Genomic DNA, 53064 nt, shown 5'->3' with positions numbered 1-53064 from the left:
TTAATTCTTCAACTTCTCTTATTAGCTAGAGGTGCTAGCAAGTCAGTTAGGGCCAGCAGGTGATCATTGCTTCTAAAGCTTTTACTGGGGCATCAAAAACTTCTAAGTTCTTGCTTTGAAGATTTTTCTTACATTGAAGTATGCATTTCATTTCAGTGAAAGTCTGTGTTAATCTGCAAGTCTCAACCAAGTACAAAGCTTCTCATACAGATTCCCCATTTCCATCAAATATAGTTTGTGTGATGGTGAGGTGTGTGTATTGTAACTTCATGTTTTTCAGAGTTCTGTTATCCCAACAGTCTTGCAGTGTTGTGCAGCATCATCTGGTGTAGAGATCAAAGTTTATCTGCTAAGGCAGGTGATTTTTCCAAGAGCTAAATATGTTAAGTACATGCAAGGCACAGAAAAGTTCTTTGTGGATTCCATACTCTAAACCACACATAGAATAACTTCTGGGTTTTTGTTGTTTTTTTTTTAAGGAATGTCTCCTTTTGTGCTGTGTGTTAAAGCATTATGTTCTTCATGTGCAGTGTACTTCATTCCCTTTGCCATAGCATGGATTCTAGCATGATACAGATACTATCTATGGGAAGATGTTGCTTCTCATTGGCAGTACTTGCTAATGAATTTGATGTCTGTTCAAAATGGTGTGATAATTTTTAGGTATTTCCAGACTTGCAATACTATAGAATTCCTCAATACAGATGGCAAGGATTGTAAAGTGTTTTCCTTGAGCTTTCTTGAGATCCCTGCTTCTCATGTCAGCCTAGCCTATATCCCAGCTTGACAAGATACTTTCTTTTAATTTCTCAGAATTTTGGGATGGAGACTTTTTTTGGTGATGCCATAAAGATTTAAAGTAAAATCATGCAACTTGGTATTCTATAAATATAGTAGTAGTATCTGCTTTCTCAGAAAGACTTGTTGGAGGCTGTGCTCTGCAGCCTGGTCATTACAGCAGCTTTTGGGAAAGGTATTTCCAAAAACTTCAAGTAGTTACTGCAAGGGATTACTCCAACCAGTAGATGACTTTGACAGGATAAACTTTTGCCTCAGGAAAATGCATGTAAAAATCCTTAGGCTAGAGATTATGCTTGTGAGGTCGGTGATTAGGAATAAAGAAAATGCTGGATTCTGATTCCTGCTCTCATTTTTGCAACACAGGCTGTTGGGTAAAATAAAAGGCCACAGTTCGTGAAGAAATGAAATTTCTGATTTCTGGGGACAGGTTTATGTGTTTCCAGTAGATTCTGTGCCTTCAGAGTGGCCTATTGGTTTGTACCTAAAATACCTATAAATAAAAGCTAACAAAACCTAAATTTTATCTAGAGATAATTGATTTCCTAGGTGTGAGTCTACTGCTGCTTTTCAAGAACTTCTCATCTTGAACCGTATGGCAAGGCAGTGGGGGAGTGCTAGTGTGACCTGAATAGGAATGAAGGGATGATGGCTTTGCTAAGGTGACACAGCTCAATTTCCCTCAAGAGGGAAGTGCCATTCAAAATCTTGTTTGGGTTTTTTGGTAGTACTTCTGTACCAGAGCCCTCTGCAAAGGCCCAGATCAAACAAAACTGCAGAAATCAAATCAACCCCTTTGAGACAGTTGTGAAATAACTGCATTACAGGTGGACATTTATCATGAAGCTGATAGAGGAGAATAGCCAGGCTAGACTTTGAATGAGGAATGAGGCCATCACACCCTTCCCTGTAGTCTACCTGTGAGAATGATTGAATGGCAGTACCTGCTATACAGCTTGGTATAAAACTGTTTAAATATGTGGTTTGATTTTCTTGTTTGGTTGGTTTTGTTTTCATTTTTGCATGTACTTCAGTGTATTTAATATACTACATAAAGTTTGTAGCAAATCTGCATTGTATTGCTTGGGCTGGTTTCATCTGTTTAGTTACTAACAATAGCCTGTCAACAATGACGAATCTGGGTCAAATGATACTTTTGAGGAGTTTCAAACAAACCCAAAACTTGAAGCCTACAGCTGCCAACCAACTCCTGCACAGCTGCTCCCTCATCTGTCTGGTGGAATGGGGAGGAGAATTGGAAAAAGGTAAAACCCCATGGGCTGAGATGAGAGCAGTCTTCACTGGCAGAGCAGAAGAAACTGAGAAGTCCTTGATGAGGGTACACACTACTTAGCGACAACTAAAACATCACAGTATCACAGTATGCTAGAGATTGGAAGGGACCTCAAAAGATCATCTAGTCCTATCCCCCTGCCGGAGACAGGAACACCTAGATAATGTTACACAGGAATGTGTCCAGGCGGGTTTTGAATGTCTCCAGGGAGGGAAGGAGACTCACACACATCAGTGTGCTATCAACATTGTTCTCCGACTAAATCCAAAACTCAGCATTGTGCCAACTACTAGGAAGAAAATTAACTCTATTCCAGCTGAAACCAGGATAACAGTGGTGTTCACGACTAAATCTTGCAGCCAGCACATGGATTAATTCAAGGTGAAATCTTTAGCAGTACAAAATACAGACTGTATTTGCAGCTAGATATGTCTAAAGAGTAATATGAAAAATATTTTTAGCTCCCACTCATGTAAGCAAACTTCTACTGAGGTGAGAGTGCTTAATATAAATGTATTGGTCTAGTTACATATGTAAAGTATCTCCCCTTTTCTGAGTGCATATGGCATCAAGTTAATTTTGGTTGGCCACCAGGGCAAGAATAATTTGTTGTAGCAGCTTCAGTGAAGTTCTTAACTCTCTTACTGTATTGATGCTGCTTATTTGATTTTAATCTTGCTACTCTCCCTGCTTTTTCTCGCAGAACTCAGATGAGGAAAAGGTACCTTGTTCTCTTTTGGCCATAAAAGCCTGTTGCTCCCTACAAACTTCTTGGGGTGAGGAACAATAACATCATGCCCCCTCCCCCCCCCCCCCCCCCCCCAGTATTGAAAGCAATGTATGTGTTAGGGAATGTGCTATTTTTGCATATTGCTGAATTGAAAAATGTTTAATTATTCTAATAGTTGTCTGCTAGGTTTTGGGGTTATGTTGTTTTTGTTTGTTCTTTGTGGTTCTTTGGGGGTTTGGTGGTTTTTGTTTATTTTTTTTTTTTCCCCTAGCTAAAAGCTCTGAGGGAAGCGGGAATCTTTGCAGTGGTTTCATGAGTTGATCTTGGTTATTCACTCAGTCTGGCAAACCTCTGTATCAGCCTTCACTCTTACCACTGGCTGTACTTCCACTTTTGACCTTTCATCTTGCTGTAGTGCTAGTGTCTGTTCTTGGGTAGATTAACAATCAGAGTATTTGGATGATGTGATACAGCATCAGTAACACACCACATTCAGTGATTCATGTGTAATCATGTGGCTTTCTACTGTATCTGTATTCTAAACATCTAGTGCATACAGGAAAAGTCCTGGTTCTGAATTTCTGTAGCTAGTATCAGCAAGATCTTTTCTTTGTTTAGTTGTCATGTAGATCCAGTTACAAATGCTTGTCTTAGGGTCAGCCTGAAGATGCCAGGCCTTTTCTCTTCAGAAGAAACTTAGCTCCATTATAGTCATATGTAGATGATATGCTGCCTATTTCTTCTGTATAGCAAAAAAATTATTGTAGCTATATAATGATCCAGAATGTCTTTTTAAGCAGTACCACTTTCCCTCTGATGTTGATAATTGTCAGATATTTTACTCTAAGACGAGGTTGTTTGGTTTATGTCTTGTTTATAACCCTTTTGTTGGGCTGTATGTGTGTCTTCCATGGGTAGAAGGCCATATCTGATGATCTTTGGGAAACCAGGGCAGGATGTAGCTGTGATAGCAGCATGCTAGCCTGTGTGAGAGATTTAATACCTACGCCATCTTTGTATAAATACCCTGTAAACTTGGCTCTACACCTCTGCTTCTATGCTAGAGTAACCCAGTAACTCTGATGCCAATTCAGGTTAATTTACAGCAGAGCCCAGGCACTTTCTTTGTACTCTGATTTATCAAGGTCTGGGTCTTACTAGAGCTTTTCTTTAAGGAACCTGCATAGATCAGGCAGTAGCTTAGATCACCCAAAAGTTCAGTATGAATATAGGGTATCACTCAGAAGGTCACTTTCCAGGAGTAGGAAGTAGAAGATGGGGTTTGTCCATCAGGTTGTCCATAGCCTATCCCCAAAACTCCATTTTTTAGGATAAACAGTTTTAGCTTAGAATTGTAGAAAATATGAATGCTGGGGAAGTGGGTGGAGTAGAGGAGGGGCATGGAGTTTATCAGAAGGGTTGTGCAGCTGCTGTACTGCTGAGAGAATGTACATTGACACTGAGATTAAAGTACCTCCACTTACAAGCTAAGACATACGAACGTCCAGAATATATGCATGGACAGCACATCTTGAACTTCCAATTGTTTGTGAGTATCCTTTCTTTACACAGACTCTATGGCAAAAACTATTGAAAGGAAGGGTAGGTGTCACCTGCCCACGGGAATAAGTTGTCCCAAGAGGGAGACCAGGGCTTTGTTCCAATATTTTTAAGAATTTAAACCAACTTTGTTATTTTTGCAAGTAGAAAAGGTAGTAATAAGATGAGAAATGGGTGGGCAGCTTAGATTATGGCTTAGCACAGTATGTGAACATGAGCAAAACTTTAAGAGGTTTTGTGACACATCTTTCCCTGCTTGTACACCTTGCTGCTGCTTTCCTTGTGAAGGAAAGAAGCCTCTCTTTCACTTCCTTGTTTTGCCTTTAGTCCACAGTCTTGCTGGAAAGAAGATCTTAAAAACTCTGTCTCAGAAGCCCTCTTTCTTTTAGGCTTTGGACATAATGAGTAGGGCTAGGTTAGATGAGTAAATTTGTATTTTTTAACAAGCTTCGTGAGACGTTTCTGCTTTGGTTGCAAGATGTGGAAGAGAAGATCGAGTTGTGTTTGGCCACTTGGTGGGGCTGTTTGCACAGATAGTGATGGTGAGGGTCCGTTTTCTTTCCGCCGTAGCTTTGCTGAGGAAGCCGCAGGAAACTTGCTGAATCTGCAGCTCCAGGATAACAGCTTTGCAGCTTGGCATTCATATATTCTAGGACTAGCCAGGACCAGGTAAACGAAAAGGTGGTGGTTTTTTTTTTTGTAAAGTTTTTGGGCAACTGCTGATCAGTTTTGAGGGAAGACCATCCAAACAACTGCAAAAACCTCTGTGTCCTTCTTGGTGTCATCTTCCAACTGAAGGATATGAAGAGTGTTTTGGGGTTGCTAGTACCCATGAAATCATGTTACATTATACAGAGTGGGACTCAGTTTTGAAGTGCCCTTTTTTACCTTTAAAAAAGCTTGCTTAGGCACTGAAACCACCTTAACTGGTGGTGTGTCTCCGGAGCTTACTGAGAAGATGTTCCCATCTAAGGATACAACCATTTATGCTACTGAAGTAAGAACTAGTCCAGAGAAAGGAGATGATAAAGCCTGCACTTGGTAGTCACTTTCGTGTGGTTTGTGTAGGTGATTAGGTAAGGGAAAGTATGAGTGTGAAAGGCTTGTACACATGGAGCTGTGTTTTGATGTCAAGGTGATGTGTGTGTGTGTGTAAATTATGAGGTCATGAGGTGCAGAACAGAAGGAATCTGGCAGGTAAATGCTTCTGTGCATCAAAGTCTTCTATCCAGAGGGACATTTTCCTTTTGGAAAGATTCTCTTGATGTGTCCATGAAACTCATTAAGGCTAATCCTTCTTATTGTTATAAGAGTAAAATGAATGGCCAGAGATGCCCGGAAATAAAAGCAAGGAAAACTTGAGCAGAATATCCACATTCTTTTTGCCTGAAAAATGCTTCCTTTTCCCAGTGCCAAAAAGGGAACACTGTTTCTTGAGACATCCTAAAATGGAGATAACTGCAAATGACAGGGTGAAACTATAGTATTTCACGCTTAGCTGATCTCTTTTCTGTGGCATTCGGTGGACCCTCTTAATTTGTGGTACTTATAGTGCTAATGTTTCCATGAAAATGCTTGCAGAATATTGTTAATGGTGGACTTTCTTGTTACCAGTGGATACAAGAAAACAAATAGTAGGTATGTATCGGCACTACTGCAACACACTTCTATTTCTTCAACCCAAAAATTTGGGTGCTGTCTTGCTGTTCTACAGCCCATTGCTCAATAACAGTAGGGTCACTCCAGAGTGACAAACCTAGTAGCAGCTCTGAAAAACTGCACTGATGTCTTGCAAGGTAGAGACCAGGTTTTTATTTTGTGTGCATGACTTGCTGGGAATTGTGTCAGGTTTGTTCCTCTTGTTTTTTATCACCTTGTGTCACTTTCATTTCTGTAATGGGCCAGAATCAGGTTTGACTCTTGCAGTCCTATGCATTGTGTAACAGCCCTGGTAGTCTTTGCCTCTATAGTGCTGACAATCTAAAAGAGACAATGTGACAGGTAAGCTGAAATGACCTTTCCAAGGTGTCACCAGTACCCCTTCCTGTACACAATTCTTTGCCAGTTTGTAGTAGTACTGTTTGTTTCTCATCTGGCATTCTCAAGTTGTACATGTGTAGTCACTGATGAGGCCTGGGCTACCTAACACAGAAGAATCTACAGGATTCTTGCTTTGTTTCTTGCTATGCTCTTTGCTTTGATGTGGCTGGGTGACTACTGCAAATATAAAGTCAATTTCTAGGGGTTTTGGGTTGCTTCTTGGGTTTGGTCTCATTTGCTACATGGAAAACTTGTGGGCAGAGCTGTTGCTCTTTGGGAGTAAACACCTGCAATGCCTAGAGTGAGACAGGTCCTTACACTGTACTAAACTACAATCACTAGAGGTGCATGTTGCTGACTCTGTGAGAAGGGAGGTTGTAGATATGTTTGTTTTTTCCACCGAATGAAGTCCAAAAAAGCTCTGTTTATTACTATGAGGCTTTTCTCTCTTTTCCCCAAGCAGAAAGAGAGCCAAGTGCTTAGGAGCTTCCTAATCTGTGGCAAATTATACAGTACTTATTGCAAAAGAAGAGTTGAGAGTGGTCAAGAGGTTGTGACAGTGATATTGTGAAAGGCGATGTACAGAAAAACATGCTTGCCAAGAGAAGTGGACATCACGTAAAAAATCGTTTTCCAAGCCCAGCTATATAGGAGTGGGAGAGGCCAGTGCTTGTAGAAAATGAACAAACAAAAGGAGGGAAAACACAGGTTATGTTGAGGTTTCCATAGCAACATAATACTTTTCCTGGAAATCTCAAATGATAAGATCTAATCTATCTGCTATTTAACTCCTGCATGCAAAGCCCTCTCCTTTCTCAGCTTACCTTCATCCTTTCTAGTGATGGGTGTACTGTCAATATGCAATGGTGGTCTGCATGGGGAATGGAATTCCTGGGACAAGCCTATACCTGTTCTGTTCTCCCTTTTCTAAAGCACATAGAAAAGGCAAAGCTTATGAGGCAGAGGCAGTGTGTTTATGATGGGCTATGTGTAGGAATGACTTCCCATCTGTGCTGATCTTCTGTTTCCCACAGATCCCAGAGAGGAAGTGTTATGCTGAGACTGAGGGCAGAGTTGCCAGACAGGTACATTGTCGAGGTGTTCCATGGCTTTCAGTGTTTATTCTGTAAGGATGTGTCCTCCTTACTGGAAATGATACAGCTAAGTACCTGTTTGAAATATACAGACTGTGGAGAGTTCATCGAAGTAGCCTGACTTAAATGTGTACTCAACAGTCTGTCCAGCCTCCGATCTGGGGAGCAGAAATCCTTGATGGCATGAGAGAGTTCTTGTGGAGGAAGGTGGAAGGCTGGCAGTTTTTACCTGATAAAAAGGACAACTGAGAGAGTGGGCAGCATGACAAAAGTCCATGAAGTTACTAATGGTCTCAAACATGTAGAAAAGAAAAAGGGACGTATGACTGGAAAAAGGGAAATATAACCCCCATTTTCAAGAAGGGGAAAATGGATGACCTGAGGAATTATAGACCAGTCAGTCTCACCTCTGTGCCTGGCAAAACCTTGGAGCATATTCTCCTGGAAGGCATGCTAAGGCACATGAAAAACAACAAGGTGCTTGGTGACAGCCAGCATGGCTTCACTAAGGGGAAATCCTGCCTGACCAATTTGGTGGCCTTCTATGATGGGGCTACAGAACTGATGGACAGGGGTAGAGCAGTTGATGTCGTCTACCTGGACTTGTGCAAAGAGTTCGACACTGTCCCACACAACATCCTTGTCTCTAAATTGGAGAGACATCAATTTGATGGATGGACCACTCGGTGGATAAAGAACTGGCTGGATGGCCTCATGAAAAGGGTTGTGGTCAGTGGTTCAGTGTCCGGCTGGAGACCAGTAACGAGTGGTGTCTCTCAGGGATCGGTGTTGGGACCGGTCTTGTTCAACATCTTCGTCACTGACATGGACAGTGGGATTGAGTGCGCCCTCAGCAAGTTTGATGATGACACCAAGCTGTGTGGTTCGGTTGATACGCTGCAGGGAAGGAATGCCATCCAGAGGGACCTTGACATGCTTGTGAGGTGGGCTGATGCCAACCTCATGAAGTTTAACCATGACAAGTGCAAGGTCCTGCACCTGGGTCGGAGCAATCCCAGGCACAGCTACAGCTTGGGCAGAGAAGAGATTCAGAGCAGCCCTGCACAGAAGGACTTGGGGGTGTTGGTTGATGAGAAAATGAACATGAGGTGGCTGCAGTGTGTGCTCGCAGCCCAGAAAGCCAACCGTATCCTGGGCTGCGTTAAAAGGAGCCTGACCAGCAGGTTGAAGGAGGTGATCCTGCCCCTCTACTCTGCTCTCATGAGACCTCAACTGGAGTATTGTGTGCAGTTCTGGTGTCCTCAACATGAAAAGGACATGGAACTGTTGGAACAAGTCCAGAGGAGGGCCACGAGGATGATCAGGGGACTGGAGCACCTCTCATATGAAGATAGGCTGAGAAAGTTGGGGCTGTTCAGCCTGGAGAAGAGAAGGCTGCGTGGAGACCTCATAGCAGCCTTCCAGTATCTGAAGGGGGCCTATAGCGATACTGGGGAGGGACTCTTCATTAGGGACTGTAGTGACAGGACAAGGGGTAACGGGTTAAAACTTAAACAGGGGAAGTTTAGGTTGGATCTAAGGAGGAAATTCTTTCCTGTTAGGGTGGTGAAGCACTGGAATGGGTTGCCCAGGGAGGTTGTGAATGCTCCATCCCTGGTGGTGTTCAAGACCAGGTTGGATGAGGCCTTGGATGACATGGTTTAGTGTGAGGTGTCCCTGCCCATGGCAGGGGGGTTGGAACTTGAGGATCTTAAGGTTCTTTCCAGCCCTAACTATTCTATGATTCTATGAAGTGTCTGCTCTTCCTCAGTTGTAGAGAGAAGCCCTGAGTGGATGTGAAGTTCTCCATCCCTGTACAACAGAGGAAACAGATTCTGTTCTCTGCCTAATGCTCACAGTAGCAACACCCTTTGCTCCAACCCCCTTCTTACTTCTGACATAGCCAATGGCGGGCATGACAGAACAAGCTTTCCAACAGGGGCTGTTGGAGGGGAGAGATATCTGCAGTGGGAGGTGGGATGGTGGTGCTAGTGGAAGGTAAAGAATTCTCCCCTCACTGTATCTGAGGTCTTTTGCACAGTAAGTAGTTGCAAGGAGAGGGTGGCAAGAGAAGGCCCAAATGATGCCATATATATTAAGTACATACCTTTATAACTGCATTTAGGGTAGAAAAGTTCTTAACCTTCAGAGTAACGAAACTTGAAAACTACCCTGCAAGTGGCTGTTGTTTTAACCCTTTCTGGCATGGTACACGAGCTGAGGGCATATGATGATTTGGAGAGACTTTTATCTGTTTACAGGAATGCTGTTCTGCATTTCTGTTTGTGAAAGCTGGTTTGTTGGTGGTGTTTTGTCACGTGTTGTGGGTTTTTTGTTTTTGTTTTTTTTCCCCTGCAGGTCTTAGGACTCTGGGTGAAGTTCTGTGGTCTATAGTGTGTGCTATGCAGGTAACGTAGGCTATTTTCAGTCTCTTCTGTTAGAGACCTGTTGCCTCTCTGGCTGTCAGCACAGCATAGGAGGTTCAATAGCCTGGTGTGATCTTCCTGGTTCTGTGAGTCTTTGTGACTTTGAGGGAAGAGCAATGCCTATAGAGTATGATGTGCAGTATGACATAGGGCTTCTGTGTTTAGATGCATTATGTTACAGCCTTGTTAAGGGCCTGACTATGGCCAACTTCTGCAATATTCAGCAAAAGCAATATTCTGTTTTAATAGGTGGGCTTCACTGTTTTTGGTTTGGGTTTGGTTGGTTTTGGGTGTTGTTTATTTTTTGTAGTTTGTTTGTTTTGTTTTTTGTTTTGTTTTTTTTTGGCTCTGACTGTTGTTTGTTATTAACCTGTTAATGGTATTGAGCCCTGAAGATTTGTGGATAGAAAACAACCATCACTACAATATTTAGAAGAAAACCAGCTTGAAGGGGTTCAAAGAGCAGTAATCCAGGTATGTGCCAATAAATAGGAAGCAGTACTTTAATATCCCTTAGCAAACCATCCCCCATCTTTACGCATTTATTATATTTTCTCATATTTCTCCTGACAGCCACCTGTTCAACTTCGGACCTGTTTGTAAAAATCTGCACACCATCTATCAGAGGGATACACACACTTACAAACTTCTGTTCTGTGGGCATGAAGTAAATTATTTCTTTAAGATCATATGGCAGATCTATAATTAATTAAACCCTCCATGATATTAGCGCAAAATAATTTAGCCTTTCTAAAAAGGTAAATGTAATTTGCCGATCTGGTATTTGGAAGAATGCTTTCCCCAAAATCAATTCCTTTAGTTTCCAGAGAATAGAAATGAGAAGCAATCTCATTTTAATTATATCTCTTTATTGCTAACAAAGGAATGATTTATGCAATTAAATTAACTGGCTAGAAAATTATTCTCAGCTGGGCTGTCCTAATTCTTTGCTTTCTGAATTGCAGGCTCTTACAGTTCTCTATGTAGATTAATTTTTCTGATATGCAAACAATGCTCCTTGTGTTAATTTTTAACATTTTTTATTCACAGCTCCCCTTTTCTTAGTGTCATTGACATGAGTAATATTTGTGCACTGCTGGGTTCTGATTCAGGCCTTTTTATGTAGAAAGATTGGGAAAAAATCTTTTCTTTTGAATCTCATTATTACCAGTGCAGAGCAAGGTTTTGAAGTTTTCTTATCTATTACTGAGAAACAGCAGCAGGAACATGGAAGGACTGCAAAGATGTCAAAGGATGCAAACTTCTGAAGGAGAACTTATCAATATTGAGGAGAGAGGTGAATTTACAGTTAATGTATTCTTAAACCCTTGGCTTTTTGCAGCCAGGCAAAAAGCTGAAATGCAAAGGGAAAAACATATAAAAATCTTTTATGTTGTACACAGACTTAATAGGGAAAGAATTTGGGATTTTCTTTCTGCCTGGGATTACCTTGCAGTGGCTGGCCAGAACGTTAGCTAGTGATATTTGGGCTGAGGGAAAAATTACCATGTAACAACACATTGTGACCATGTGCCAGCGCAGTCTGACATCTTCTGAATGGGGCACTGGTGTAATCTCCTGTTTTAAAACAGCAGCGAACATATTGCGGAGCACGTGTTCACTCTGTCTGAGCTGTCCTGCCCTGTATCAGTAGAGATGTGTCAGCTGGTCAGTGTTTGCTGTGTTGGCACTCTTGCGCTGCTATCAGATGGTTTTGGAATTAAAAAAGAAAAAGCAGTGTTTTATCCTGGTTGTTGTACAGTGCTTTGTGTGTGGAAAGGTTTATACCTTTGGTATTCCTAAGGCTTTTGAACTACCAGATAGGAAGGGTCAGGCTATGATGATTTTGATGGGACAAAAAAGCTACTCTGAGCCTGTTTCCTTTGTGTGTGGATCATCCAAGGGGAACCTTCCTCCTGGACTGGGTAGCTGTCGGGTGGGGAGTGGTGGGGTAGCTAGTGCAAGGCCTCTTGACTGCAGTTTGTGTTGTTTTTGAGGATACTCCTATAGAAACAGCACAAATGGAATTTGCTTAGAAAGTGGGATCACACTTATTGGAAGAACCTTTCTCAAAGAACAGTTGCCCTTGGCTTATGTCAAAGAGTGATTTTATTTTTTTTCCTCTTTCCTAGTCCTGCAAACTCTGCACTGGGTGGTACAGTTCTGCCCCATGAATACCTTGGCTCATACAGGAAAGGATATATTTGTACAGTGCCTGAGAAGGATGCTGTGATTTGGGGCAAGTTTACAAGCAGTCTGTAGAGCAGGCTTTGAGTTTAAAATGATCTAGGTTGAAGGAATGGTTAGAAATCAAAATCAAATTAATGACAAACATTACCTTTAGGGAGGATACATCTGATTAAGGAAAAAAGAGAGAGAAACAACTGCTTAGGTAAGCAGTACTACGGGATTTGGGCTCATAGTGACACATAGGTAAATGAGTTAGTGATGGTCCTTTAAAAGGAAATCTCGTTCTTGGAAGTATTAATAGGAGTGATGTGTACGGTGTGGGCTTGGAGGAGAGAGACAACTCTGTGTTATTGGGTGAAGTCTAGTAAGCTGGATGCGTGCTGGCTTTTTTTCAAAAGCTCAAAATGGAAAAGAACTGGGAAATCATGGCCTGTGGGGTTAGTAATGACAAGTCTTACAGAGGGAGAAAAACAAACTTCACTTATAGCAAGGGGGATTTAAGCTAATACCAGGAAAACCGTAACCATAAACTTCAACGCCTACATATCAGCCTGCCAGAAAAAACCCTTGAGCCCACTGGATGTGTCCTTTGGTACCCCACCGTCACCTGCTTCTGTACTTAACAGCTTTCTCCTACTCTGTGCTTGCCCTGTGTTCCTACAGCCTATGTGGGTAGATGGTTTCATTCTTCTTCCTTATCTTCACTTAACTCCTGTTCCCTGCTAAGTATTTCATTCTACTTTGCCAGAGAATTCTGGGGGTGCTGGTGCTGTAAGCTGCTTCTAGTGATGACTAAGGGAAAGGTTTCAGTTCTCAGTGCCAGAAATCTTCCATTCTTTTTGGAATAAGCAGTGCAAGTAAACATACAAAGAACAGAGTAACCAAAAAGATATGCTCATAGTTGAAGGGAATGAAAGATGAAGAAGGGAAATTAAAAACAAAACCAACACAAATAAAACAGCCCCAAACACGAAAACCCAACCAAACCAGAAAACAGTTCCTTTCCTACATCTGATAACAAGATGATGCTTCAATGGCATCTCTGATTCCCTTACAAAGGGCATACTTTGGACCACCAGAAAGCTTTTAATGAGGGCCAGTGTAAGTTGCAAAACCAGAACAGTCCTTTGTTTCATTGTATAGAAAGAAAGGAGGCGAATGCTGTGGTATCAGGAAACATCCAGTCCCAGGTATGAGATCTCCATGAAGCCACTATGGGAGGAGAGCCAAAGAAAAGCCTTCAATGTTGGGAAATGCAGAATTTAAAGTGCACTTCTTACAAGTGCAGCCACATGGTGGTAACTAAGTCAATGAAAGTGATAGTTTCAAGGAAAGCTCCAAAATAAACCGTTGCAATCTGAATTTTTGACTCCTTTTCTGTTCCTCAACAAAGAAAATAACACTGAGTTCCCTCCAGATCCTCTAATAGAATTAACCACCTCTCCATGGACCATTTCCCAAATGTGCCAGGATTTAATTTTGTAGTGAGTGGTATCCAGAAAAAAACCTGCCTTTGTTAATACAGAGAATTTCTCCTTCTGTAAAGCAGATCTCTATTACAGGTGGCTGTTCTTGCCGTGAGATCCCTACCCCTGTGCCTGGCTGACAGGAGAATGCTTTTTCTCTCGGATAACGTTTAGTGCTTTGTGAAACTACTGTCTGCATGCACTGCTCTTCCAGATGAGATACTGCTGAGATATTAGTAAAATAAACAGGGGGTTAACCTGGTATAAGAAATGTGTGTGGATCAGTGAGAGGTGTGTGGTTGGGATGATGTGCTCTCTGGAAAACTGGGTGGAATTTGAAGACCTTGTCCGTTTGTTCACATTCTCTTTAAAATAAGAGAAAAATCACTAGAAGGCCCAATTTTGCTCTTGCTTCATTCTTTGCTGTTATGTTTGTCCAGATTTTTCTTAAGTCTAATATCTTCTAATTTTATTTCTACCCAGCTTCTTGTGAAGCAGGTCCCAGATAGACAGACTTTGGACTTGCTAGCATCAGAGTAGTTGAGTGGTATGTGAATAAAGGTAATTTTCTCCCTTTTTTTTTTTTGTTGTATAACATTAAAAATTCATGACTATTTTAATAAATATTTTAATAAATATTAAATGAATATTTAATATTTCATTTTAAATAACATTTGTTTATGTTGGATTCTAGGTATCTGAGTGCTAAAATTGAAGTTAAAATAATTTGGCTTGCTATGCTGAAAGAGACAAGTACAGCAAAGCTTTATGTTGGCCTTGCATCCTCATTTTTTCTGACTTTTCATTATTAGTCCTTCACATCTCACAGTAAATTACTGAGAGATAGTTCCTAGCTATATCTTGTGAGCAGCAGAAGAGATGAAGCAACGTAAAATATAGGTAATATATACTGAACAGTACTGTATGTAATTAGACTATATAGCTGTGTATGTATGTGATCTGTCTCATTGCATTTCAGAGAGAAACAGTGTAACAGTAAGATCAAGGGGTTTATCCTGTGGCCTGTTCTGTTCTTCTTGTCATCTTAAAGATTTAGTTTGGAGCTGGGTGATCATCTTAAGGTCTCTATGAAGATCTGTATGGCTACTGTGTCCAAATTGGCAATAGCTTCATTGCTTGTGTGAAGCTTTGTACTGAAAGACAAAAACCGAAACGGCTTAGTAAAGGTATTTGCCTCCAAATGTCAGCCTCACTGGACTCTCTCTGAAAAGCAGTCTCATCCTCCAGCATATGGACTTGCCCTCACCGTTCTGGTGTTGTCCACTCCCTGCTGAGACAGCTTTGTCCCATCATATAGGTTGCTAATAACACCATTAAACAGCATTGATCCCAGCATCCATCCCTTAGGGATGCTACTGGTAATGGACCATGAGTTGGAATTTGTTCTACTGATCAGTCCCAGCCAGTTTTCTGCCCACTTTATTTCTTAGTTCTGCCCATTCTGAATTTTCTTCTTGATTTTTTTCCCCCCTCCTTTGATCCAAATGAACTCTTTCTACAGGAATCTCAGTGTTTAGAGCTGGATCAGCAAAGAATTGGTCACTCCATTGATTTTAAAGGGGTTTTGCAAAATTTTATATATGCAAATAATAATAACAATTATTGCCCCTAACAATGTGACCAGCAAGGGAATTCTCTATTATTATTTTTAGGTTTCTCTGTCCTCTGCAGATGCTACTTTAATGCAAATCAAACTTTGTGGATTGTGTTACCTATTGAAAAATAGTTTCAATTAGAAATTCAATTACACTGTCTTGGGGGGATGGAACTGACAGTTTCTTTGAATTTTGCATGTTATAGAGGGCTCCAAAGTGCCATAAATCTGCTAATTGATTTCTGTACCTGTAATGTTTGATTAGGTGTATTTTATTGTCTTCTTGGTTTTAATTAACCCCAGGCTTGTCAAAATGCTTCCACTGACAAAGGATATATGATGAACTGAGATAAACTCTATTAACAGAGGCTGACTTTTGTCAGTAATTGCTATAATGCATAAGAGTTATTAGAAATTATCACACACAAAAAGAAACTATACTTTTGGTAACAACTTTTATGGGCTGCTATAAATCTGTTGACTGCCCCCTACATGCAAGAGATAAGCAACTGTGAATGACAAGGGGTCTGAAGGAAAATCAATCATTTGCTAGATGTCTTATAAATATTAAGAGTGACAAAATGAGGAGAGTTATGAAGTCTAAGTGCTGAAAATTGAATGGATGCTAATGTGCCTAAACTTGTACCCATTACAGATTGGGAAGGCTGTTGAGACAAGGATATGACTACCTCAGGAAGGTCTTGGTTTTACTGAAGCAGAACATGTTACCTTGGCTGTGGATCTCTGAAAGACTAAAGTGATACTGAGTCTTTGGCTTCTAGGTCCTTGGTTGGAGTCCAGGTCTGGGCTCTTACCACTTGGCTGTCCATGGCTTCAGAGGTCAGGCCCAACAGGGTCACATCACTAGCGTTTGAGGACAGAGGCAATCAGAAGTAATGGCTTGATGGGCTGATGATAGTTGAGACATTTTTGCTGAGAACAGAGGTACTTGGTGATGCTGTTTATATGGTCTGGTGTTAGAAATGTTCTATCTAGTAGTAACAGACAAACCATCTCTTAAAACAGGAAAGAAGAGTTAATATCTTCATTTTTACTGGTGTCTCCACCTTTAAGGACTTGGCTTATGTAAGATCTTTAGATAGCAACGTATGCACAGACTTCTGCATATGTTTCTATAAGTAAATTTCACTGAACTGCAACTTCATAGTTTGCAGATCTGTCCTTGTTTGCTCTCTGGGCCCTATGTTTGTCTGCAGCTCTGTATGTGTTGATGCAGGTATAGTCCTGTGAACAAAACTGATATAATATTGTGTGTATTAGCAGAGCAGTAATTAAGCCATACAAAGTTGTAAAAGTATAAGACAAGCTTTCTGCAACACAGTTGTTAAATTTGATATGACTATTTCCTAGAAACTCCACACAACCTTATGTTTTATATTGGTAAGGCAAAGTTTGTAAATGCCTTTTTTTAATTCTTGGTTTTGGTTGTTTTGTTTTTTTTTATTTTTAAATTATGTGTGGGGAGTACATATGAACCTCAGGAGCTGCAGAGACCTGTTCTCTTATTTTCTGACAATTTCTGTCCAAGCTTTGGACACTCTTGGCTGCTGCAATTTTAAAGTTGCCTATCAAATCTTCTGTCTTACTCAAAAATAGTTAATTTCAGTTAGACATTATTTTTTAATCCACAGCTGAAATAATATTTTATACTGACCTTCATTTCCTTTGCTGCTTTTTGTAAGAATTGTCATAATGGCTCAACGGTACAGCTCCATGAGTGTGCATGGAGAATGAGTGGAGCCTTCGCATGTAGAGGTTACATGCAGTCCTAGAAACTGATTGATCTAGTTATTAGGATATTTAGCTTATTATTAACATTTTTTTTGAGCTCTAAGACATCTCTGGAGCTTGGAGGTGTGAAATTCGCAATTTGTTTTAGTTTAGCCCAAAACAGATCTTCAAATGCTTGGGGCTTTCTGGAGCAGGGCACTGGGCACCATAGTGTTTGAAGTGGCTCTACTGCTGTGTGTGGGTATGCTGGGGTGGAGCGGCACAGCTGGTACCAGGGAAGCACTATCATGGGCACATGCATCTTTCAGTTGCCAGCAAGAGAAAAACATTTGGCCTGTTGATCCTCACTTATGAGCCATTGTTCTTGAATCCCAGTTCTTGTGGAACATTCCCATACAGGACATAGAGGGAAGGTATTCTGTAGCATGCTAGGTTCCTAAGGACCATGTGTCTTTCAGCAAGTTGCTAGGGTGAGAACTGTCACTAGTTTCTACAGCCCAGCAGAGGACCTTGGTGCTAAACCCCTGGTGATGGTATAGGTGGGATTGCCTGTGGGATTCTTCTCTCTCAGCTGCTGTGAGAGTAAGGAATTCTAGTAGCTGAGTTGTGACCTGGCTTGATGTTTTGTGGACTATCAGAAAAGTCTAGACATCCCATAACTTCTGCTGGGGCAATGTGAATTGAGACCAGCACTGGAGAGGGGTGCAGAGTGTTAAAGATGCCCTATATTAAAGAGCTGAGACAAACCTTTTAGGCTTGATATATTGCAAATGATTCTGTTGGCTGGACAGTTCAAGCTGGCTTGGTGTATGTGGTATCAGAGTGTTGCATCATGGTATTGCAATTATCCTACCACACTTGTACTTCTACCAGATTTTAAGGAGCAGTTGCTATGTTTAGTAGCTGAGCCTTTCTTTTTGTTTGTCTTGGTTACATAGCTCTGTTTAAGAGTTTCCATGCAAGTCTCGTGTGTGAGAATGCACATATATCTATATTCCCTCTTGGGTGTGCTGAAAACAATCCATTTAGAAACCAGGTGTCCTTGTCTTTCTTGGCATCTGGTTAAATATCAGCCAAGCAGGAGAAGGTAAATCCTAGGATGCCTTAACAACTGCTGGGTCTGTGAAGCCGTCGGCTTCATCTGATGGGATTTGAAGGTCATGGTGGTTGCCCACATGTGAAAGATGTGTCCTTATTCCCCTCAGATAAAACAGCCCAAAATGATCAATCTTAAGGTCTCTAAACTAAGCTAGGAAGAGACTTGTGCATTTCAGTCTGCTGAGACCAGAGGTCGCTGTTGAACTGGAAATGGAGACACCCTTGCTTTTCCCCAGCCACCTTCTCTTTATTTTGTCCAGTGCTTAACCTGCTCTGTAACAGCTTAGGCTTCTTTTTCCTTACGAAAAGACTGTGCTCTCAAAAGCAAAGCACAGCACTAGACTTCTGAGTATAAGGGACTGAATAGATACATCTAGAGGAGAAAGTAGGATAGTGAGGCTGAGCTCTGTTTCTCTGCAGTTCACTCTTGCCTCACACACCTACCAGTATGTCCTGCAGATACCTCTCTTAATCTGCAGCTCTTCCATTCATTCCTGATCCCTGGTGTAGTCTTGTTGTTTATAGCAGACATTTCTTCTTTTAGCCATGGTGGCTGTCTGTAAAAAGAGAAACGTATACAGTGATGAGCAGCAGAGTAGCAGCCAAGGCAGTGTGACCGTGATGGTGTAAGGATGAGAGGAGCACGAATTTGTAGGAAGTATGATTTCTCTTCTGTCTGCAGGTCTGGAGGAATGAAACTGGTCAGAACTAGACACACCTTTGGGTAATATGGCTATCCTGAAAATGAGCAGCTGTTGGAGGGGAGCACATACAGGCACAGTGGTCCGTGTTTGTGTTCACGTGGCCATACAGTATTTTCTAACTCTGGGGTATGGGCTGCCTCCTTCACACAATTGAACTGAACTGACTGTGTGTGAGGAAGAGATTTAGCGAGGCTCAGAAACCTTGCATATGGACTCTGAAAGTGAGTCTATCTCAGTCATACTCTGCTGGAACAGCAGCATGTCAGGCATGCCTTGTCACATGGACAAGCGGTGGTTGTGTAGGTCCTGGTTAAAACTTGGACTGAGTAGTAGCACTGCAGGGAAAGATATTTTGAAGCTCATTGAGCCCCTTTTGGCTGTACTGGAGGTTAAACTACTGCTGCACTCTTTCAGATGGGTATCATCCACTTCTGGGTAGGCCTTGGGCAGGAGACATATTGCTGCCTCTTTGTACCCCAAGGCTGAACCACTGAGCGCAGCTGATCCTGAGCTGGCTGTGAGCCTGTCTGCACCAAGTCAATTCCCAGACAAGGAGAGCTGGCTGAAAATGCTCAGTTCCTTGTATGAATCTCTGTAAAATCCCATAGGTCATAATATCGTGCAAGCTGCACAGGTGAGTTAGCATCTTATGTTAGCATTCCTTACTGCTTGAAAACACCTTGGCTTTTAACTTCATTACTTTTCTCTAGAGAAAAAGCAAATGAGAGCTTCCTTCAGAGATGATGAACACTTGTGCCTTTCTGCAGGAGAATGGTCAGGAATGCCCGGAATTCAAAAGATGAGACATCTATGGCAGCAAGAGCCTGGGAAGCAAACAAACTGTGCTTCACATCACTCCAGTAATTCAGTATTCACAGCAGACTGAGATCCAGCAGTATGTTCTCAATTGGTTTATTACAGTCAATACTTATTATTAATAGATATGAAACAGACAAGATCTGGGCCTTTTGATGTTGTGAATCGATATAGATCTGTTCACTCCCTGAAACTCCAGGCTATTCTTAGCAGAGCCACAAATCCTTAATTAAAACTTGAGTCTTTTGCCCAGACCTGTAAACTTTATGGATACCTTTGTCTTGGCAGAAACAGGTCTTTCATTAGTCCTGCTACTCCAGTATGCATAGGCAATAAGCCATCCAGCAGAAGGCACTATTTGGCTAGAAAGATTAGTGTGGTGTGGTTATTTTGGCAAATGCTGTGCAGGTAGCCAGTACAGTCACAGCAGCATAGCTGTCACATTGAGCATTGCCTGGTTATGTTTGGACTTGAACTGTGCTGCTCTTCCCTTGGGAGCAGAACTCTGCATTCGAAGCTGTGGGAGTGTATGAAACACTATAGTGTCTAAGTAACTTGCAACATCCTGTAATGTTACTACACAAAAGGTCTGAGTTAATGATCCAGTCGATTTACAAGTCAACTGTGTGACAATAGAAATTAATATTCATTGATGAGCCAATCTGAAAAGCCTTGATTTTTATTATTTTTTTTTACCTCTCTAATAGTTTTGTGTCAAATCTTAGGTGAGTTTATATACTGGTGTATGGATCAGAGGGTACCTGGGGATAAGAAGCATTTAATTAACTTTTTTTCTACCCTGGAAAATACAGTTCAAGATATGTTGTCTGAAACTGCTCAGGTAGAGTGCCATTCTAAAATATCCTTCTAGTACCAGAATGAGTAGATGGAAAAGGAGATTCCTGATCAAATGTGGCTTCATTTAGGGGGCAAAATGTAAGTAGCTGAGGCCAGATTCTGCTCTCTTTTTCTTCTGATTTATACGCAGTTAAGCTTGCACCATTGTAAAATCACAGTGAGAAAAAACCCTGTGGTATAGGGGCAGAAGGTTGAACTTTAACTGACGTGTAGTTAAAAACAGGCTTGCTGAGTGAAAGATGCTGGCTGTAGCAAGTTTCCTCCCTGCAGCAGAAGGCTACATGGATGGGACTTCTGTCTAGCATGTTGGTAGTCAGAAGTGGCTACTTAAACTCTGTTTATCCCAAAGAGCCATAGTGTCAGTCACCTGCCCAATACAGAGGTGGGTGTTGGTTGGCTGAGAGCAGTTCCTTGACACCTTTGGACAACTCTGCTTTTGTTTCGGGCTTCTTCCTTTTTTTCTTTTTCTTTCCAACCCCCCCCCCCTTCCTCAGATTGAGCTGAGCTGAACTGACTGATGTCCTATGCTGTGCCTGAAGCAAGAGGTTGCATGAACAGTTCCTCATCAACCCTGGGACCAACCCATGTGTGAGATAAGGACCTCCAGGGATGCACGATCTTTCCTCCCTCCCTGCTGAACATATCTTTTTCTCAGAGAAAACAAGCAGATGAACTTGTCTGATCTTTGTTCTGTTGTTCAACATTAGCAGGGACTGGGTGAAGATAACTTCTCAAAGGGGCATATGATATAGAGCTCCTGGACCTGCTTTTTGCTCTCCAAGACCCAGTAAGTTCTGTAGCATCGTCAGACTGTCCCTGTCTTGTAGCTTCTCTCTTGCAGAGCCAGTACGTAACAAAACTCCTCTAATAGCCTTTACGGTCTTAACCCAATTTCCTTTAAAACTGCTGTATGTTGTGAGCTTTGAGAGGGATTAAGAACTTCAGAAGGCTGCTCATTAATATACCACAGAAAGGAGGGATTGTGGCATTCGGAGTGCCTGCAGGCAAGCAATAGAAAATCCTATCACTTGTTTTGGGGCAGAAAAAATTCATGCCTTTATCAAACTTAAGACTGCCTCCTTCAGCAAGAATTTTTTTAATTGGAGAAAATGCGAGGGAAGCCTAACTTGCTGTTTTGTTGTCGTATTGGCGGGTGCTCTGAGAAGTTTGTAAAACTTGTGAAGAAATGATATTGTGCAGAGAAGAACTAGATGCTGCAGAGATGAGGCTGAGTATCCTTCTGAGTAACTGCTTCCCTCCATATCAGCATGAGATCTATCCTGGCTGTTAGGGAGACTTTTGCAGGGTGCTAAACCAGCCAGGTGCTGTCTTCTGGACTGCTAGGTCACAGGCATCCTCCCATCAGCCACACTAGGAAGTTGGTGATCTCGGATTTAGTCTTGGAGGACCTAAATATAATAGGCTCAACTTTTTCAGGATTTGGAAAGTAGTGATGCAATCCATTGGCTGTCATGGAGTGGGACACCCTTCTTTCTGGATGGCTCAGTGCTAATGTGTGCTAGTCCTCAGTACTGATCAGCTTGTTGAGGCTCTGGTGACTGCCATCTGGAGCTAAGTCCTGCCTGGATCAGGACAAGGAGCAGTTCCCTATGGCCAGAATGCCTCCATATGGGTGAGAAAGAAGAGTCTGTCTGTAGCTATGGTAGATTTTGTGCAATAAAGCTGAGTACCAGAAGGTGGCCATTTCTTATGCATGTGTGGATCATCTGTCCACAGTGCACAAACAGATTAAAACTGGAAGTATTTTTCACCTAGAACACCTAATCTTTGATTCCGTGGGTTTTGTAGCCCTGTGCAAGGAGTGTTATATCACAGCACTAATGAGTGTGATAGACACTGTCTCCTGATTTGGAGGTCTACAATTGAGTTTATTCTGCATTTGGAGAGTTCCTGAGATCCTTTGTTGCGAGCTGTGTTTGAAGGACCAAGTGCAGTGATAGAAACAGCTCTAAGAAGCAGGATCCAGAGGTCAGTTAGTGAATGAGCAGGGATAAGAAAATGAAGGTTGAAAACCAGTCAAAGATATTTACAGCCTGCATGGCCTTCCCTCTCCTGATGCTTTATTTTTAATGGCTTGTTGCTTTTACCTCTCTTTGTTTAATGAATATATTGCTGAGTTATTGGAAGTGCAAACTGCATCCAGAAGCAGGACGCTCAGGGTTTATTATATTCATACAACTCAAAAACAGCCAAATTGATTCCCCCCCCTTCATCTTTAAATTTTGCAGTGTGTTTACAGGTAGTGACAGATGTGAGACTGACAGCACTGGAGACACAGAAGCTGTGTTTAGGTAATGACCCCAGCAGTGAGTGGGGAGAGCACCTCTCTTTGCCTGATGCTTACTCCTTCTCCAGACACCTCTCCTTGTGGCTTGGGGCAGATACAGTCCTTGGCTGCTTGGTTGATATGCTGGTCTCCACTGCTGCTGGAATGGCTTTGAGAAGCTGGGCCTATCTTTTTCATCCAGTTACCAGCCACTTTCATGCCAGTGTGATCATCTGCTCTCATATAACCAGACAGCTGAGGTAGTAGGCATTCTCAGCACAGAGTATGAACTTGCAGTTCTGCAAAGGCAGCTGGACTTGAACCACTGAGGGTGACTTCAGCTTCCCTTGCTGCGGGAGATGAGTGGCTTGTGGGAAGAAACATAAGCAATGGTTGCTTGGGGTGGTCTTCTTATTTAAGCATCTCTGGGAGTTTCCACTGATTGTCAGGCTCACTACACATAATCCTTTCTGTAAGTGGCAGAGAAAATACGTGGTGGTTTCTACCTTCTTTAGGGCAGCCTGCATAGACCTGTAGTCTGCCTGCCCCCTCCTTGGGGTGTTCTCCTCTTACTAGTGCAGAGGTGGACATGGCAGCAAAGCGTAGGGCGGTTCTTGGAGCCATGCTAGCTACTGGGCCCTGGGACTTTGTCCTGCAACTACCTCACCTGTCTGACAGGAGTGTAGTACCAGTGGGCTTCAAAGGCACCCCTGTCTTCACAGGATGGCAAAGGGGCAGATGAGAAAACCAGGAGGTAGGGAGATCTCTGCTCCTGAACAAAAAATAAAGGACTCAGTATGAAACAGCAATCGGTTTTCATCTCAGCCCTGGTTAATGAGGGCATTTTGATCTACAATTGTTGACTGCAGAAAGAGCCTCCCTGATAAAGAGGGAAGGGATGTCCTAGGGGAGAGGGTCGCTGAATATGCATGGCCCTGAGTCTCTTTGTTTAGCTGATATCTGACTATATTTATTCTTCTAGATTACACATTCTGACTGCGGAACAAAGGGCTGGCAGGAGCTGCTCTCTTGTGCTTAATAATTTGAGTAAATTTACATTTCAATGCAGCCCTCTGCAACTTCCCACCCCCCATGGAAAGAGCAGAATTTCTCTGTTGTGGGGAGGGGGAAAAGAAACTACTACCCCAGCGGCCAGGCTGGGAGATTTATGGCTATTCCTCTCCGAATTTATTCGTCATGAACCCTGCATGTGTGCCCACCTGCCTGATGCAGAGGTGTTTTCTTCCCTGATCCCTTTCTACATGACTTGCTCAGATAACACAGTTTGCCCCACCTCCCTGCTGAGCAGTGTGAATCATTGTCAAGTAATTAACCATCAGCAGTACAGAAAGTACCTGGCTAGGCAGAAGTGTGAAAACACATCTACACCTAATGGGAACTGGACTAGAAGATTTCCAGTTTGAGTGACACCCAGAGAGCTGCAAAGTGACAAAACCACAGAGTTAGCTATTGCCAAAACTCCCCAGAGGTGGTCTGGTTTCTATGTAACATTCTTTTCACTCTACTTTGAGGCCTGAGAGTGCAAGAAGTCTTTTGCTGAGTCAGTCATGGGGGATTTAGAGGTGGCACTTTCTTACTTGTCTGTCTGCCCAGGCTTGGATCCCTGCGCATAGCAAATCATTTGACTAGTTTCATCTCTTGCTTCTGAAATGAATGTTTCTAGTTTGCATCCTGAAATCTATCTGTGAGTATTATTTTGTGTCCCTGAATAGGTTCCTGGGCCTTGTGTGCACGAGTGTCCTGTGTTGGCTGCCACTGGTGTTCACCAAGCCACAGTCCTGCAGTTTAACGTTAGGACAGCTGCATACTTTGTCTCTCACCTGCCTGATGGTAACCTTGCAGGTTCAGGTACACCGATGACCTCAGCATGCTACACTGCATTTGGGTCTCTTACCACTACTGCTCTGCATTAGCCTATTATAAAAAACATGTAATTATAGGAACAGATCCTCAATGCTATTTCTTCACTTATCTCAAGCCCCTTAAGAGATGATTGTGAGTCCCACGAGCACAGGAGTTTCCTGGGTGGGATCTGTGTATTGAGGTGTAGATCAACTAATACCTTTCCCATTAGCTATCCTGCCTAGTTCCATGTTGTCTCACATGATGCAAAATGAGATGAGCCCTCGCTGCTCTTGAGACTGAAGAAGCAGGGCATGATGGAAGGAGTAGCCTCAGACATATGTGAGTTCAGCAGCAGCCACTTTTAGAAGCTCATGATATCTGCACTAGCTCCTTTGGGCAGCTAGAGAACATGTAGTCTTGTCTTTAATACTTTCCTTGCCAACCTTTTCCTTCTTTTCTAATCTGTATGAAGACCTGTGTGTGGGAGATGCGAGTTCTTGAGCTGAGCTGCAGAGTGCTTCCATACGCAAGGAAAACCTGTTTCTAGCCAGCTCTAGATATGTCATCAGTGGCCTTTAATACATTCAGTTCAAGCCTTCGTCCCAACCTAAACTGCAGAAGAACTTAGAAATGGGTTTTATAGCACTTCTATATACATTGAAATGTATCAGTCTTTCTGTGCCTGTGCTTCCCTATGCTGCTTAGAGTAACAGGGCTGAATCCTTGGCTCTGCAGAAAGCAGTGCAATGATCCTAACCTAACCAGTGCTTATAAAGTAAGAGCTTGTACATGTGTGATGCTGCTCTTCTTACTACTATCATTTCTAGATGTAGTTTCTAAGTATTACAGAATGCATATATAATGTCCAAGGAATGTGGGCAGAACCAGGACCTTGCACTGTGTCATACTTGAGCACAAAGGAGAGAATTTCCTGTCCTGTGGAGCTTTGGTCTAATGGGTGAAACAGTGATTTTCAGAAATCCTGCCTGAAATGCCTGCTGGAACAGGTACCTGGGTTTATTTTAGTGGATAAACAGATACATTCATGATTTGTCATTCATTTTGCATTGTATACATGCATAAATGTGGAAATGTACATATGTGTGTTCCATACCACATATATACACAATCTATAATATACATGAACACAATGCAGCATTAAATCAGGGGTTTGCACTTCTCTTAATTACCTAATTATATTGACTTTTTTTTTTACATTCTGTACAGTTTGGTTTTATCTGAACTTTACAGAAGGTGTAAGCAATACACATCTTGTCACATCCCATTTTCACACTAGCGCTGTTGCTGTATGAACCATTGCTAGAAATAAAACATGACTAGAATAGTCAGCCATCTGTCTGGAAAGCACATGCAGTCCCAGATGGCAGTTTCTCTCCCGCTCACTGGTAGCAAAGTCCTCTGTCTGAAGAACACAGCAAAAATGTGTAACAGTTCAGCAGGGAGATGTATAATGAGCAGCCCTCCCCCAGGCTGGGGCTGGGGGCCCTCCAGCGACAGAAGAGGAGGGAAACTTTGAGCACAGAGTCCATCCCTAAGGGGGGCATGTGTTCATCTCCTGTTCATCTCAGCATCCCAAGTTAGTTAACTCCACAGCAACCCCCTCTGCCACTCAGGTCTCTCTGAGTGAGGTTCTTCATCCCATCTATCTCTGTGCATGAGTATTCTTTTACAGGGGTACAGTGGTGAGCAGACAGAAGAGAGTCAGTGGGACCTTGGCAGGTGAAACTGGAGGGAGATGAAAGCCCACGAACTGTTCTCTCTGGCATTGCAGTATTGTTCATAGGAGAAATGAGTCTGTCTCTGCTGGAGAGCTAGGTGCTTGGTTTTCAGACAGCTTGGCCACCTAGAACTGCCACTTGCCAACCTCAAACCTGCTTAGACTACCTTCACAACCGATTTCCGAGCTCCTCCATAATGTTCAGAACAATTGCAGTGTGGCTTTGCTGCCTGCCCTTCATTGGTGCCACCTGTGAAGAACAGCATAGGAATGTCTTTCCTACCAGAAGAGGTGAATGGGTGATAAGGCACTTATAGTTAGCAAAGCATGGTCGTTTATACTGGACTGAGCCTTTAAGGGTTGCTTTCACTGGTCAAACTAAGCAGAAAGAGCCAAAGAATGTGAAAATCACCAAAGTCTGTGAGTGACTCTGTGAGAAAACATATTTGATATACTTTGAACTCTTCAATCCTTTGTGCAGTTTTAAATCTGACCTATGGGTAACAGAACAGGTTTCTATGGAACTCAGAAATACAGAAGAAATCATTACAAAAAGAATTACAGCACTCCATCCTTTTGGGAGAGGCATCCAAAGCCACCAACATCTTGGCTGTGGCTTTCACTCCTGCCTTCAGAGAGCTTAACCGTGGTCCTGTGAAACAATGCTGAATTTGAATGTTTTTCAAGCCTGTCTCCGTTCCCAGAAAAGTCTTTGTACCATCTATGGACTTTTTAACTTAATGATACATGTCCCCACCCCATGTTTTCCTCATGGGTGTGCTGGTGTACTGCAGAGGTTGGCACAAGTCCTTTTTGAGGGGAGAAGCTGCATTTTGGGCTTTCTGAAGCCTTCAGGAGACAGCAGAATTTTGCTTCAATCCCTGTCCTGTGCTGGGTGCTCTCTGTCTGGAGATCAGCTAGCTGTTTGCTCTCAGTGCTGAGCAAGGGCTGGCAAGGTGCCCTGTCACTTCAGTGGTATGGTGATGATGGTGTGTGCAGGAGGCGTCATGAGTTGTGTGGTCCTCTAATGCAATGTTTCCCACCTCCCTTCTCAGGGCCTTTGCAGGAGCACCAGAGATGCCCAACCTGCTGCAGCTACAGAAGACAGCAGCCACTGGAGCTGCAGGTTCCTGGCCATCCCCTTTACACTCACATGGTCAGGAGGAAAGACAGCATATCAAGAAAAGGTCCTGCTGAGACTGTGCGAAGGGTCACGCTGTTCTGGAGGCAGGAGAAAAACAACTGCTTTTTTTGCTTCCTCTCAGAAACAATTTTGCTTTGGCCCAATTTTTGCAAAATGAAATCAGAAAGCCGTGTGAGATTTGGGAGCTGGCGGGAGCTATCATTCAGCCAATTCATCATAATGGGAGCCTGGTATCTAATAAATGCACTAAGTGTCCACCTTTAACTTGCTTCTGTGCCTCCCTACAGAGGTAGACCCTGGGCTGCAGCTGCTGCTGCTGCGAAGTCACCCTGCCTGATAACAGGTGATGTCAGGCCTGCTGGAGTGATAGCTGTCTGGCTTTCCTCTCCCGGTCAATGGCATGCCAGGGGAGAGCACAAGCTCTGCAGGGCAAGGCTGGGGGAAGCAGGTTAAGGCATGAAAGCCTCATGCTATGTGAGTTAGCCCTCAAGGCAGTGTGGCCTGACTGATTTCTGCAAGTCACACAGCAGGTTTTGGTAGGGAACGTCTAGGGTTTCACTTTGTCGTGAAAAGCTTCACATCTTTGCTTGACATGCTTAAAGTGTGATCTTTCCAGTTTCATTTTAAGTGCATGAGGTGATGGACAAAGCACAGCTAGAGGGAGATGCTTAGGAAGTACAAGAGGATGTTGAGTAGCGGAGCATAGGGTGATGCTCTCCTGCACTGAGAAAACAGATGTGATACCAAGAGGACTTGGGGCTACGCATGGGGTCAGAAACTCAAGGGAAGTGTGTGTCCCAGGGAAGTGCCCATCCCACCTCCCCTGCTGTACTGCAGTGGGTGGCTTTTCTTACTTAGGCATATGTGTGGAGAGGTGATCCTGGAGGTGACAAGTCCAGAGGAACGGATCCTTCTGTGACCTCGGGGAAATGTAGATCCCAGGTGGCAATCAATGGGAAAGCATGGACTTAGAAGGGCCTTTGATGGCATCAGGTAGCAGGGACTGAGCTAGAAGCTCAGTTTCTCTGGTGGGACTGGGAACAGTCCCAGTTGGAGGAGAATGCAGAAGGGCAGGAAACAGGGATTCCTGTATACCCTCAAAGCAGTAAGGACCTGCCAGGACATAAGCTCTGGGACCACCATCTGGGACAGATAGCTCCCTGCGCTAACAATCTTCTGTCCTTTTGGGGATCTTTCCAGGGCACCCACCAGAACATGGGGATGCTGCTTTCCCTTGTCTCTGCTGGTCCTGCTCATCCAGGCTCTGAGCACCCACTGGCAAGGAGGTCATTATCACAGGGCCTTGCTCAGCAAAGCAGGGAAGCCTGTCCCTATTTGTCACTGAGCGTCAGGGCCTTGGAGGTGAATCAGATGCACTGTATTAATAGATCTAATCATCTCAAGCCTTGGTCGTGCTGTATGTAGCAATCTGTTTCCTGGCTGACAGCAAGTTTGCTGCTAGCAGGAGGGAGCGGACGGAGGAAGAAGCATTGCCCGTCTGCAGCTCTGTGGGGCAGGACCTTGAAGGTGGCTGAACAGAGTTTCTTTTCACATGTTGGGTGGGTGAAATCCTGGTCTTGTGTTTGTTGATGGCAAATCTGCTGAAGAGGGCAGATCACAGCGGGGCAGACTTAGTTTTTTGGAGAATTTCCTGTGCTTTCTACACATGGTCTTCTCTTTTTCTTGGGTATCCTTGGACAAAGAGGTCTGCTTCTCCTTTTAGCTTATTGGCAGCCTCTTATTTTTTATTCATCTTCCTTGCTATTGCTACTATTTGCTGCCACTGCTGGCTGCTGTTTCAGACTAGCCTGAGATCAATAGGGGAGCATTTGCTAGCATCATATTAATTGAGTCTTATGCTGAGAGCCCTTGTGCTATTGATTGTAACAGTAACTTCAGCTGGAATTTGGGAAGCACTTACTTGAAGTCTAAAAAATGAGAAGAAAGCAGAATTCTGGGTGATTGGATTGACTTCATTTCCAGTGGATTACACTGTAATAATTGAGTATGTCCAGTCTCCTTTCATTACTTGTTCCTCTAATAAAAGTACCAGGAATGCGTTCAAATTTCAATATGCAGGATTACAGGGCTTGCTTGGGGCAAGCACCAGAATATAGTGGACGGGAGCAATATGAGAGACTTTTATCTTGATAACTGGTAGAAGATACCCACTCACCCTGCTGTCTGCCCCTTTCACATCCTTTTTGCTTTCCTTCCTCTAAAAAAAGGAAACAAAAATGCCAATTACTGACTGAGAACATGAATTTTTCATTGGCCTCCTGTAATTCCCCACAAAGCTGAGGAGCCTGGAAGGTAATGAAATGAGATTTCTTTGAAGAACAAATAAACAAGAGAAGATGCCTGAACCAAAAGCTTGGTGAGATGAGAGCATCACAAGGGCCTGTCTGTGGTGTGGGGCAAGGACAGAGATACTCTGAGGTCAGAAGAGATGAGAAAGAGGTGGCTGGAGGTACGTCACACATCTTTGTTTTTTTCCTCCCAGCCCAGGGGTAGCCCTCTCTAAGCAACTGCTGAGACTGTAGGATGATGTGGGATGCCCTGAGAGGTCCGGGTAGCCTTAGCATGAACATGAAGGGCTGTTATATTGGGTTTATCTTTTTTTTTTTTTTTTTTTTTCCTCCAACATGCAGCTTCCTACTATTGATCTTGGTGTGGGGCAAAGTATTCCAAATGAACCCAGGCTGAGTGAGCCTTGGGTGTCAACCGGCTTGTTTTGCAGAGCTTTTTCCAAACGGGGCCTGCTTGGTCAGGGCCCCAAGCTTGCTGGGGTGTTGCCACCATGCTGGGATTTTCTAGGACTTTTGTTGTCTTTAATATGCTGCTTTGAAATAACACAGCAGAACCTGCTCTCAATCTCATTTATTATTTTATTTTAGTTTTAATAAAGCTCCCTCCCCCCACCTTTTTTTAAAAGATGCTATCAAATTGCACTTCTTAAGATTCATGGTGGATCTCCTCTGCCTGACTCTATTACCCAATTTAAATACACAACAGCAAGAGGGGTTGAATGCCACTATGTTAACATGGTGCCAGAGACCTCTGTGAGGTTGTTTGTTAAAAGCAAATTGTACCTGTTACGGGGCCTGGGAAGGGGAGCACAGCTGCTGTTAACTGCTTTACCAAATTGACTCTGACTCATTCGTTTCAAATGAAAATTGAAATGCTTTTGACTTCTTCCTTTTTCTTCTTTTTTTTTCATCCTTCCAGTGGCAAATTTGCTTTACTTAACGCTAAGTGGGGATCATTTCTTGTGATTACTGAAAAATGCATCATAACTTTTGATTACGCTGCTATTAAGGATGCAGAATGGCAATTGCTGCTGCTTGCAGAGATGGGGAGAGAGGGAATGCTGCTGGAAGAGCTGGTGTAACCCTTTGCTATGCTGAGTGCTGTGGACAAGGTGTAACTGTTGTTGGTCTGGGGCTGTAGGATGGTGGGGCAGGATCTAGGGACTGAATTCGTGCTGGGTGCAAGTGAGCATGAATGTAGATGATCTCAGAGGGACGAAGTGGGGGCTGCAGCATCACTAAACTGCTGTGGCTTCCCAGAATTTTGCCTTTTGCAGTGGCTAATGATCACCTCTTTAAATGGGAACACCCTGGGACAACTAACTGTTTAGAAGAAGGGAACATTTTTTGGAACGGAGAGGGAGTGCGCCTAGCAGCAAGATAAAGGACACACATCCCAGAACCGTAGAGACCCTTTGATGTGATAGAAGTTTCTGGCAGGGGGATTCTGATTTACAGTGGCAGAATGGTGTAGACAGCCTGGGAGATGTAGCAGCAGAGAGACTGTGGAGTGTTTAAGGACATTGTCTACAGTGCTTGGGAAACTGAGGTAGGGAAAAGAAGGTGGGTGGATGAATTGGTTTACATTGCATTGTGTTTTTCAGCAGAAAAGACATCACCTCAAGGGAAGTGCCAGTGAAGCTGGTGTATTACTGGAGGCAATATCTGCTTGGACAGGGAAAACTCTGGGCCACTGCAGAGAGCCCTTTCCTGGTCAGGAAAGGTGTAGTCAACGTTTTACTCCTGCTATTCAGCATGGTGGGCTATAAAAAGAGCATGTGTGAACTAGCCTAAACTTGGGTGTGTTCAGCGTTGCACAGGATTTGGGCAGTTATCTGATTTTGGAGTTGAGAGGTGGGGAGATACTGGTTTTGCGCTGTCAGCCTACAGGCAGCTCATCAGAGGGGCCACTAGGAGAGAGGCAGGGAATTTCAGTAGCTGGTCTCTTAGTCACCTGCTCCTTTGTAGCCGCTGGAGAGGGGTCTTGCTTCACTATTTTCACTGCCTCTTTTGTAGATCCCCCAGGACACCACGAGCCCTCTGGGGCTGCTTTAGCCCGGTTTTTCCACTGGGAACTACATTTCCTAGAATTCCTACCCTTAAAGGACTGAAGTGCTGGACAGCGCTGACCTGCCTCTGATGAGACATAAAGAGAACAAGAAATGCTGGACGTAAGCCTTCATTTAATTAAATAATAAGCATAGAAGAGCAGTTATAGCAGACATTTGTAACAAATTGGCAATATGAGGCTCTCTGAAGAATAAGGGAAGGAACCCTTTTTACTGCAGTCCTTGTTTCTCTGGGTCATGCTGCCGCCAGCTGCAAACAGCTGGTTCTGTCTTTTGCCTTGGAACAGCAGAGTTGTTAGTGGGAGTGAAAGCATAGGCTGAGTTACCAAGGCTGTGCTTGCAAGTGAGCACCATGAGGTTTTTGGCATGCTCAGGAAGTGGATTCTGCCCTAGCAATAAGGCAATAATTTCACTCTCTCTAAGCCTCCTAAAAACAGGTGCAGTGCTTTGCCAATACTGAAAGGCTGGAAAGTTAAAGTTGCATTGAGGACAGAGATGTGTGGAATGATTGGATGCAGAGAACAACCTGCAGAACTGCAAAGGAAGAAATGTAATAGCTACTAGTATTGATGAGACAGCCAGTGCTCTCCATGGAGAATTATGATTTCTGCTTTTTCTTCCTCTTCTCTTCTCTGTGCACCAAACTGAGCTGGATAGCAGAAAATACTTGCCTGGTCTGTCCAGTGAAATCTGGTTACACAAATGGGCCTTCTTAGAAAGCATTGGCAGCTGTGTGAGTTGGATTTCTTGGCTGTAAAGCTCTCAAAGGATCATATGTTTACCAGCTCACCACTAAGCCTATCCCTAGTTGGAAGGGACCTAAACCAGACCTTGCAGTCTATCCACCTCCTGCATCTAACATGGACAAATAGGGTTGGCTTTGTCTTAGGAGAATGGTGATCCTCATGGCCAGAGGCTGTGGTTTGGCCATGCACCAAAGGTCAACCAATCTTTGCATTCCCAAAAGTATATGCATGCGTAGTTATAGATATACATATATATGAATATGTGTGTGTGTATATATATAAAATACGTATATATTTTTTTGCTGGCAGCTGAGATAAAAGGGATATAATGAAAATGTAAACGAAAAACTTTACACCAGGCATGGCCTGACAGAGGGAAGATTGATATCCCATGATGCTTTGTCTTGATGAGACAATGAAAAATAACCACCACGGCAGCTGTGTCAATATCAGACTTGGTAATGCACCACTAGCTGTGGGTTTTTATTTAATCCGCTTTGCTTTAAGATGATAACGGTTGTTACTTTTCAATGCCTGTCTGTCAGCACCCTGGCATTGCAATATTCCTCCGCAGCTCTGCGAGCGGGTTTCATTTATTTTAAAATACCATTTCACACACTGCTGACTTTTAACAGTGTTCCATGTGAGTTTGGGAGATTGAATAGTGACAGAAACAACACTTTTTATGAGAATACAGAATATTAAAAATGGGGCACAATATACAGATGGCAGTTTTCACTACAGCTTGTTTTTTCCCCCCCCAACCTGCTTCTGCTACTCAGCTTCCCACTGAATGCATTTGTAGTAACACCATAAATGTCACTTTCGCTGACTGCCTTTTGGCATTTTATTTAAACGGGAATTCGGCTCTTGCTGCTACTGCCACTGCATTGAGCTTGTGTTTTGCAGGAGTGCCACTGTGCACGGTCCTCTTGCATTTAGTGCATTTTTGATCAGCTCGGATCCAGGGACTGCCAAAATAGCAACCCCAGCTGTGGCAGAGCCATGGTGTGTGCAGCTGTGTATACACACCTGTGTATCTCTGGCAGGACTAGGAAGGTCACTGCAAGCCATCCAGGAATGGTGAAGTACTTTTCTTTCTGCTTGGCTCTTCTCTCATCTTGCCAGCAAAATGCAGAATCATTTGCTACTGTGATGACACCAAGAGGTAGATGATATCTGGAGTTAGTAACACTTGGTTTCAACTCCTGGGGCTCTTTTGGCTGCTTTCTGCCTAAAATCTGGCTCTTTGCTGTAGCTCAGTTCTTGTGGTATTGAAAAAGCCCTGTTCCCTCCAGGTTTCCTGAGGCAAATAACAGTAAAGGCTTCCCACAAGGTCCCATATAGTCCTGATATAGCCCCATGACACATTCCTCTGTGGGCCTGGCTTGTGCTCCTGTAGCTGTGTAGATCTCAAAAATCTGAAAAGCTTGGTATGAAGGACCTTGATGGGTAACAGTCCTTGGCAGTCCTGATCTGTCTCCTGCCATGGGGCAGGAGACTGCTGTTGGTCTGCCGGTGCTTTCCTTGGGGACCATATATATTGGAAAACATCAGGGAAGGGAATGAACTGAGGACTTGCTTTGATTTGCTCTCCAAAACATTTGTGTCTTAGGGTAGCTGGACATGACCAGTAACCTCCTGAAGCATCCCTCCTCATTGGGAGCAGGCAATAGTTTTTCTGGCTTTTACCCCATCTTGGCCCCCAGGGGAAGAGAGTGTGAGCCACTGTGTGTGATCTGGATGCAATGGCTCACCTTGCTGACTCCTGCAGCTCTGCTCCCTCCCTTTCCTGCACACTAGCTTTTTGGGCTGTGATCCTATAAATGCAGGAGGACTCCACACCCACTGCTGTACACAATCTCCTATTGACACACAGTTCTTTCAGCACTGGGAGGAAAAGTTGGCACAAGCCTTATCCTTGTATTTCTTGTCGCTGTTCCCCTGCCATTAGCCCTATTGGTAGTCTACACTCTGTGATAACTTGTTGTCCTCTCTAAACACAGCTGTGGGAGGGATGGGTTGCAGTGCTGTCTTTGTCTTATAGTTCTACAAGACCCCAAAGTGTGTTTGAAGATTGCCTGGTTCCCCTGTTCTTTGCGTGTCTTCTGAAATGTCTGATATCCTCTGCACATCTAGGCTGGAACGGTCTGACTGAGTTGTCAGGGACAATTGTGGCAGAGCCAGGAATCCTGCAGCCTTATGACCAGAAAAAAATGTTTTTGTTTGAAAATGGAAATATTTATGTTGCTTAAAATGGGAAAAAGGATTATGTAAACAATGTTTTGGGGTCTTTATTTGTCATTTTGAAGCAGTGTCTCATTGCAGAGAAGTATTTATTTGTTTCCTACCTGTGTACTCTGTAGAGGTCCTTGATGTCACCAAATGCTTCATAAAGTTCTTTTAGTGTATTGGAAAACGGTAGACGTAGGATTATTACTTCCATCTCCATAAAATGCTTTTATTTTAATCTTTGAGCTGGAGGTTCATTGTACAGGTATACAAGGATATTATATAAAATATAATGACCTGAAACAATGTAGTTCCATCCTCCTTGTAATATTTTTGCAGTTCCAGGTTCTGTTACTGCAGGACTAAGTGCACCTGAATGCCTTGAGCCCTTCTGGAAGCCTGGAAATTTGTCCTTTTATCATCCACTGGGACAAAGCTGCTATTTCTGGCTATCTAGGTTGCAATGGCATCAGACTCACAAGTAGTGATATTTTAATGTACATAAAGCTGTTTTCCAGTGCAGGCTGAATCTTCTCCCCTCTTGGCCCCAAGGGAGTGTGTAGCAGGGGGTGGGAGGAGCAGAATGAGCCATTACTGAACAGGTTGACTTTCTAAAGAAAATGTGAGCTGTTTGAAAATGCTCTTACATGTGCAATGTTCCAGGCAATCCTGGGAGATGGATGAGCAGTGAAAGTGCAGGTGAGGCAGGCAGAGGCACTGAAGAAAATGTTACTTTTGTGTCTTTGTCCCAACAGGAATGATTTCCACATAAATAGCATCTATCTGTTATTTAACACTTAAATCATCAAAGTGTCCATCAGCATGGGGCTCTTTCATGCTGGGTGCTCTACAAGTATAAAAGTGTGCGCATGCGGAAGTGTGGAGATAGTTTATGGCTCCTGTTTTAGAGCAAGAAGGTAGTGCAGGTGACCTCTTCAGAGCCCTTACACCCTATTACCTATTCATCATCTGTTATAACTCTTCCTTGTTGCACAAAGTTTATCCTATGTTTTATCAGGTAAGAGCCTGATGCACACAAATCAGTTGTCTATGGTCTGGTTTCCCTGAATTAACTTAGAGAAGCTAAACTTTCCTCCTGGTGTCTAGGTAAAAATCACTCAGACACACTTATCCTCATGTTGGTTTGTATAAATCAATAGTAATGCTCTATTTGCATGATCCTTCAGGCTAAAAAAAGAAAAAAGAACCATACTTTTAGCCTGATTCTTTCTGGGCTTTTGGACACAAGGCAAGAGGGGAACAGGGAAAACAGTCTTCATTAGAAGAATGAAACAAAACCAGTCTTCATTAGAAGAATGAAACAGCTCTGCATGTTTTGGCCCTACTCTAGCATTTCCTAAAAATGTTGCTTTCCTGTTTCCCAGATCCACAGTGTTTGCATAGTGCAATTGGTTGCCAGGGGTTCCCCAGCCTTACCTGGGATAGCTGTGCCAGGGGTATCACAGCACGGTATGCCATGTGTAGTGTATGACTTGCTCCTCACAGCTCAGCAAAGCAACTCCTTAAACAAGCAGAATGGAATAATTAATCTGAGATAAAGAAAGGAGGTTCCTTGACATCTCCCTCCATCTAAACATTTATTTTCTGTGGGGGTGGGCAGTGACACTTCATGTAAAACAAATGGGGAAGTGCACTGGGTAAGGGGATATTGTTAAGGCCGGGTGAATTATAGTGGCGTGGGAATCATGGGTCACATCTGTGTCTCCACTGTGCACCTAAGGAATGTGTCTTTCTAGTGACGGATGGCATGCCTTGTGAGCCCTGGAAACCTGTCTTTTAGCTCACAGTGTGGCATTTATTGAGCATCAAGGAAGCAGGAGCAGCACCGGACAACTGGATTTTCTAGGACTGAGTGAAAGGGATGCCAAGGCATCTACTGGTTTGAGGTCTCTCAATCAGTAGGTGCAGTTTATGTGTGTGAGGTGGTTATAATGGGTTCCCTATATCTTACAGATGAACACAGTTTTGCTGTGTTTTGCTTGTCATGCAAAGCCCTGTTTCATCTCTGAGGACATTTGTTCTCCTTGGAGGAGCCATGGCAAGTAGCAGAGGAGTTCGTCCCTTTGCATTATTTCTGCAACAGGAAACAGTTTTTCTAGCACAGAACTATTGGTGTTAGGATGGTAGGTTAGGATTTGTGAAAGTGGGGCTTAGCATGCCCTTCTGCATGAACTGCTGAGTTTGTGGGTACAGGATGACCCTGACAAGCTTCATTAGGCACTTCTGATGCCTATCTGAAAAACACTGTGCTTCATGCAGCATTCAGGCTGCCTGGCTACTTCTGCTTATCCATCCCAGCCCCTTTAGCATAGGTCCTGTGGGTTGTTATTTTTCACAAATACAGTCCAAGAGCATTTAGAGGTCTCAAGCCATCTAATGAGAGTGTCTGCCCGGGTGGCAGCAGCAGGGATAGCCAGAAAGCTCTACATAGAGAAGCCAGCTGTCTTCCTATCATGCAAGTATGCAGCTGCACTGATGGCTTCCAGATTTTACAGGTGATCAGAGGGCATTTGAACTTTGTGGTGTTTCTCTTCTCTCTCTTCAGCAGAATCTGTTCAGGTGCACCCACTGAGACAATTCACCACTGCTTCTAAGGATTTAGGTTTGCATCTTTGCAAGGTGGGAGGAAGGATTTGCTTTCAAACTTAGTGTTTGTAATATTAGCATAATACTCCTGTGTTTCCACTGTCTGAGCTGGCAGCTAGCTGTTTGTGTACCTGTGTTCATCATGTCTAAGGGAGATGGGCATTGTGTTTTCTCTATTTCATCACCTAACCAAGCTGTCTTGTCTTGTTCTTTTCCTGCAGTTGAAAATACCTCATGCCTGCTGTTGATCTGCTGTGTGTTATAGGGCATGGCAGACTTGGCTGCTCTGCAAGCCTATCCATATGCCCTGTTGAGGTATGTCCCTGCTATTGCTGGGAGAAGACAACTTTTTCAAAGGCTGTTGTTCCTTGGATCTTTGGAGAATCTCAAAAGGAAAATCACAGCTGTGTTTGTGTTGATAGCATGGTCTGCCATGTTGGCCTTGGTCTCTGCTTTGTGGCACTGACGCTGAGTTTTCTCACAGTAATAGTAATCTCTGCTTTTTTTTTGGAGATGACGATGAAACTCCTGCTGGCTGAGGTGTTTGCAGAGTTAGACTCTCAGGGCAATAGACTTGGACATAACTGGCCTTCACTAACTTGGGTGGTGAGGTAATGTCTAGTGAGGCAGGGTGGTATATAGAAGAATGTCCTAATTACTGAGAATTGGAGAACCAGGACATCAATTCAGTGTGCATGTTGGAGTGGATTAGGATGGGATATGATTCTTCCTAGCCCCCACGCCTGGATCTGTGCGGGGATTTCTGGGCAGAAGGTGGCAATTTCATTCCATGCCTTGTGCTGCAGTTGCTGACTTTCCATCTCTCATTTATGCCCACTAATTTTGCTTGGGCTATATAGACTACAGGTGCTAAGCCTTGTGCAAGGATTCTCCTTGTGAGGAAAGCATTGGGTGAATCAGTCAGTTGGGTGGGTGGGAATAACCCTACTCGTGCAGTTTCCATGTATTGTGTTTGCCAGGCGAAAAAGTGGTAGGTAACTGTGCAACAGATCCTCACTCTGAACGGTTGGAAGATTACTTGCACTGTGATCCCTCCACTGCACCTCACCCCCCTAGCATTCCATAGGAAATTCCATGCTGACTGTCAAAACTATAGTGTGTGGACAAAGGCAACCTACAAGGGTCCTGAGCTGTATTCAGGGGTTACTAGCTCTCTTTGCAGAGAATTCAATACCATTGGGAGTTTCCAGCACTTCTGTCTTCTGTTGCAGTACTGTTGTTATTATGGATAGCAATATTGGTACCCAGTAACTCTTTGTGGCAGTTGCTGTTTCAGAGGCTATTAAGCTTGCAGCTGAACAGTTCTTTGTCTAAGGTAGCACCTAATCTTTCACATGACAATATCTTTACAGCTATACCCATCTGGAGTCTGAGTCAAAATCAGATGCACATTCTGTTAAAACTGCAGATTTGGAGATTTGCACTGTGTCAAGCAGGGAAGCGGGGAGAGATTTTTGGTACATAGATGAAGGAGGTACAGGTACAAAATACAGCTGGTTTTGGCTAGGATAGAGTTAATTTTCTTCATAGTAATTAGAATGGGTCTATGTTTCGGATTTGTGCTGAGAGCAGTGGTGATAATACAGGGATATTTTTGTTATTGCAGAGCAGTGCTTACACAGAGTCAAGACCTTTTCTGTTTCTCATAGCACCCTACCAGCAAGTAGGCTGGGGATGCACAAGAAGTTGCAAGGGGGCACAGACAAAACAGCTGACCCGAACTGAGCCAAAGGGTATTGCAGACCATATAGATGATGATATAAAGCTGGGGGAAGAAGAAGGAAGGAGTGGAGGCAGGGGATGTTTTTGGTGATGGTGTTTATTCTCCCAACTAACTGTTATGCATGATGTAGCCCTGCTTTCCTGGGCATGGCTGAACACCTGCCTGCTGATGGGAAGCAGTGAGTGAATTCCTTGTTTTGCTTGTGTATGCAGCTTTTGCATTGCTTATTAAACTGTCTTTAGCTCAACCCATGAGTTTTCTCACTTTTACTCTTCCAGTTCTTTCCCCCAATCCCACTGGGGGGAGAGAGTGAGTGGCTGTGTGAAGCTGGGGTTGCTGACTGGGGTTAAACCACAACAAATGTCAGCATTAAATCTTTGTCAGGGGATATTAGGAGACATAACAATTTTACCACATAAAGAGAAAACCAAACAAGAGATAATGGACATTTATGTGAAAGCAAATAATACATGATTTTTGAGCATGCTGGAATCTGGGTAATGGATTACTTGATCAGATGTCATCTTTTAAGTTCATTAGCTTTGTTCTACCCTCTGCTTGGTATTTTAATATATTTTCTAAAACACTACTTGCTTTGTATTTCTATCCTTCTGTTTCAAAATACTGGTTAGAACAGCTTTAGTTCATATAATCATAGAACGATTTAGGCTGGAAGGGACCTTACAGATCATCTAGTTCCAACCCCCCCTGCCATAGTCAGGGACACCTTCCTCTAGACCGGGTTACTTAAAGCCCAGTCCAGCCTGGCCTTGACCACTGCCAGAGATGGGGCATTCACAGCTTCTCTGGGCAACCTGTTCTGTTCCTCACCACCCTTGCAGTGAAGAAACCCTTGTATGTATCTGTTGCTTGAGACCTGAGTATTAATATGATTTGGAGGATGAAATACAGGTTCACATATCTTCCATGCTGCTCACTGTGGAGCTAGGAAATTACTAACTTGACACCTTCTGTTTGTCTCTGTGTTTTCAGTTGTGTAATGCTTCCTGCCAAATCATGGTGAGTTATAGATGGGAACTGTTTGGGTTTTAATCTTTGATGCTACATGCTGTAGGCAGAATTTTAAAAGGACTCTGATCATATATTTCTGATGAGAATTTTGCTGTTCAAGTAGGGTCGTGCCGAACAGCCAGGACTCCCTGGCTGTCCGTAGGCCTCCAAGTTTCCCTTTCTCTCCACATATTCTTTTTTTTTTTCTTTTTTCTTTCTTTTCTTTTTTTTTTTTTCCCCTCTCTCTCTCATGCCTCATGATCCTTCAGTTGCACCCGCTCCCACTCCCCAAAATGGCCTGCTGGAAACCACACTGATGTTCCTGAAAGGACATGTCTGTGTTTGCTCCAGGCACGAAGCTGTAGGGGTGCATAGGTGGGCTAGCAGTGGAAGATTGCAAACAGTTCTTGAGTATGAAAAATTCCTTTTCCTCCCTTTTGCGGTTTCTTTTTTTCTAGCTTGATTATGTTCAGATTACTTAAAAAACCCACAACATTATACCTCCCAAAATTCTAGATTTTATACTCCCACTTGATCTCTTCACTCATGAATCCTGGTTTTTATCATTATGTTTTTGTTGTCTATCTTAATTTCTAACTTAAATGGTGTAGCAAGGTCTTTTTAATTTTTTTATGTGCCCGTATTTGGAGACAACTTGTAAATGCAATGTGAAAATACCCTCATATTTTTTAGTTATGCTTTATTTGTCTTTTGCTGTGGACCCTCTGACCAAATAATATCCTCAGGCACATCGACATCCTCATTATAACCATTAGGTTAAGTGCTGAGGACAAAATGTATATACTGTACCTTAAGTTTCTAATCACAATGGCAGAGTTTAGATTGATAAATTTTTCTTAATGACAAGCAATTCAGTTCCTTGCATGAGGTACTTAATTGGCTTTTTATTGTCTATAGCCTTGGCAAAGCTTTGTGTTTACTTTGTGAAAACTTCTTATCCTCTACTTTTAGTGTCTACCTCTTTTGTAAAGAAAATGCGAAAAAGGTCCACAAAATGCATGTTTTTTTTTTGTTTTTTTTTTTTTTTTGTTTTGATTCTGATCTGAAAATAATTTTTTCCAATCCAATGAAAAATCCCAGCAAAGAAAGCATCTGTAAACAAGTCTGAAACTCCAGCTGAGCTCTGAGTCATGACTAAGTCATAATGTGAGAGAGGGGCCATTGGGGGTTATATGTGGGAGTGAAATTTAAGGAAAATTTCATTTGAGACTTTCCATTTATTTGGCTGCTGGTTTCAAGGACTTCACAGCCACAGAGGTTAGAAACTTATAATTATCCTTTAGCACAATTATTATGGTTCTCCTGTGATCACTTGCTACCAGCAGCTCAAGCTTGGGAAAAAGCTCCTAAAATATTTTAAGACAAGAAAATCATGAGGATTTAGGAATACTGCATTAGGCACCTGAGCTTTTATCTGTTTGGAAGTGCTGGGGAACTGCTCTTTCATGGATTTGGCCTGGGGTGCCAGGTGAGTAGGAGGGCTGAGATGTTTCTATACATGGAGTAACTGCAAAGCAAGCTATTTCATACTGAAATATGAACTATACTGGCACACTTTATACCTAGATGTGGGATATGCTGTGTTGGTTGTCTGAGAAAAATCTTGTAAGCAGGGGAACCTGCAGTCAGATGAACTGAACATGATCTAATGTTCCTGCAGAGCTGTGGAACTGAAGGCAGGTAGGGGCATGCCAGTTAGTGAGCATGATCCCAGTTTAATACCCGAATGCCAGCTTTGTAACTGGTGGTTGCCAAAACCCGTCTGTTTCTTTGGGCAGAGGATGAGGGTTTCAAGTGTTACCTCCCGTTTGATTGAGGAGGTGACTCTGGGGAATCCAGTTCATTATGGGCTGCTGAGGGCAGGAAATTCCAGGGCCGCACTTTCACCTTTTGGAGTCGAGGCTGCTTTCCTTTCTAATCAAATTGAGGCTGTCCAGGTCTACTCCAAAATGTGGGCTCTATCCTTGAGAAACTTGTTCCTTGTGAGACACTAATTTTGGGGAGGAGGGAGGCCTGATATCTCTCTTCTGGGAGATATGGTGGAAAGGTCATGAGCAAAATAGAGAAATATATTTGTTTCCTCTGCCAGGTAGTCATTTGGTGTGTAAGCGCTCTGGTGCTCATTTAGCATGGGTTTTTATTGATGGTGAAACTAGCCCTTGGAAATCTGTTCCTGTATTACATTTTTGGAAAGAGTTGTGATTTGTTTGGGTTCCTGCAGACGCAGACAGCATAATGAATATACACCGAGTTCTCAAAAAAAACCCCAAACCTCAAACCAAACCAAAATCCTTAATTCAAGCTTTGAAAGGACTTAGTTTGCTGGTCTAAATATTGATGCTGCAGATGTAATGAGTCCTTGTAATCAAATGAGTTTTTCTTGGGACTTGTTGGTAAAGTTGTATTGGAATAAAGTGACAAGGGAACTGGTGTAAGACAGGGAAAATCACTACATATTGTTATTTTACTGGGAAACAGTGTAGGATGAAGTGTACTGTGAAGCATCAGCAACCTGGGGCAGGTTTTGAGGAGGAAAGTGTGTGAGGGTAGTAGGCAGGGGAAGAAACCTTGGAATGTTAGCAGAAGGAGCCTGCCTGTCTGGGCTGCCTGTGGCAAAGGAGCTGCCTGATCATCCTTGTGTCCTGGGTCTAGCATGCAGGGGAGCCTCATGTCAACCCTCACTGCTGGAGTAATGTCCCTGTAGCCGTGGGCAGGTCTGAGCCTCAGAAGGGAGCAACTATGACATGCAGAGGACATGCCTTCCAGCCAGACTGCTTCCTATGTGATCTCTGTAGGAACTTCTTTTTGTGTATGTAAGCCTGGGGTGGAGAAGATGGTTTGCAGTCATTCTTAGCCCCACAGGGAGCTATGAATACTTATGCTAGCTGTGCTTCCAGCACGTTATTCCTTAGCTCTGCACTTACACAGCACCACTAAGCACCTGCTAACGCTCTGGAGGATTTTTAACCATACGTAGCTCAATTAAATACAAATTTAGCCAGATACGCAAAGAAAATGTGGTTGTAGTCACACAAAATCTGCATGCCTGTAGTCAGATGTGGGTGACCCTGAGTGGGTGTTTTGTATCCAAGCAAATCCTTGGTGATAACATCACATTTGCTACCTGTGATTGTCATTGTTGGAAGTGGGTAGGGCGAATGGTCCTTCCAGGCATTAAAAATTTCCTTGCTGCTTTACAGAGATTAAACAAAAGCAAGAGATGTATTTCCTGATCACAGGCAAGTCCCTCTGATTTACAGCCATGCAAGAGCAGAGGCACTTACACTTGGAGAGCAATTTATAGAAGGAGCACAACATCAGTGAAACAGCTTTGGACTCTGCAGTGTGCTGATGAAATGCCTCCCTTGCACTCCATTCCCACTGGGATCTGCTCCCATAGCTAGTGTGTAAGCTTTTTTAAATTCTTACTGGATTTGTTAAGGCTTAAGACCAGGTATCTGCAAAGGGCTGGTGGCCTCAGGCTTATAGGGGAAGGGGTTGTTTCACTGGAAATGCCCAGGTGCTGTGGTTCAGCTTGCCCCTGGGCTCTCCTGAGATGGCAGGTATTGGTGAGGCTGCACTGGGGATGTTCCTCCCTGGGAAGAAGCATTCAAATTGCATGTAAGGGCCAAGGCAAGAGCAGAGCGTCGTTCTAAGTAAATTGTCAGCCGCCTTTCTGTGTGTCCTCCCCTCACTCCTGCTTTCTCCTCACCGACATATCAGCAATGTTTATTAAGAGATGACAAGTCTATCAGGCCTCATAAGCAGCCTTTCACAAGGAGGAGATCTTATATCCAGAGAGCATCATCAATCTTGTCTCTGCTCTGCTCTTCTGAGCAGCTGATAGTGAACAAGGCTCCATCCTCTTCCCCCCACCCTCCTTCCCACCCCTTCCCCTCTCCTTCCCTCCACCAACCCTCTGTAGCACAGCGGGAGCCAGCCAAAGAGAGATTTGATTTGCATAAAGTGTTTCTAGTGAAGAGAGGGAAGAAGCGGAGAGAAACTCAGTTTCTCTTGAAATGCAGCGCTGCTCTGGAAAGGATTCCCCAGCTGCCTGGATCAGGGTGGTTCAAGGGTGCATGGTGAAATGCACCCCAGTCTGCTGCCTGGGCTGGTGAATTCTGTTCAGATCTGCTCTGATAGGTAGAGACTAGAAAATCTGTACCCCAGCTGAGGTTGATGCTGTGTCAGTGTAGGTCAGGGGTAGGAACGAGGCTGTGATCCAGCTGTACCCTCATAAGCGTGTATCACTGCTGTCCAAGGAAAGCCATGCAGACCCGTGGCACATTTCTGCAGCTCAGCAAGCTCTGCTGAGAGCTATGGCTGTTAACTGGGCTGGTGGAAAAGGTAAAATGGGGTAAAGGAGAAAATGGGTAGAGCAAATGTGCTGTCCTTCAGTATGCAAGAGGAAGGGCCAGACCCAGGAAATAATGTGCAAGGGGTCAGAAATCCCATGTGAGAGCAGGAATCATCACTTTTGTTTCTATTTTACAAAATTCATCCTGTCTTATAAACAAACTGGGCTTTTGGCATGATCTCCTCATTTGACACTTGTGGTGAGCTGAAGTGCTGGAAAACCGAGGTTACTTTTTTTCCCTGACGAAATTCAGTTTCTAGTTCTTCTCACCCTCCCCCCGTTTTCCATTTCCCTGGTGGTTTTTTCTTCCACCGCTTTTCAAAATTCCCTTCCTTGCCTCCGCTTTTATTTAAAGACCTTGACTGTTTAGGACTAGACTTTGTGTGCAGATCCAGTCCTGTAAAGTAATGGTAGGTGAAGAAAAGCCACTTTAGTCCTTCTTTGCAATCCTCCTTCCATGACTCTACTCATCGAATCATAGAGTCAACTAGGTTGGAAATGTTTAGGTCTCTGGGGAGAAGACATGAATTTGCTTTAGGGAGCTTGTTAGGTAGCATAACAGTGAGCTTATTGAACAAAGACTTTTATTCCCAGGTGTTTCCAAGAGTTTTGCAGTGGTGTTTATGGCAAGGGGAGGAGGCTGAGTGATCTGTGGGGGAGTGGGTTTTAGCCTGTGGCAGTCCTCAGCTGAGCCCTGTATGTCCTCATCTCCCTACCTCCCATTGCTGAAGACAGCTACAAAATCACTTTTATCAAATACGTATAATCCCATGACCAAGGATTTACGCTACCAGGCTTGCAAACATGGGATAAATGTTGACACATTGTGGTTAAAAATGTTGCTAAAATTTGCATGTCTGATGTGCTTTCTTTTTTAAACTAAAAACTGTAGACAGTACCCCAGATATAATCAGGATGCACCTCACCAGGTTTTGCATAGACAGACAATTTCTGAAGGTGTATCAGAAAAGCTGGCAATTTCAGAGTTCCCATTAAAACTTTATGATGAGAAATTGAACACAAACCTCACAGAATATTCAAAACGTTAAACCTAACTCTGTGTGAAATTTCCCACTGATCCCTCTAGTAGGATGTGTACTTCCAGAGGAGCAGGCAGGGGTTTATGCTCCATTTTAAGACTCCTCAAGCACAGCCCCAACCAGGATGGCAGCAGAAGCTGCCTGTGTTGACAGATCCTCATGGGACATGAAGTGGAGAGAAATATGAGGATTTCTTGGAGGCATTTGAAGTCTGATCTTGTTCCCTTGAGCTTGGTGGGAAATCTGTTAGCACACATAGTGTAGACTTGAGTGTGATGAGAGCTGAAGGTGGAGGGAGGTCTGTGCAACTTGGCATATGTACCTGTGTGTAGGTGCTTGGACCCTAAGCTGCCAAATTAAATTGGCTTGTATTGAAAAAATAGCTGAGAGAAAGAATTGGGAGGAGGAGAAAAAGAGGAAGTAAATGGCTCTCAGCTTAAAAAAGGCCCATGAGAAAGAAAATTATTTGCCATATTTATTATTTAGGCATGAAGGGATGGCAGGATTTGCACTAAAATCTATTTGATTCTGTCCATTGTTCGTGATGGCTCCAGCACTGGGTGTTCTAGTGGAAGGTGGGGGAAATTGCAGAGCGGGTGGCTGTGAGTCGTGACTTACTCCTATTCTTGTGCCTTTCAAGGGTCATTTGAAGCCCAAGGGTTTATGTCCCTTCGAAAATTCTGTAGCATTATGATTAGGTATCATTAAAATTGCTGCCTATAATATGCCAACGTTACCCTTTTAATTCATACACAACCCCCTTCTGTCCTGTTCTTCAGGAGTGGGGAGCTGAACTGCCTGACATATCTTTCCTCTGTCTTATTTTGCCCTGCACTCCCTGGATTCAAGGGCAGGCAGTGCCAGCACTGCAAGTTGGTATTTGCTTGCTGTGCTAGGCAGATACCACAGACTTTGTTTTTGTGAGGTCTTTATTTTCCCCCAAAAAGCTGCTAGTTAATAGTGGACTTTCTGGAGGTAAAGACAGTCATTCCTGGCTTTGTGGAAAGAGCTAGACTTGCTGCAGTCTTGCAGCATCATTTCACTGAGAGATATGCTACATCCCCTGGCCCATGTCTCCATTGTGGCCCAGCTTGGACCACCAGCTAGAAGGGCAGTTCGCACTGAAGGAACTTGTGTATTGCGAGTTCTCCATCACTGTTGCATCTCTGTTTTGGTATTCAAGTGGCTTCACATGCTTGATTTCTCTTTCCCTGGAGTAAAATGGGAATAGGGCTGTTCTTACAGCTGTACAGGATTTGGCCACTTACGTCTCTCTCCCTACTCGTTTGCTATTCAGGACATTTATTTCCCTGGGCCAGCCCTTGCCAGGAAGAGGTTGAGGTAGCTGGAACAGGTCAGCTTTTGCTGTCTGGGTCTGTAGTTCATGTCCAGCTGGCTGTTTCTGTGTGAAATGGGCTCAGTGGCTCAGCCCCTCCCTGCGCAGCCATTCATCATGGGGGTTTCACAACCTCCCTGTGCAGGCATGGCTGGGGAGATGAGCAGCAGCAGCTTGGGAGAATGGAGCTAGAATTACCTTCTTGTCCCCTGGGATTGACAGGTTGGCAAAGGTCACTGCCAGGAGAGGCTGTTGGAGAAACATGTGAAGGAGACTCCAGCTGAGGCTGGCTGCAGGCAGATGGGTTGCTGCTGTGAGCTTGGGTTTCCCTTGCTAAAATTGGAGGCCTGAGGTGCATAAGGGTCATCACTGGAAACGTCCTGAAGACACACAGTGCAAAACTGCGAAAGAGCAAGGCTGGGCTGTGAGCATGGGGATGAGAAAAGAAGAGGTGCCAGTATGCTTGCTTTCATCAGTGGGCTTGCAGGCTAGCACTAGAGGGCTTGGTAATGCAAGATGATCCAGCATCTGTCTGTATGGGAAGAGTAACCCTCTGGCCAGGGGCTGAGTGGGGGACGAGCTTCTTCTCTAGCTAGAGTGATAATAGGTGAGTGTGGGCCAGATGCTACCACAAGGCTGCCATACAATACACAAGTCCTTGGGCAGAGGTTTATCTGCCAGTTAAAAACTGTGCTTCACTAGTCTCAAGGCACAGGAGGGGCTGTGCCATGCCAGCCAAGTTGTCCTAGGCTTTGGACTTTTCCATTTCCACACTGTTGCAAGCTGCTTTCCTTGGTAGCTGCGCGGCAAAAGGCTGTCCTACAACATGGGAGGAGGCTCTGTGGGCCACAGGGAGACCCTGCCCCACGTAGGCAACGGCTGAGGAGCATGTGTCGCCACAGGGAGACCCTGATTTTTGTGATGTGCCAGCTCTTTTGGGCAAAATATCCTTTTCCATGGGAAGTACTGCTGCTGCAGAAGCTGGTACAGCTTCTAAAGCTACTTCTGCAGCTAACGTGTGGAATCTTGCAGGTTTTATCTTGTTGCCATTAGTGAGGAAAGGGTAAGAGTTTGCTCCATTACTTTCTGTTAGCTCTAAAACGCTCATCAACTCAGGAGAAAGCCCCTTATCATATTAGAAATGCCACAGTGAAGAGCAAGCCAACTTCATGGCTGTTTTTTGCTCAGTCTCTAAGCTTGAGCACAGTGTTGGGGCTCCAGCTTCAAACACCAGCATGGCTGTGGTTGTGCTATGGCGCATGAACAGCACGGCCATTAATGAGCTTACTCACTCCTCTGAAACACTGTGACTCACATCTGACCGTGGAAAGGAGCAGCTGCAGCCTCCAGGAGAGCCCATAATGAGGCCAAGATCTCCAGCACAGGGCCTGCTTTCTGTCAGCTCTTGGAGGAGACCGTAGGTAATTACCTCTCCTGTCTGCTCTTCTCTGCTGCCGGCTTCACTTCAGGTTCAAACGCTTGCTGACAGGGAGAAGGGTTTTCAGATGCATAATTTAAAATTCTGATGGCATGTTGTCAGGTCAACATGCTGCAACATGGGAAGAGATTTTACATCATAAGGACTCTAGTGTCACTCTTGGCTAAGCGGCTCATCTGGTGCGTTTCTACCTGTTTGAAAAGTACATCGTGGGTCAATTTATGTCTGCTTTTGGGTTTTCCTGCAGTGGGGTTATAGCTGTGTGTTGTCTTTTCTGATCAGACCTTTTGAGCTCTGTGATTGCCTCATCACTCTGGTCTCATGTTGAGGAGCATGTAGCATGCTTTAGGTTATTGTTCTGTATTGGTCTGGATGAGCTGGAAATGGAAGGGGCACCTTTGAAGAAAAGAGGTAAAGAGGAAAGAAATCCAGGCTAGAGATCACTGTAAATTGCTGTAACCCTTCCTTAAGCTAATGTTAACACCTTTACAGTGGGGAAAACCTTTCGTGAAAGTTCAATATGATGTTTTATCAGGTTTTTTTTGTGTGTGTGTGCACAACCTTGGCTTAAATTTAAATCTTTAATTGGCATCTGCCTACAGCCTGTGCTTCCAGAGTTGTGTAATGTACCCTTTGTCATGCAAAGTAGCATCAGTGTGAAGGGCATTACCTGGTCATCAGAGAGAAGGATATGGTGGTACTCTTCAACTGCTTTTGGTAGGACTGGGGAAGAACACTTCTTCCAGTAAAGTGCATTTTGCTCTCCTCAAGGCAGCTCAATTGCCTGGATGTTTTGCACAGACTTGTTGGAAACCAAGCCTTATCAAATAGCAGGGTCTCGTCCTGTGAATTGAGAGAATTTTTTCCTGTTCTGTGTTGATGGACCAAAGACCTTTTTTGGGGGTGTTTCCTCTTCTTTCTTGTGGTCTGGAAGGGAGCAGTTCCTGGCTCTCCCAGTGTGACTTGAGCTGAGCAGACATTGCTAAAGGAATGGCACCTGCAGAGAAGGAAGAAATCTGGTGTAAACAGATGCAGAAGTAGCTGAAACAGATGAGTATTTTAAGCTGGAGGAGTAGGGAGGGTCTCTGCTGGCCATGAGGCAAGTGGGAAATAGAGGAAGTTGTGGGGGAAGGAGAGTGCCTGCCTTTGCATGCTTGAATACAAAGTTCACCTTCTGTCTCAGTGTTTTACCTTGCCTGGTGCCAGCCACCTTCCATGCCTCTTCGTGGTGTGTTGGGCACACACTGCAGCACCTGTGTCCAGTTGCCTGTGACTCGGGGCATCTGGATGAAAGTCAGGGGTGAGCACACATACCCCAGCCATGTCTTCACTGGAGCCAGAGTGGCAAGGCAGGCAGCACTGCAGGCAGAACTGTCTCCAGCAGTAAGATCCCTTCACTTTCCCAGATTTTGGGCCATAGTTAGGAATGGGAGCAGGGTAGCGTCTGCAGAGTGAAGTGATGTTGAAACCTGATATGGAGAGGCATCACAGCTGTAAAAAACGACCGGGATTTGGGCCTTAGTGTTTGGGTTTCTTAGTTTCATACTCCCCCCCGCCCGCCCCTGTTTTTCTCCAGGACTGTTATCCTTTCAGCCAGGAGGTGGCTCTGGAGCACGCTGTGGAGCTGGGCACAGCTCAGCCTGCAGTGGCCAAAGCGACGGGGAGAATCTGCGACCGTCACGAGTTTGGAATGAAAGGCAGATGGCCTTTCTTCTAGCTTCCAGACGGGATGCGTGCGTGTCCTCTCACACACATATGCAGAGGCAGCTTCAATGTATTTCCAAATGCTTCTGACACTGTGTGCTCTGATGCAATGTTTAGGAAGTGGGGAACATGCTTCTGGTGTTGGGAACATAAGCTTGGCTCAGAACGTCCTTTGGGAGCAGGGATGACTCCAAATGTACTGTCATACCAGATGTAAGCTGTTCTCAAGAGCTCCTGACCTGCAGAGAAAGTTGTTGTGCGAGGCAGCTGTTCTGAGCTATGGAAAAGAGGAGCTGTCCTTATCCTTGATACAATCCACAGGGAGAATGTAGGACATGAGGGCCAAAGCAGGGAAAGCTTTAAAAGCAGCACAGAGGAGCATGACTGCTATCTAGGAAGATATTGGCATCCCAGATTTTGGAGTCTCTGCCAAAACTTATGCCTGGGACAGACAGGCCTGCCAAGTCTAAATGACTTGCTCTCTATCATCCTTGGGTAGCACTGTGCAGAGGAACACCAAACAAATGGAAAACTCTAGGCCTTAGCCCTCCTGTGTGAGAACAAGATCACAGTGGCCCAGGACTCTTCTCATGGTTGAAGCTTTGAGATGCCCTGGAAGGAGGAAGATCCTGCTTTTCTATTAGTACTGTGATAAGACTCCTAGTGGTCTCCTCTACATTGAAGACTGTTGCCCAAGGAGAACTTGGCAAAAGAAACCCACAAAACCCACCAGACACACACCTTTATATGTACCCCCAGATGTGCCACCCTTGGATGTGCTTCTGCAAGGAATTTAGAGGAGTTAGCCCTGGAAATCTAATTTTCTTTGTACTTTAATTCTCCTTAGGTGCTCAGAGAGGAGCTTAAGGGACCTTTCTTGGGAAACCTGAAATTCCCATTTTGAGGAGCTAGAGGAATGGTGAATGTCAAACAGACCTGGGCTCATCAAAGGACATTTCAGTTGGCTTTAGAGAAGAAACAGGCCTGAGGGTCACCTGGACCATAGCAGAGACGTGTTCACTTCAGTTTGTCTTGTGGGAGCAGTACCTGGGCTCTGTTTGGAAGGCCAGAAGAACCAGAGATCCTAGTGCTAGTGCAATCAGTTTCCCTCATCCCATGGGGAAAGAGGGTTATTAGGTGAGAAGCTTGATCCCATGACAAAAGGGATAAGGATTTTGTGGGGACATGGGAAGCCAGAAGGAAGCATGGCAGCTTGAGACTGAGGTGGGCTGGCAACAGCTGAGCTTTCAAGGATTTTGAAGTCTCCACTTCCAAAGTCTTTTGATTCTGGTGACCTACAAATGTCAAGGCAAATCTTGGTATTTGCTTACACAGGAAGCAAAATCTCCTGACCTTGTGCTTGGTTGAGTGGGAGACTTTAAGGACATGTCCCTGACACTCACTTGGCATGGTGGCTGTTGTGTCCCCACAGGGTCTGGCCAGCCCATGTATCCCTAAGTGTTGCAGTTCATGGCTTTCAGCTGTGACCTTGGCTTGTGTGTGAAATGCTGTTGGTGCTTTGTGTGTGCTCTGAAGATCCTGTCTCATCTGACAATGGTGCTGGGCCAGGACAGCGCCTTGGGGGAGCTGCCTTCACTGGCAGAACAGTTGCTTGTTCAGATGGGTTCAAGTTGTGCTCAGCATTGCTGTCAGGTGGTTGTGGGGAACCCTGTGGTGTGGCATCAGTGTCCTTACTCCCAGCTGCAATGGTAGGCTGCTGCAATTAGCAGCTGATCTGTGTGTGTGCTCTGTTCATGGGAATGGCCAGAAGACATTGGGTCTGTGTTAGGTGGCTCTGTCATCAACAAAGCACAATGATCCTTTAGGCAAGAGGTATGAGTTTGGCTAGACTTGCAGGCTAAAGAGACAACCTGTAGCAAGCAGAGGAGGGCAGAACATGCTCACTTAAACCACACTCTTATAAATACAGCGCTGTTACTGAAGCAATGGGAATCTTGCACGCTAGTTCAGAGCTTGTCAGACTGCACAGGGAGACCGTCCTAACCAGGAGAAGGTCTGACAAAGAAGGTCTTTGCATCTTTATCTCCAGTGGCTCAGCTGTGCTGTTGGCGGAGCAGGCCAGACATTTGGTCCCCTTTCCAATTTCTGGGATTAATGGGGAGCCTTGAACTGACTTTGTGGGCTTGGTGGTAAGTTCAGAATGATTTGCCTATTGACCTGTAGAAGTCTGTGGCAGGACCAAAGACTGGAGCTGAGCCTCAGCTTTCTCTGCTGATTGCTCATCTGCAGCCAGTCTAGGTTGGCTGGGAGCCAGGGCCTGCAAATGGGCCCTGCTGTGAGCTACTGATTGTTTGCTCTTCATATCCTATTTACAGAAGTGAAAGTTGAAAGAAGACTAAGGGCTTTAATTCAGGTCTAGAATCTCTCCTGTCTACTGACTTGTGCTTTGCCAGTGCTGCGTAGACTGGAGAAGGAAGGTTGTTTCAGCACCACTGTTCCTCGTCTTCCATCTGGGAGAAGAATTCTGAGGACAGACCCCAACCTCTCTCTTGCTAAATGAGTTTAATCTAGAATTATAGCTATTTTGTTTTATACCACGGTCTATAGGGTGAGGCCTGCCTCTGTGGTCTGAGATAAATTGCAGGTATTGAACTGAAAAATCCAAACTCGTTGCCATATTTCAAAATGTGCAGTGAAGCCTGTCTGGTTTCGGCTTCTTCCAGAACTAGAAAGGGAAGAGATTCCCCAGGCTCCATGTGAGGTGCAACTGTAATTCAGTCTGGGCTGCTGGACACAGAGTCCATTGTGGGCTGTTGGAGGAATACATGCTCTGCTAGGGTTAAATGCTTACATGAAATCAATAGAAGTTTTATTGCCACCACGTGATTTCAGCTGGAACTCTGCCACTCGTAATAGAAGCTGTGTTAGGTCTCCCCCCTCCAACTGCAGGACAGATATATTAGTCTAGACAAGTGAAAAATAGTGGTATATTGGGAGGCTGCGTTTTCATTAT

The 53064-nt window shown here is 44.0% G+C and overlaps 1 long non-coding RNA gene across 1 annotated transcript; it reads left to right on the top strand.

Moving 5' to 3' along the window:
- The first annotated feature begins 2334 nt into the window (after nt 1–2334).
- Nucleotides 2335–21123, top strand: LOC134155275 (uncharacterized). Its single transcript, XR_009961483.1, has 4 exons — nt 2335–2564; nt 4953–5051; nt 19478–19662; nt 20936–21123. It is a non-coding gene; the product is annotated as an uncharacterized LOC134155275 (long non-coding RNA).
- Nucleotides 21124–53064: the final 31941 nt, after the last annotated feature.

Source organism: Pezoporus occidentalis, unplaced genomic scaffold, assembly GCF_034315485.1.
Source record: "Pezoporus occidentalis ecotype Australia unplaced genomic scaffold, CSIRO_AGI_Poc_V1 ctg76, whole genome shotgun sequence".
NCBI classification, from domain to species: domain Eukaryota; kingdom Metazoa; phylum Chordata; class Aves; order Psittaciformes; family Psittacidae; genus Pezoporus; species Pezoporus occidentalis.
Note: the sequence above shows the minus strand (reverse complement) of the source record. Positions and strands in the feature narration are given on the sequence as shown.